Genomic DNA, 69,513 nt, shown 5'->3' on the forward strand with positions numbered 1-69,513 from the left:
GCTGTGGGCGCGAAGCACCTGCCACAGAAGGGCTGCAAGCCCTGAGCCCCCATGGGGCAGACTTGTTGGCTCCTTGTCCCTTGGCTGCAGGCCAACGCATCTAGCAAGCAGTGTTTTTCCTGCTCCCTCTCAGCTTCCACTGGGGTCCGTTCCCAGAGCAGGAGTGTGGAGTGGAACCACTACCGAAGCATCTGTGCCGAAGTGCTCCAAGCACTCGTCTGTCCCGTGGGGATGTTCCCTGGGCGAGGACAGAGCCTTGGGCTCAACACTCAGGGCTGCCAGGGGTTGAACATTGACCTTGCTCACCCACCCATTATCTCAGTCTCCAGAAGCCTTGTGGTTGCAGAGGAGACGCGAAGTTGGCAAGGTTCTTCCTGCAGCCACCGGGATGAGCATCCCTTGGCCCAGCCTCTGGCTGCAGCCTGGCTGTGGCGGGAGGTGATTCCGTCTTCATTTTGTCGACTGGGGTAGCGTTTGGGGTGTTGTCCCTCACAAGGTCCAGCATACAGGATCTCACATTGCACACCTCTGGTGTGGTTACTGAGCCTCCTGCACAAGGGCCGTGGCAAAGCCATTCTTACACTCTCTCATCCCCATCACAGTGATGCCCAGGCCCTGGTAGAGGTCGAGGGGAGCAGAGAGCTAAGGAAGTCAGAATTCTAGAACAATCTGGAACTGTCTGACAAATGTCTCCTTTTTTTTTTTTTTTTTTTTTTTGGAATGCGGAGATGAATGTGGGCACGAAGCCCAGCTTCCCCAGCTACTGGCTATGTGCTGGGCTATACACTGTAGATCTCTGAGCCTCCATGTCCTTGTGGGTGCCGGGAGGAGGTGAGAACTCCAGGGAATAAGGTGGGTTTTATGCTTAGTGTAGGGCCAGGGGTTGCTTTCTTACTCTGTCCCAATGTGCAGTGTGCCTACAGGTTTTGTTCTGTTAAGATTTCTTTATTGCCGCAAGAGTTGAGAGGCAAAATGACAGAAGCAGAAGAGACAGAGACAAAAAGAGAGATCTCCCATCCACTGGTTCACTGCCCCCAAATGCCTACACCAACCAGGACCAGGTCAGAGCAAAGCCATAGCCCCATCCAGGTTGGCCACGTGAGTGACAGGGGCCCAAGCATTAGGGCCATTACCTGCTGTCTTCCCAGGCGTGTTCACAGAGAGTTGGATTGGAAGTGGAAAACCTGGGACTTGAACCCATGCTCCTGTTTGATGGCTCAACCCTCTGAACCAACATGTCTGCTCTGTGCCTGTTTCTTGGTCCGGTGACCTGCCTGAAATGAGGCAGGAGCCTGAGCAGAGCTCCCCTGGTCTCATGAATGGGACCACTGGTGTGGGGCTGCAGCTCTGGTCTGGACTGGTTGTCTGCTGCCTCAGTGGGTGACACCTCTCCCCCAAAGATAAACATATCTATCACAGGGACGCTTGGTGCTGCATCTGTTGCCTGCCATGAAGCCAGGTCCCCGGTGCAGCCCGTGAGTCAGACGGCAGGCTCCAGAGCCGATTCTGCAACCAAGGTGGAGAGCTGTACTTGGCCGTGACTTTGGATTTTTTTTCACTTGTGAAATGGGGCTCCCACTGCTCCCTTCCTGATGGAGATTTTTGTAAAATAAACCGAGACACGTCAAGTGCTTAAAACCATTCCTGGCACACCTAAATGTCAACAGTGTGCTAGCTCTGACCGTGCGGTCCCCTCAGCCCTCCCTCCCTCCTCCCCACTGCTTCTAGAAGCTGAGCCTTCTGTCCCCTGCTAAATCTACATCAGTGGAGAGTGAGCCCTTGAGTCTAACCCGCTGGGGCTGGGTTGGACCGTTCACTCCTCAGCTCCCACAGAATGACCTGTGTTCAGCCTGAAGCCTAGCCACTTGCCAGCGTGATCCTGAGCTTAGTTCATCGTCACTAATGTGAGCAACACTACGGCCATAGTCAGGTACATCTCAGCTCCTAGCTCTTCTCTAAGCACCTTGCTGGTGGTGGCTGGTGCTATGAGCTGGAGGACACAGCTGTGCCCAAGGTGCTGGCCTTGCCCGGGATAGCTCGTGGGAGGTGTGACAAGGCTGAAAAAAGCAGGCAGAGGAAAAAGGGCTTGTGGGCTCATGGCGCCGTGGACCTTGGGAGATCCAGGGAAATCGCCACAGAGTAGGTGAAACCCGGGGAGACTTAAAGGGCAGGTACAGCATTGCCAGGTGTAAACATGAGGCAGCCCATGGTGCATGGGGAACTGCCAGGAGTCTGGCTCTGGTGAGGAGCTAGTATGAAGGGAGAGAGGTAGGGGATAGACATGGGTGAGCAGGTTGCGTGCAGGCCTTGGAGCGGACAGTAAGGCAACATCTGCTGGGCATGCATTTGACAGACGGCAAGGAGGGGGAATCGAAAAGTGGTGCAGGAAATGCATGAGTGTCCAGGATCATCTGAAGCCAGAGAAGACTGCAGCAAAGAATAGCATCTCTAACTACACACTCAGCTGCAACCAGAGGGAAGTGAGTTGGTGACAGTCAGAAGAGAAGTCAGCCTTGTTGCACAACGCTTTGAAATCCCTAGGTTTTCCATAATACACATTTTCCATGGACTTTTAGAAGATTCTTTACATGCATAGATTTGGTACCAAAATCTGTCTTCTCTTTCAAGAGATATTGATTTGAAAGGCAAAGAGAGAAAGAAAAGAAATTAAAATCCTCCATCTGCAGGTTCACTTCTCAAATGACCACAATAGCCAGTGCTGGACCAGAATGAAGCCAGGAGCAAGAATGGAATCCTGGTCTCCCACGTGGCTGATGGGGGCCCAAGCACTTTGTCTGTCTTCTGCTGCCTTTCCAGGCATTTTAACAAGAAGATGGATGGAAAGTGGAACAGCTCAGACTTGAGCCAGTAGCAATGACACAGGGGACGGCTTCATGCACTCTGCCACACACCCTGGTCTCCTTTCATCAAAATCTGAAATCCTGTTTTCCAAGAAATTACTGAGTATCCTCTTACAATAATATGGTGGCATCACTGCAGCCATAATATATAAAAATGTGTGTTCTTCACCTATCTAGATTTCATCTGAGTGCAATCAGATTCTCAAAGCATTCAGGCAGACCCATGGCTGATCTCATTAGATATTGCCTCTTCCCATTACTGGCCTTCCTGAGCTGTTTGCCATGCCTGTGGGCCTTTTGTTGTTTTCCCACAAGCACTACTACTTGTCTTCAATGCTTGTCTTTTTTTCTTGCTGATTTACAGAAACTCTTTACATAGGAAAGATATTAATATTTCATGTCTAATAAGTGATTGGCTTTTTAAAAGTTTTCTTATTTGAAAGACGGAGAGAGCTTGCATCTGCTGATTTAGTCTCCAAAGGGCCACAACAGCCAACACTGGGCCAGGCCTGAGCCAGGAGCCCGGGACTCCATCCAGGTCTCTCACATGGGTGCAGGGACTGTCTTGAGTCGTCTTCTGCATCTTTCCCAGGTGCAGTGGAGCTGGGTGCACTGACAGAGCAGCTAGTACTCAAACCAGCACTCTGGGATGGTGGGCTCACAAGTGGTGGCTTAACGCTGGTCCCTGGATGATGCAGTTTTGAAGCATGGAGGTGACATAAGAAGGTGTCAGAGTTCTGAGGTTCCTGTGGTCATGGAGGTCAACTCCTCGACGAAGCTTCTGGCATTTGGGGTTGCTGTGCAGACACAGGCAGCAAAACCAACAGGGACTGGGGATTGGATAGAAGCAAGAAGGGACGGAGGAGAAGAGGGAGGGCAGTCCCCTGGAATAGGAGGGATAGTGACGTCCCCTTGGGGCTGGAGTCCAGGGAGCGGTGGTGTGTCCTGGAGGTGGTGCTGGCTGCTGCAGCTGCCTGACCACCGTGTCCTCCACCTGCCCTGGGCGCTAGGCATCGTGCTGTGAGCCAGAACTGCAGAGCTGCACTCACAGCTCGAGCAGGTACATACAGATACCCATTTCCAGACGAGGAACTGAAGCACAGAGAGGTTCTCATAAATCACCTGAAGCCCCACAGCAAGTCAGCGATGCACGCAGGCGTTCAGCCCAGCCCTAGAGTCTGCTCGGAAGCCAATATTTGGGACATGTCAGATGTGTACTGTTCTTCATGGCCACCCTGGCTGGTCCACCACTGGCTGCCCCCGGCTCCTCTGCCTATCAGTCACTGTGGTGGCCATGTCAGGGGAAATTGATGAAGATACTGCTCTGCAGGTGGCTTAGCTTTATAAATAAATATAAACAGTTAGCTTTATAAATAGCAAAGCTGGGGCACATGGCCCAAAGCAGGCCAAGGTGTGCCTTGGGATGCCAGAATGCCATATTGGAGTGCTGCCGGTCCAAATCCCAGCTGCTCCACTTCTTGTCCAGTTTCCTGTTACTGCACCAAGGAAAACAGCAGGAGATGGTCCAATACTTGGGCTCCTGCCACCCACATGGGAGACCTGGATAGAGTTCTTGGTTCCTGGTTTCAGTCTGCCCAGCCCTTGCTATTGCAGCCATCTGGAGAGTGAACCAGCAGATGGAAGATTCTCTCTCTGGCTTTCAAATACATGTATCTTTTTAAAATAAGTAAATATATAAATGGCAGAGCTATCTGAGGGAGCTGCTCTTGGCTGAGGCTTGGCCAGCAGAGAGCCTGGGGTGTAGCCTAGGAGGTCCTTCCCCCCACTGCAGTGCCCTCAGAAGGAGGCTGAGCGCCCAGCAGATGGTCAGTTAGTGGGAATTGCAGGGATACACAAGGAGAGCTGCCTGTCTGAAGAAGTTCCATGCCTCCTTTCCTGGAGAGCTGGAGCCCAGAAGCATCTCAAAATTGACATGCACTTGCAAACCACAGGGCACTGCATATTCTGTCCATTTGTTCTTAAGGACACCCAGTTCACAGCCAAAGTGCGTAGGGTCAAAGAGCTCGGTCTGAGGCTCAGCCGGGCCTACCTCCACTTCCAACCTGCTGTGTGACCTGGAGCCTCTCTTGTCTTCAAAGTCCCTTGCCTATTCACTGTGAAATGAGGAATTGGGCTTGCAGAATGTCCAGCAGCAGGTGCAGACACAATCCTGGAACTCAAAGCTCCATTACTGGACAACAGGCTGTGCATCCTACTTGGGAAATCCCACATCCCAAATGTTATAAAACCCATAGTTCCTTCAGTGCCCCCCCCCCATTCCCCAAAATAGGAAAATGCCACACCGGGGCTTCAGGTGATGTGCCCCAGTTAGAACCCAGACACACCCGAAACATTGTATAAACTCCCCTTCAGGCTGTGTGTGTGTCAGGTGTATACAAACATAGACAGACCAATGTGGCCATGGCAGAGGGACAGCACTGTGCTGGGGATGAAGGAGAGGTGCAGGCAGCACAGATGGCACTGCCCACTGGGAAAAGATGACATTTATGTTCAGTGTCAGTGGAGGGCTCTGAGCTGGAGGTGGCCTGTGGTTGGCTGCACCCAGCACTCTGGGCACCACCTGGACTATGTGAAGGTGTGATGTGACAGGGACAGTGTCGATGGACCTTGTCAGTATCACTGGGCTCCTTGTTAGGCTGTGTCTCCGTTGATCACTGCTGCTTGGTCCCCAGTGGCCCTGTGCTTGGAGTGGGAGCTTTGTAGATTTTTATTTTAAGAAAGCGTGAGGGCTCTGCGCAGACAGCTAAGCCACCTCTCTCATGACTCTTGAGGCTCCCTCCCACTCGAGCCTTTTGAGAGATCAACCCCAGGAGCTGGCTGGCACATGAGCTATTTGAAGGACACACTTGCCTCTGCTGTGCCAGCTGGGTGCCGGCGTCCAATACCACTACTTTCCAAACTGCGCTGATGGTCACAACCCATGAGGTCTGGTTGAAATAGGGACGCAAGCTCATGATGCCCCCAGGCCCGGTATGCAAGTGTGCCTCAGGGCCCTGGGCTCCCACTGAGGGACTCAATGCCTCCCTAGAGGGAGTGTCCTGAGGATAAGGTTACATGGAAGAGTGTTACTGGAGCTGTGACCCCCACAGAGGTGCTTCCGTTTCCCTCCTTTATGCTGCCCACGGTCCCTTAGGAGTAGGGGAGAACCCCTGGGTGACTCTTGCCTTCTCTTCCCATAGAAGCAAAGAACTTAGAACCGAAGGTTTGGGTGGAAAAAAAAATCCCAGCTGATGTGGTGGATACAGGGGTCAGAGGTGCAACTCCAACCCACATGCCGTGGGAAGCCCAGCGTCTGGCACATACACACACACACACACACACACACGCATGCTGTCTCACACATGCACACTCCCCTCCAGGCTGAGAGCTCTCTTTTTGGGGTTCTACCATGGGTGGAGGTAACAGGGGGCAATGGGAGGGAGGGCTGCCCCCCACCACTCCTATCTCCTGCCAGTCTGCAACATCAGAGGGGGCACCAGTGAAGACTCCTGTTCCAACCCCACGAATCCCAGAAAGGATGTGGCCATGGCCGAGAGCCCATGCCCATGCTGGGCAGTGCTGGGACTGTGGAGCCTCTGGGAAGGGGGCTGTCCAGCCGGCGGTGGGGGGAAGCAGAGGCTGCAGCCTGCCTGAACCACACCCTGCAGGTGTGTTGGTTGAGGGGGTCCCAGGCAGGACAGACCACTCTGCCCTAGCATCTCTTGGTGGGCGCTCCGAGGCAAGTGCAGGGGACTGCTCTATTGCACTGTATCTGGGAGAATCTTATGTGTCATGCCCATGATGGCATTCAACCATTGACAAACCTAGCCTCTAGAAATAGGATAGAAGTGTGGGTCACAGGGGCTGCTTAGAATCAGGACTGGCACCCAGCCTGACCAGACCACCCTGGCACCTAAGGCAGGGGCCCTGGCCATGTGTCCAGTAACAGGCAGACAACTACAGGGGGCAGAGCAGGTGCTAAAGACCTGCTGTGTCCCACCCTCCCTCCCCCTTCTTCTCCCTTCTGGCCTCCCTCTCTTTCCCTTCCCCTCTCCTTTCTCCTCCCTTCTTCCCGCTTCCTTCTTTTGCCCTCTTTCCCATCTCTTCCTTCCCTCTCCCTCCATTTCCCCTCCCTTCCTTCTTTCTCCTTCCCTTCCCTTCACCTGCCTCCCTTTCCTCCATCTCTTCCTCCTCTTCCCTCTCCGATTCGCCCCCCCTGCTTCCCCTCCACAGTGGGACTTTACCAGTCCCTGATGTCCAGTGTGTTCACTGAGGACACCGAAGGGCGTGAGCACTGAAGGTGCCCAGCACCAGGCTGGGGTGTGTCCTGGACTCCCAGCCCTGGGGACCCTGGATGGGGACCCAGGAAGCAGGAAGCAGACCCCTGGAAGACGCCCACCCCAGCTGAGCTGTGTCCTCCCCCTTACAGAGGTGGTCGACCAGAAGGCCGTGTACCTCTTCAACCTGACGTCGGTGCAGGATTCGGAAATGATTCTCACGGCCACCTTCCACTTCTATTTGGAGCCGCCACGGCGGTGGCCCCAGGCACGCGGGGCTCCCTGCCCACCTGCCCGAGCCCAGGGTACGTCCTGCCGCCCTCAGGCCCCCGGCCCGCCGGGGCGCCTGCACCTGCTCTTCCGCAGCCTCCCACAGAACTCTGCCACGCAAGGGCTGCTCCGCGGGGCCCTGGCCCTGGCTCTGCCACCGCGCGGCCTGTGGCAGGCCAGGGACATCTCGCCCATCGTCAAGGCGGCGCGCAGGGACGGCGAGCTGTTGCTGTCCGCACAGCTCGATGCCGCCCCAGCCGCAGGGGACAGGAGCCCGGGGAGCCCCAGGCCCCCCAGCGCGCACGCGCCCTATATCCTCATCTACGCCAACGACCTGGCCATCTCGGAGCCCAACAGTGTGGCCGTGACGCTGCAGAGATATGATCCCTTCCCAGCCGGAGAGCCCGAGCCCCGGGCGGCCCCCAACAGCTCGGCGGACCCCCGCGTGCGCAGGGCTGCCGCCGCCTCCTCCTCCGCACAGGCCCTAGGGCCCCTGCAGGACAACGAGCTGCCGGGGTTGGACGAAAGGCGCTCCCCAGCGCACTCCGGCCCGGACTACCACAAGCACGAGCTGTGGCCCAGCCCGTTTCGGGCGCTGAAGCCGCGGCCGGGACGCAAGGAACGCCGTAGGAAGGGCCAGGAGCTGCTCGCAGCAGCCTCGCAGGTGCTGGACTTCGATGAGAAAACGATGCAGAAAGCCCGCAGGAGGCAGTGGGACGAACCCCGCGTGTGCTCGCGGAGGTACCTGAAGGTGGACTTCGCCGACATCGGTTGGAATGGTTGGATCATCTCTCCCAAAGCCTTCGACGCCTACTACTGTGCTGGCGCCTGCGAGTTCCCCATGCCCAAGGTAGCGCTTGCAGTGGTGGCGGAGGTGGGGAGGGGAAGGAGTGCTCTGATTCTGGCCCTCGCGGCCTCGATCGCCTCACCTGTGAAATGGGAGCAAATAATGCCCTGTGTCTGCTCCAGGCAGAGGGCTGATAGGCCGAGCTGGCCAGGCAGCACACGGACTGGCTGAGTTGCACCGACTTCACCATCCAGCTCAAGGCTGGGACTCACGGGCCACGACTTAAGATTCGGCAAGCCACACACAGCACGCAGGGCTGCCTTATGCATGGCTGTCGGATCCTCCTCCTCTTTCCAGACTCCATTCGTTCCTCTCCCTGTGGTCTGGGCCACAGCGGGCTGGCGGCCCTCCATGTCCCCGTTTCCTCCCTGCTTGGCTGATCTGAAGCCAGGTACTGCCTTGCCTTCCTGAAAAGGAAGTGCTGCATAAATCCAATGTGGACATAAATAAATTGGCCGGCAGGGAGAGAACCGGCCCCAGGACACACGAGGGAGGCCGATGCACCTGCTTGTGTGTTGCAGGACAGCTCACAGAGAGGCCAGATCTGCTGTGACATCTGGCTCTCAGCTGGCTGACCCCGGGGTGCATCTTAACAGCTGGCTGGCCACCAGCCAGAGCTGTGTAGGTGTGGGTGGCCCTGCTGTCCCCCACGGTCACTCACACAGACACCTCCAGGTTCTCCCTACTCCCTGTATGGTGCTGAAAGCTAGCCATGGCTAACTCCAGCTGCTTGTCAGCAGCAGGCTAGGTCTGCGACCCAAGCACCTGCCTTAATTGAGCAATCGCGGGGAGGGCTTTTTCCATTGCCTATTTCTCTGCTTGTCTCATCGGAGACGCAGAGAGAAACCTCCCGGCTGCTAATTCACCCCCAGCCCCCAGCCCCAGAGGCTGTGAAGCCAGCCATTCCATGCAGATCTCACAGGTGGGTGGCAGGAACCCAGGAACTTGAGCCCACACCTGCCACCTGCCTCCCACAGTGTGCGAGGGCCCCTGCTGAGCCAGACATCTGCCCCTACTTAGTTCAAGCCTTGGTGTCCTCAGTGATAAAATGACGGTCATGCGGACCCCCCTGGAGTTGGTATGACGGAGACTCGGGACGCTACAAGGTAGAAACACCTCTGAACTGTCAGCTTCCAGGGGGGCGGTCACCCACACGGCTCAGTCCCTCCTTCCCCTGCTCAGGTCCAGGCGCGCCCTGCCGTGTGCAGTACGCGGGCGCCCCCGAGTGGCCAACCCTGGGTAACAGTCGTGCGATCCTGGGAAAGCCAGAAGAGAGGGTAGTTTAGTGACCTCGCCCAGACCTGGAACAGAGGCAGAGGCAATGCAGAGCAGGTTCCCCGCCGGCTATAGGGAGTGAGTGGGAGAGGGCAGACAGCTGAAATAACCCTGCCATCTCCCTCTGCCTTGCAGGTCGTTCGTCCGTCCAACCATGCCACCATCCAGAGCATCGTCAGGGCTGTGGGCATCGTGCCCGGCGTGCCAGAACCCTGCTGTGTCCCCGACAAGATGAGCTCCCTGGGGGTCCTTTTCCTGGATGAGAATCGGAACGTGGTTCTGAAGGTGTACCCCAACATGGCCGTGGAGACCTGCGCCTGCCGCTGACGAACCCAGGACTGCAGCGGCCTGATTTCAGGGCCAGGACCTGGCTGGGGGATGCAGCCGCAGGGCACAGGGCAGCCCCGGTGAGAGGCCTGCCTGGGCAGGGGGCTGCCTGCCATCCTGTCCCATATGGGCCGTGTCCCCATGGTGCTGCTGTGCTCCGCTCACCACACTGGGAAGAGGATCTTCTTGCTTCCTTCTCCGTGGGAGTTGCTCTGCGTGATGGCCACTTGAGGCCACTGCCCAGTGACTGGGGACACGGGGTGGGGGGTCCCCACTGTGCTTCACGTGGGTGCCTTCCTGCCGACCCTGCTGCGTGAGCTCCTATACATGCAGCACGCCCCTGTAGCCCATAGTGGTTCCCTTTTCCTAATCTTTATTTTTATTCTAAAGCCAAAAGGAGGGGAAGCTGACATCCCTCTCCACAAAGAATCGTGGCTGGTAGGAGTGGTTGATTATTTGCGTCTGGAGGAGATGCGCCTACTAAAAAGTAACCAAGATTTTCTATTTTTATAAATTATACTGTCTATGCCGTAGATGGTGGATGGGCGTGTTTTTGCGGAGAGCTAATAAATTGAAGACACAAGGGTATCTTGAAAATCTATCACCCATTCTTCCAAACTACCCAAGGTTCTCCCACCCCTGCTCCCACACCCAGAAGCGGCTGGATGCCTCTTACCCTCCTGAGCTCATGCCAAGCTCCAGACACCAGGGAGAGGGAGGATCCTGTGCCTTTGGGTCCTCCCCATCCAGGTTGTCCAAGACTGGTGCCCAGGCAGGACATGGCCCCAGGCAGACACTGCAGCTTGCTGGGGTCCCCTCGCCTCGCTAACCCCAGAGGGGACACCTGTTGATGGGGCAGTGTCTGTCTGAAGCATTTAAAGGAACACCTGAGGCTGCCTGGGCAGAGATCTCTTACACGGGGTCCTTCAAGCCAAGGAGACAACATGAGCAGCCTGAGGTCGCTGGTGGTCCAGATGTGGCTTGAGGGGATGGGGTTTCCTTGTCCAGCCCTCCTCCCCTCGGCTGCTTCCTGACTTGCCCCCGTGCCATCTACATGGCCCATCTGCCACAGAGCCTGAAGCACTTCTCATCCAGTGTTTCTGAAGAAGAGTCTGAAGCAGGTGCATCACAACCAGGCTGGCATGGTCCGGGCTGTCCACGGAGGTCACTGCGAAGCTGCCAGCCAGCTAGGATATTCAAGAGGAGCGAAGCAGCCCAGGAGTCTGCTTAAGCATATGGCTCCTGAAACCAGGCTGGGTGGGAGACACAGGCAGGGGCTGGGTGCTGGTCCCTACCCTGCGGGCACCTGTGGAGTTCACATCACAGCTCAGTCAGTCTGGCTGTGGAGTCAAAGAACTGTACTTTCGGGGTCTCTTGTTTCTAGGCTGCCCGAAGGCAGGAGGCTGGGAGCCGATCCCCACTTCTCTGTCCCCCTACAGGGTCTAGAAGCTGAGTGACCCCTCAGGGAGAGAGGTCCTAGAGTGCCCCCCGCAACAGGACCCCGGCATGAGCAGCTGCTCTGGGGTAAGGGGATGGGTTTCAGGATGGCGACAGTCACCTCCCTTCCCTGCAGCTCCTCCTCTCCATGACACTCTTCTTCCCAAAGATTCACCTCTTCATTCCCACGGGATCTGGACGTGGGACTGAAGTGTCCCTTGGAAGGCACTGTGGTTAGCCTGTCAGCTTCCTGAGCCAGGTTACCATGCCCAGTTCTTTGAGGGAACATGTCAGGCTACAAAGGAACAGCCAAGGGTACCCTGAGTCTTGTGGCTTGGTTTGATGCCAAATCATTTCTTCTGTATCTTCACTCCTTCTTCTCCCCACCCCCTTCCTCCCTCACAAGCTCTTCTTATCCAACCACCCCCTTTCCATTTTGCATCAAGACGGCGTGTCCCGTGCTTTTACCATCCTCTTCCTGGCATCTCGAGTGGGACCTCGTGGATCTCCTTGGATGCCTGCAAGTTCCTTAAGTGCTCACTACTGGGTTTCTGGGGGTGGGGAGAGCAGGATGGGAAGCTCCCCCCATCCCCACTCCTCCCAGGGCTCATACCTAGTCTGGGGAGGAAGGCACCCAGGGATGTGGCATGAGGGGTACTCACATGTGTATTCGGAGGAGGGGAGCTGCTGTCATCAGCAAGTTCCCTGGTTGGCAGAGCAGCAGGCACTGGTTCCTCACCCAGACTGCTAGTGAACTGGCATGCCCTCCTCTCCCCGCTCCAGTCACTCCACCACCCACCTGGAGACCAGGTTTAGAAGGGAAGGTTTAGAAGCTACATGTCTGTTCATAGATCACCACAACCAGGCTGTGTCAGCTGGGATGCCCTGGCTGCCAAGGCCGGTGCGGCCAGTGTTAACCTGGAACTTCCTGGCTGGTGACCACCCACCCCATAAGTGTGTCAGGTACTGAGTGTCTAATGGTGGAGTGCCTCTGCCTATGGCGCCAGCATTCCATGTGGGTACCAGTGTGAGTTCTGACTGTTCCACTTCCCATCCAGCTCCCTGCTAATGCAGGGAAAGTAGCAGAGGATGGTCCAACTGCTTGTGCCCCTCAGTCCACGTGACAGACCTGGATGGAGTTCCAGGCTCCCAGCTTTAGCCTGGCTGAGAGTCAGTTGTTGTGACCATTTGGGGAATGAACCACAGGCCGTGTCCATCCTCTCTGAATGAGGGACTGAGCTAAGGGCTCACAGCTTTGTCTGCATTCAACTCCCTGTACCTGCTCGCATGAGGCTCGGCTGCCTGGAATTCAGGAAGGGTAGAATGGAGCTATGGGGGAGCAGGGTGTGGCAGGCGATGGCACCGGGTCTTCCCTTGGGGGAAGGTGGTACTTGCCTGCGGACCTGAGGGTGGGCAGGTTTAGGGTACACAAGGCCAGAGATGTGGGTTGGAGTTGGGTGGCACTGCAAAGACATTGGGAGAGTGCTACAGGGACGCTGAGTGGAGAGGACCCATGGGGTCTCCCTGCCCCCGCCTGGGGTGGAAAGACACACAGACAGCTGCCATTCTGCAGGTGCTCACACCCGCAGGGGCAGGCCCCAGCCAGGGATGGGCACACCCATGCAGATGCTGCCTGCCCCGACCCACCACTTCAGTTCAGGACGGCTGCGCAGGCATGCAAGGCTGGAGTGACCCTGGCCGCTCAATCAGAAAAGGCATTGCTCAGACACTTGAGTTTATTTCCAAGTGACACTGTCATGCAGCTGCAGCAGTGCAGGGCCAGGAAGTAACTAAATAAGTCCAGTTACTACATAGCGACACTTCATGGTGTTCTTGCACTAAGGGTGTCTCTTGGTTTCATGCAAACACAATCTACCGGTGGGAGTGGCCAGATGCCAAAACTTCATCTTCCAGGCCCTGCCTGGCATTTCAGACCCTTCCTCATACTGCTTTGTCCTGTGTATGACCAGGGGAATAAGTCAGGGAAGGCGAAGAGTCTGGGATCCTTAAGGAGAGCAGGCAGGTATGGGCGAAGCTTGTGGCTACAGACAAGATGGGAGTTCTTGCGGTCCCTCTCCCAGGCAGGCTAGATACCAATCACATGAATCCAGGATGCCAAGGAGGAGAGGCAGTGACGTTCCTAATGCCCAAGCAACAGCACTTTTAATTCCAACAAATTCACATCTCTGTTCCGACTCTCTCAAGGGAGCCCTCATGCTGGGGTTCCACAGGGTGCCCTGTGAGCAGGAGCAGGTGACCAGGGGCTGCCAAGATGCTAGCCGAATGTGTCCACCTGTTGCAGGCTACCAGAATCTGAGTCCAGGGGGTAGCAGGTACTCCTGACAATGGCACCAGGGGGCAAAGAAGCTCAGCCACAGTACACGGGAGAGGGCTGCTGACCAGCTCACTCGTCACTCGTTCTCTCTCTCTCTCTCCCTCTCTCTCTCTCTCCCTCTCTACTTGCTGCTGGGGCAGTCTGGGGGCAATGGGACTCAGGGGTGATATTAAAAAGCATATAGTCACAGGCCCCAAATGGACAGGCTGGACCCTAGACATAAAAGGCCTTTGCAGTCATTCTAGTGTGTGCTGACCAGGGCCCAGCCCAGCCAGGCTTCCCACCATCCACTTGCATGGGAATCCTGACCCTGGCAGGTGCTCTCCAAGCTGGCACCTGGATTCTGTGTATACAGACTGGAGGTCAACATATCCAACATGCCGGATGGTGATAGCTAGCCTGACGCAACGATGGGCATCATGCCTGTTCGATTCTCTCCTGGACCCCTGTAATTCCCATAGATCCCTGCCCATCTCCCCCATCTCCCACCCATTGCTGCTGACTGAATCCTTTTGCCACCTGTCCACTTTCCAATTGTTCCTCTTTTGATGTACCAGCCCTGCCAGGTGTTCTGTCTGCCCCCCCTCTCATTCCATCCTCACATCTTCCTGGACAGGTAAGCACCCTGGGGTGGGGTTGGGGCATGAGAGGGAGGCAGGCTCCAAGCTCCCCCTTCTGGAGCCCCAACTCCTGTCCCCCACAGGCAGCTACTACCTGCAGCCACACTCTGCCACGCTCATGCCTTCATAGTGGTATTTGAGGGTGGGCACCCCCATGTCGTCCTTGTAGAGGATGGAAATGGGGCTGAGTTTGGTGGGCACACAACAGGCTTTGCCCACCTTCGTGGGGAACTTGAGGTGTACAAGGGTCTGCACGATGGCATGTTTGGTGGGTGTCACGTCATCGGCCAGGGGGAAAAAGCAACCCCCTTGGCATTCGTAGGCATCATACTCCTTGGGTGCGATGATCCAGCTGTCCCAGCCGATGTCCTCGAAGTTCACCCGCAGGGAGGTTTTCTGGCAGTGGCTGCTGGCCCCGGCGCTCCGCTTCCGCCTGGCCAGGGATGACCCCGCGTGGCTGACCGTATCCACCTCCTCTTCCTCTTCTTCATCCCCATGACCATCGGTGCTCTTGGAAAGCTTCCTCAGCACGCTATCCTGCTCGTGGCCAATCATCTCTCTGAGCTCCAGCCTCGTCTCCTTGGTGCCATTGCTGCGGTCGTTGGAGAAGACGACGAAGAAGGGCAGGTTCTCGGAGGCCGGGGGCACGCTGACGTCCAGCTTGTCGCAGCCCTTCCTGCGGCTCTCCACCATCACCTCCAGCTTGTTCTTGCTCTTGTTGGCGTCTGCCCTGACCCACCGCTTCACGGCGCTGGACACCTCCAGAGTCTCCCAGCCCTCGTCTCGAATGTCCTGGGACACCAGGAAGCTCTTGGTCCCTGAGTTGCCATCCCAGGCATCCAAGACGTCATAGATAACCAGGCTTCCTTCCAGTGCGTGAGCAGCATCCACGTGACTTTGGCAGGAGACGTAGAGCCGGAGCTCGGCCCTGGTGATCTGCTCGTGTCTGGGGATGGAGATGTTGAACAGCAAGGTGTGTCTCTGGAAGGTGAAGCCGTCCGTGGAGGCTACGGAGATGGCATCTGAAATGCAAACACACAGGACAACCTAAGGACTAGTGGCCACTCACAGATGAGGCTTAAAGGCATCTCCCTGGCCACATGTACATAACCAAGGGGACTCTCACATCAAGACAAGCACACAAAGCACCCGATGGGAGAAGCTGCAGGCGTGCATCTAAAGCGAGGAGCCTCGGAGGGGACAGTGAAGGTCAATGTTAACCATCCACATGGGGTAGAAACCCTTTCGAATGACAAACCCCAAGCACAGCAAAAAACGGCCGATTTCTTTCCCTCACCCCACCCCTCCAGTGTTTGGTGGGAAAATATGTATCAGTCTCATGGCTGGGTCCCATCAGGAGAAACCAGGACTGCTTTCCGACCATGTCAGTGCCTCAGTTTCCTGTTTGCAGCAGCTGGCATGCTGACACAAAGGGCTAGGCCTCTACTGATGAGGCCGGCATTCCACTGCAGCACCAGTTCAAGTCCAGACTGTTCTTCTTCCATTCCAGTTCCCTGTTGCTGAGCCTGGGAAAGCAGCAGAGAATGGCCCAAGTGTTAGAGCCCCGGCCACTCATGTGGGAGACCTGCGTGGAATTCCAGGCTTCTGGCTTTGGCCTGGCCCTCCTTGGCCATTGCAGGAGAGTGAGCTAGAGACAGAGGATCTCTCTCTCTCTCTCTCTCTCTCTCTCTCTCTCTCTCTCTCATCTCTGCCTCTCCACAACTGTGTCTTAAATAAGCAAATAAATCTTTAAACACTTCTTTAAAAGATTGTTTGCTGCTGATAGTTGGCCATGAGCACGTGTCTGCTTTGCCATGGCTCATTCCCAGAGAGGAACAGAAGTGGCATGTTTGAGCACCTACTAAGCGCCAACAGCAGCCGACCCTCTGCTCTCCTGGTACCCAGCAGGCCAGACTCTGCCCCCCTTTTAGGCTGGTGACCCTGGAGAGTCCTGAGTCTCTCTGTGACTCCATTTTCCGCATCTGTAAAATGGTCCTCATCCTCCCTGCCTCCCAGCGTCAGGTTGAGGCTTAGACCAAGTGGTCTTGACCAGGCTCAGAGTAGTCAAGACTTCTGGGATTCCCCACATCTTCCCACCTGTACAGACTCCCTGCCTGCACCAACGCCCACCTTCCCGGGCCTCCCTGGCAGGCTGGGGTCCAGTCAGCAGCTGCCAGAGCATGCCCACTGCCCAAGCACCTGCAGATCTCCCAGAGTGAAGCTCTTTGTTGGGTTACAACGGAATTTGTTGGTTCTCAGAGGAGCCAGACTTTTCTCCCGCACTGCAGGAAGGCAGGCAGTTGTGCCGGCATTGCATCCTGGTCTCCAGTTCATGCTCTGCTGCCTGGGGAAGGAGGTCTGGCCTGGGGACTCCGCAGGTAGCTGCAGGTCTGAGACCCCTGGAGGAGAAAGGTTTGTGCTCCAGACCTTTCAGCCAGGGGCTGAAGCAGAGGGAAATGCCAGCAGAATCCGGCCATGGAACCTTGAAGGCTTGGTGAGCAGGGCGAGCTCCCCCTAGCGGCTGCAAGCTTCAGCGCTCAGAAACACTTCACCGGAGTCCACCACGAGGGCTTGTCCCTAGCCCTTCACCATCACATGGTAACTAGACACTCCTCAAGGCTTTCCCATCACAAGATTTTGTCTGTGTTTGCAAAGTCCTTTCATAAGGCAAAAGTAGGTATGATTGGAATTTTTTTTTTTTTGCAGAGTTTAGAAATATCAAGGAGGCTTGCTTCTCACCTCTGGACAAATGCATGTTGTTAAAAAAAAAAAAAGCTATGCAGGAAGTTTGAATTTTACTTGTCCCCAAGTAAACGGTGGAGTCTGTCTTTACCATGAGGTCCCCTTGGAGAGCAGTCAGCTGGGGACTAAAACAGCCACCTACCAGCTTTGAAGTAGAGAGGGAGTGGGAGGGAAGAGAGGAAAGGGAAGAGGAGGGGAAGCACAGGGCAAGGATGGACATGGCACACTGGCATTCCGGAACACCGTCTGTGTATAGTGTGGCCCAGGGAAGTGAGCTCTACCCAATAGAGCCGCCCACGAGCACTTTTGAAGCTGGGGTGGGGGGCGGAGGGGAATGCAAAGGCCATGTTTTCATCTCATTTTGTGGCCATGAATTTTGATGACATGTGGCCCATAACTGCCTAGCCAGGCAGTTCCCCCCACCCTATAGACCTGGGGACCCCATCCCCCACAGTGCGACCCGACCCTACCTTCCACGCTGAAGCTGCGTACAATGTTGGAGGCGGGGGTGGACGACTTGTCCGAGGTGTACCTGTTGTACAGATCAATCATGTACTGCGGCGGCTCCAGCCTGGTTCTGTCCTGGGCGGGGACCCCACTCAGGTTGAGGCTGCGCAGAAAATCCACCTTTACGTTCTCCAGGAACATGCTCAAGTCCAGGGCGCTCCTGGGCTCCTGAGGCCCCATGCGAGGCTCCCCAAGCGAGGCACGGGCGTTCGCCCCCACTGATGCCCGACCCCAGTTCTGCAGTGGCTTCCCCTGCCCCAAGCAGGCCAGCAGGGACAGTACAGGCAGGAGCATCCACAGCAGCCCTGGGCCCATCTTGGAGGAGAGGGTGCGAGGGGCTGCTGCAGGATGTTAGCGGGTGCCAGGAACCGCCTGGGAGGAGTGGGCCCACATCCTGCCGCTGAGTGTAGTGCGGGGAGTGCCGCGGCCAGCCCTCTGCTCCCCAACTGTCCCCTGCTTGTAGCTGCTGCCTTGCTCAGAGCCTTCTTATCTGGAGGAACCCTCAGTTAATGAAGATTCTGTAAACACGGGGGGCGAACATGCCGAGTCTGTGGGAAGGACGCGGCCTCCTGGAAGGAATCTGCGAGCCCTAGGGGTCAACGCCCCTTAATTAGGATGCTTGCTTGTTTCCCGACCGGACAGCTCCATTCAGGGGACACTCCGTCTCCCAGGGCCGGGGGGCAGTGCAGGGAAGAAATCCAGGAAACAAGGTCGAAAAGTCTTCCAAATATAGAACCCCAAGTTCACAGCAGGGGGATGGGAACCTGCCATGTGGCCCCACGGCTCCCCTCCCTCTGCAGCTTACGTGCAACTTGGGGTCAGGGTGGATCAGGGTTGCAGTGGCAGCCCCCTCACTTTCTCCCCAGGCATGGGACCTGCAGCAGGTTGCTTTGACTCTTGGAGCCTGCCGTCCAGAAGAGAGCTGTGAAGCCTGAAGTTCATAAACAGAGAGCGGCTGTGGCATGGGTGTTCCTTCTGGCTGTGCCCGCCCCACCTCTGAGTCTCCCAGCTTTCCAGCTGTGCAGCAGCCCTGCAAATACACTTGCAGCCTACCAACCCTGGGAACCCCAACTTTCCTGCTGGTCTCTGTGTGTGCAAGAGTCCATGATGTCCTGGAGTGATTCTTGAATCATGTCAGCCAGCCCAGCAAGTGGGGTCATACCCGTCAGCTGGCAGAACCATGAAATCCAGGCAGGCAGCACAGGTGGGGATGACCTAAGACACCTGCCTGGCCCGAGGGTGCTAACAAACTGCGTCCCAGTGGACCTGGCCAGCAGGACCCCCAGGAACTGTGTCATCAAGCCATCTATTGCTAGCACGGGTGGTTTGTTTTTGCCAAGAAAGGGCTGTTGTTAAAAGTACTTGAGAGGTGTGCGTGGTGGTTGACACCAAGGAGAAGTTGCACGAGACAGTGGTCCAGGCCAAGCCAGCAGGGCTCCTGGGTCAGGGAGGGTCCCGCATGCTGTGGTGACACGTCCCTGTTGGGGGACGGTGAAAGCAGACACCCTGAGCGGCTGCACGCGGACAGAACTTGCTGTCCTCACTGTACTGCTTGGGGAGGGGGCAGGAAATGCCTGGGCATCGGTCCAGCCCAGTGCATGACTGTTACGGGTGGAGAGTGGGGGGAGGAAGACCCCAATGGGTCCAAGCTGAGGGGACACAGCGGCCACTGCCTAGTGTGACATGGCTGGGGGAGCTGCACAGGAAGGTAGGCAGCCCCCAGGGGAGTCCACCTTTATGCACTGAGGGCTGCCTCAGTCATGGGGAAATGCTGAGGGCGGCACTAGGTACGGCGGGCTATCAGTTAAAAAAAAAAAACAAATGTGGGGTAGACGCGGTAACCTAGTGACTAAAGTCCTTGCCTTTTACATGCCAGCATCTCATATGGGCGCTGGTTCTAATCCCAGCGTCCCTGCTTCCCATCCGGCTCCCTGCTTGTGGCTTAGGAAAGCAGTCGAGGACGGCCCAACACCTTGGGACCCTGAACCCTCACCCTGAACCCTGAACCCTCTTCCGGGAGACCCAGAAGAGGTTCCTGGCTCCTGACTTCGGATCAGCTCAGCTCTGGCTATCATGACCACTTGGGAATGAATCACTGGATGGAAGATCTTCCTCTCTGTCTCTCCTCTTCTCTGTATATCTGACTTTGCAATAAAAACAAATACATCTTTTTAAAAGAGGTGACAAGGGCGAGCAGTAGGGGCCGTGATGGCTACCCTGATTAGGACACCTGCAGCACACCTCCGAAGGCTTGGCTTCTGGTCCCAGCGATGCTCTGGTGGCCAGCCAGCCAGTCGGTGGGGGAGGAATGGGGTGTAGGAGGAAGGCAGGACACGTGTGCTTTTTTAAAAAAAAAATTAAAATGGTGAGTTTTAATGTCCGTTTTGTTGTTGTTGTCAGCCACAGAAATCAGGTCCAAAAAAGAAAAGTGAATTCTAGCTGGCCGGTTAAAACTGACCACGGCAGCAATGGCTTAGCTTTAGCTTGGTTTGATCTACTGGACAAGCTAACTGAGCGTGCCCTTTCCTCTGTCGTCCCTCCCCGTGTGGCTTCATTGCGATGTCTTTTCTCTCTCTCTCTCTCTCTCTCTCCCCTTTCCAACATGGCTGCAGCAGGCTTGTGTCCATCTCAAGCTGATGGAGGAGGAGCGGGGAGGAGCCAAGGCCACTTTTCCCGCAAGCCCCAGTGATTCTCCTGGGGCTTCCTTCACTCGATTGGGTCGTTTGCCTAGGACCCAACCAATCGCAGTAGGCAGGGGGACACAGTGCCCTGATTGGCTCAAGTCCTTGGTGGAAGTGTGATGTCATTAGCTGCCTGGTGAGACAGTCAGATTGGGATGAATCCCAAGAAGGAGGTCCAGATCTGGGCACCAGGAGAGGCCCTTGCAGGACCACGTCACTTGTGTCTCTGTCTGTGACCTTCATTGTTAATGCCTGATAGGAGCCAGTTGTGTGGACGTCTTCTGCAACTATATTTTAAGTTATTTTCTGAGAATAGGTTGTCAGAAGTGGATCGTCTATATTGGAGTAGTTTTTGCAAACCTGCTAGCCACTGCCTTCTGGAATGTTCTCAACGGTCTTGCTTGAGCTCAGCCCTTCTCATCGACAAGCCTCTAGCTCTGGGTCCCAGCAGGTCAGAGAGCAGGCCCCGTGCCAGAGACCCATAAATCAAAGTGAACTCTAAGATAAGCCAGTCACAGCCGCCGATCCGAAGTGCTGGCATGAGGAGGAAGTGTCCCTGTATGCATGCCTAAGGAATATAATTTTGAAAACGAGGGGCTGGCACTGTGGTATTGCAGCTTAAACTGCCCCTTGAGACACCAGATCCCATAAGGGTGCTGGTGAGAGCCCCGGCTGCTCCACTTCCCACCCAGCTCTCTCCTCGTGTACTGGGAAATCAGCGGGGGATGACACCTGCACCCACGTTTGAGACCCCGAGGAAGCTCCTGGCTCCTGTCTCTGGCCTGGTCCAGCCCCAGTAATTATGGCCATCCATGGAGAAATCCAGTGGATAAAAATTTCCCTCTCCATCTCCCCCTCTGGTTCGGTGATTCTGCCTTTCAAATCTTAAAAAAAAAAAAATTTCTTTATGTTGGGAACATTTTCAAGCCCACTGCATGGTGCTTGGCACAGGGAGCAACAGCAAGCCCTCAACAGGATCAGCGGAAGGTTAAGATGCTCGTAGCCCCCATGGGGGTGCCTGATTCCAGCATCCTATCCGTGTAGACCCCGGCAATAGGTGCTGGCTCAGGTCTGAGTTCCTGCACCTCTGTGGAAGACCTGGACTGGATTGAACTGGACTGAAGCATTGGGCACAGTTGGGAGGGATGTAGGGATTGAACCAGCAAATGGCAATGCTCTCTCACATTCTTAAATAGGTAAGTAGTTCTATAAAAGAGCCAGCAGGGTCTAACAGCTGCAACCTGGTAACCGTCATGTGGAGAAAGAACCACAGAAGCACACACATACATGGGGATACACTCTGAGCTGAGGAAGTCGCTCATGAAAGGATCAAAACAACACACGGTTGAAATGGCATTTTGATTTAGAATCGTTTTTATCTCTTTACACAATAAGAATAGAAGTGAGTAAACCAATGTTGAGATTGGTTATTTCTGAGCAATATTTCTGGGAGCCTTCAGTATCTCACACATGAAAAAAGAAGAAGGAGGAAGAACAAGAAGAGGAAGAAGAAGGAGGAGGAGGAGGAAAGTCAGAAAGAGGTTAGAACCTTCTATCGCCATAACCATTTTTGTTAAGGGCTCATTTGCTCATGATCTTCAGGTCTGCCCTCATCTGGGCCAATCGTGCCAAGTCAATTTCTCCTCTCTCCAAGGTCCCTAAGTGGGACCTCTGGCTTCTTGCACGGTGAATTCACCACATAAGTTTCCCTAAGTCCTGAAACTGAGTCCTTGAAAAATCATTTCTTTCCCTAGTCTAGCTGTCAAGAACAGCATGCTTTGGAAAAATAGCTTAGTGGCTAACTCAGCTTCTTTCATGTAACATGGTGCTGCTGAAGCCAGGCAGCTGCTAGCCCTGACCAAGAGCTGGACAATGTGACAGTCGGCCTCTCAGCCAGGCTGGCTTCTCTCCATGGCTACAACACAGCTCCCTGCCACCAATGATCACATCCATCTTCCCAACAGGAGGAAAGAGAAGCACAAGTGCCCACTGAGTGTGCAGAGGCTCCAGGGATACACGCTCAGAGGGTGCCCACTGAGTGTGCAGAGGCCCCAGGGACACATGCTCAGAGAGGTCCTTGATGCAACTCAGAAAAAGCCACTAAACAGAAGCTCACGCCACTCCTGAGTCTCTCTGAAGTTACTCCATGCCCGGGTGTGTGTAGCCTGCAGTCTGTGTGAGGCTCCCACAGGCTAGTGTCACCTCTAGTCCCAGAGTTTGCTCATTGTGTCTGCAGCTGACGACCACTATGAGCCTGTTCAGAGGTTGCCAGCAGCATAGAACGTGAGCTGCTTCTAGATACTTCACTGAGCATGCCTGGTTGCCTCTGTCTTTCCCTCTCTTTTTCATTTGCGATGAACCTAATTTGTTGGGACAGACTTAATAATAATAATAATAAAGACACAGTTTGTGAAGGGCATCACCAAGGAGACAGGAGCAGCCCAGCCTGGGGAAGGATGGAGAGGCAGCAAGGGGGGGGGTGGCTGTGTCCCCATGGCCCCAGGGGACACCCGACCTGGGAGGGTGGTGTGATGTGTCATCCAACTGCCTCTTGGACCTACGGCAGACCAGCTGTGCCCAGCACTCCGACCCCCAAGCCTACATCCTGCAGCACACTCATGCAACAACGGAAGGATAAGCCGCTTTATCCAATGAGAGCAGTACCTGAACAGACAGAAAGATGTACAGATGACTGACATGAGCATGAAAACATGCTCAGTGTCATTTGTCATCAGGGGCATGCCAATCAAAGCCAGAGCATGGTTTTGCTTTCCACACCCCACCAGCCAGCCCAACACGGCTGTGTTATGAGACTTGGGGAACTACCAAGGCCTGACACCAGTCTGTGCCTGAACAGGGACAGGAAACCAACTGGGGTCAAGCACAGCCACAGGCTGCAGAGGCAGGGCAGGGACCCACACTGGTCCTTGGGGACTTGTACTGACTGCCTGACTTGGCTGGCAGCCCCAGGCAGGCAGCATTCAGTACTGCACCTGCAGTCATCCTAATTTCTTCCACCTTTATTTACATAAGGCTGTGCTCTCAGCTGTCCCAGGGCAACATTCGGCAACATTTCACAGACTAAAGGAGAGGAAAAAGATAAAGGCAACTTAGCAGAAGCGATGGCAACACCCAATATCTAGTTGCTACCTTCAGTCTCTCAGAGTGCAAGGAATAAAAGAGAATTTTTCCTCAAAGCAATAATGAGCATCTGTTATGAATAAAAACAAAATTTACATAAGGGGGCTTAAAGTTTGTAGATAAGGATTTGCTACCACATTTTTTTTTAAGAAAATCATGTCTTTTTTTGCACACCTTGCTTTTTAATGAACTTTCTGAAAGTTTCGCAGAGCTAACATCCCAATCCATGATGAAAGATTCAGTGTTTCCCCGAAGATCAGCAGGACTGAGAGAGTGCAATAAAGTGATATCAAGAAATAAAATATGTAGGGTGGAAAGAAATACAAGACAAGTATTCTTTTGGAAAACTCCAAGGGATCAGTAAAAAGTACGCCAGAAGGAATAAGTAAATTGGCAATATTTCAAGATATAAAAGCTAGAAGCTGCAATTTATTTTTTATTTTTTTAAAGATTTATTTTTATTATTTTTTATTGGAAAGGCAGATATACAGAGAGGAGAGACAGAGAGGAAGATCTTCCGTCCGATGATTCACTCCCCAAGTGAGCTCAATGGCTGATGCTATGCCGATCCGAAGCCAGGAGCCTCTTCTGGGTCTCCCACGCGGGTGCAGGGTCCCAAAGCTTTGGGCCGTCCTTGACTGCTTTCCGGGGCCACAGGCAGGGAGCTGGAAGGGAAGCGGGGCTGTTGGGATAGAACCGGCGCCCATATGGGATCCCGGGTGTGCAAGGTGAGGACCTTAACCACTGCGCCACCGCGCCGGGCCCTAGAAGCTGCAATTTAAAGAAACAAGTTCCACTTATAATAACACACACAAGAAATATTAAAGCATAAACCTCACAAGATATTTGCATGATCCGCATAGTAAAACCATGTAACAATGATCAAGCTCTCATGTTACTGGAGAATATACAGATAAATCAGAAATTATTTTTAAAAATTTCAGGGAACAAAATGAAAAGATATTTCTTTTCATGCAGAACCATCTTCTAAAATCCAATGTGCGATATTTTTTTAATGGCATGCAATTCCTGCAAACTTTTTGAAGACCTCTTGTAGCAGTTCAGAACACAGAACACACACATATACGATGAATCACATTTTGACCAATCTTGGTCAGGGCAATCCCAGGTACAAGGGAAGTTTGATTGGTGCTGGATCAAGTGGATTGCCACATGGAGAAAATAAACCTCATCCCCTGCCTCACACCATACACAAATATCAACTCAGCATGCCTAGGCTCTGACACTTTCAAAGAAAGTATTGTATCGCATTTCAGCCCAAAGATTTAGATCAAGAATATAAAAATAACTTTCAGGGACGGTGTGATGGTACTGTAAGCTTATCATCAATCATGGCACTGGTATCCCAGCTGCTCCCCTCTCTCGATCCAGCTCCCTGCCGATTGCCTGAGAAAGTGGAGGAGAATGGCCTCCAGGCTTCTGATCCAGCTGCCGGCTAGTGTAGTTGGGAAAGCAGCAACCAATGACCATTCACTGTATTTCTGACTTTCCAATAAAAACAAATAAATCTTTTTTAAAAAGAAGAAGCAAGCTGTGCATCTAACCTCTGCTCTACCTACTTCACTCTTGAGAATCCATACATAGAAGCAAAACAGGTCATGCCTTAAGGACATGAGTTTGAAAGAATTTGTCACAGCATTGCTTCGACACAATATAAATGCAGAAATAAAAGCCACTTGGAGCATGGCTCGGTAAGGCACCAGGGCTGTGTCTCACCAGGCACCACTATGAAGCCATCACAGGTGTGACTGGAATGTCTGTGTTCACCTGCTGTATGTGTAAGGGAGTAACACAAACTTCAGTGGCAGTGAGCTAGGTGGGTGACATGGATGTGTGGGTGAATTTGTCCCTCGCACCTGCCCTGTATCAGATGAAGATGGCTGCTTGCCCCAGTGTTATCGCTAGTTACCAAAGCAGAGGGACAGGGTCACAGCAAAGTGACTGTGGGTGGTCTTACGGGCTTTCCCAGCAGGTCAGCGTTCTGGTGGGAGGCACTCTTCTGACTTCCTGCTGGTGGACAGAACAAATGAGCTCTCTGCAAGCAGGCTTTGCCTTAAGATTCAGGCTTCGCTGCATTACAGTTCTAGGACCCGGGGGTGGAGGAGCTAGCCTCTCTCAGAAGGGTCTGGAGATGCTGCAGACCAGTGCTCTTCCAGCACAGGTATTTTCTATCATCCAAACTGCCTCTCTTTGAGAGCCTGTCTCCCTTAATGGGTGTTGGAGCTGCCTCAAGGACAACCCAATAGTTACCAAAGAGGCTGGACTGGAAGAGGGAAAATATTATATGTTTCTATTTAAAAATCATGAGTTACCTGTCTGATCCAAAAGAAAGTGGAAAGGGGGGCCAACAATTGGTGCAATAGGTTCAACTGCTGCTTATAAGGCAGCCACTCTATCTCACAATGCCCACTTGAGTCCCAGCTGCTATGCTAACTATTTAGCTCCCTGCAAATGCACCCGGGAAAGCAGCAGAATGGGGCCCAAATAGCAGAGCTCTTGCCATCCATGTGTGAGAGACCCAGATGGAGTGCTGGTTTCTGGTTTCACCCTGGCCCAGACTTGGCTCTTCTGGCCATCTGAGAGAATGAACCAGTGATGGAAAATCAACTTCTCCCTCTGCCTCTTCCAAGCGAATAAATCCTTTTAAAATAAATGACATGAATAGCCTAGAAATGAAATAAAGGCAAGATTCCACCTACAGTGAAAACGATCTAAAACAATACACAATCTGAAAGGTTAAATGGAGCCAGAGAAGCAGAGGCAAGACTGGGAAGGGTGAGAAAGTGCTGAGGAGTTGGGTAGGCAGTGTTAAAACCGTGAGTCGCGAGGCCATTGTACTGAGGTGGCCCTGATGCCCTGGGCCCCCAGTGAACAAAAGGAAACCTAACTCAAATGCATTTCCAGTAAGTGGCTGACTTACAGAAAAGCTAAACTGAAGCAAGCTGGACAAGCTGACTCCCCCACCAACAGAGTCCAAATAAGGCAATAACTGCACCTTGAAGCAGTCAAGATGTCACTTAGCTCTGCTTCTGCATCCTCTGAGTTAAGCCTTCCCCCCTGGCTCCTTAGGCTGAGCCTGGAGCCACTTCTAGGATCCAACTGCCCGGTTCAGGAACGGCTATCTGCTCCCATGCATCCTTAAAACCTTAATGTACCCCAGGTTATCTTTTGGCAGCATGAGTAGTTATTTCCCATGCTGACAACTTCATAAAGAAGCATTGAGGGCAAACATGAGCAGAAAACAACAGATAGGCAGGCAAGGGCGTCGCCTCCACTAGAAGTGAGTGTTTAATGTGGGGGGAGGTGCTGGGTGCCTGGTTGCATCTCCATGCTTCAGGCATGGTTGCCTTCAGCTGTCCCAGCAGCACAGCCTCTGTCCCCTGCAGGATGGTGCTGGTACTGACCACTGCCCAGATGTGCTCTGAAGTCAACATCTGGGCATTGCTCTCCATAGACACAGAGACTCAAGGAAGGTGGGGTGGTCCAAGGAGCATTGCGGACCCCAGGTCTCCAGTGTGGTCCTATATGTGGGCTGCTCTTGTCTAATACCGCACGTGCTTCGCATCCCAGACAGTCAGTGGTTGCTTAGACACTCCTCCTCGTCCCATTTTCTCTGCTTTTGGAGGCAGTCAGAACAGCCTTGTCCCCTGACCAAGGTCTCAGGTCACCCAAGGTCAGTTCCTGAGCCCAAGCACCTCTGCTTGCAGAGCCATGCAGGTACACAATAGGTACAAGGCCTCCCTGCTCTTTCCCAGCCCTAAATCTCAGCCTAGAGCAGCCCAGGATGCTCTACAGCCTGTTTGGGTAGACAGTTGGCCAGGGCTGGTGGGGAAGAGGGCCTCCTGACTCTCACCTTGCCTGGGGTCCAGCACAGAGTCTATGGTCTGAGATGGGCTTGGCAGGCCAGCCAGTAGCCACCTCTATCTGCTTAGGAGCCAGGCTTCCTGGAGACTTTGATGAACCCACAGACAGATCTAGCCCTCCCATCAGCCATCAGCTGCACCCATGGGAGATCTCTCTCTGCGTGCACCCCCCAGGGACATCAGTCCTTTCTCTGTGTCGCCCACAGGGTCTGAGCCATAGCATGAATCGAGGCCTAGCCGCAGAACTCCAAGACTAGATCTTACAAGCATGTCAGGAGGGCTTCATTGCTGGTCCTCTCTACCCTCAGCCTTTCCTACTCAGAGCCAAGCCTGGATTCAAGTGGTAACCAACAAGCACTCTCACAGACTCAGAGCCATGGCTTCCCAAGTGGAGTTAGCAGAGACGGCCAGGTCTTCTCAGTGTCAGGGCAGAATAAATGCAACAGATGTGGACTCCAGACGGTGTCTGTGGCCTCCCGCCTCTTCCCTTACTTTGCCCCTGCCGTCTGGCTCATGCTTGTGGCCTGCACATAGTGCAGTTGTGTGACCATATGTCACTTTGGCATTAAACAAATCCTAATGAGCTATGAACGTGTTTGCTTTAGCTAATTGACCTCTTTGGCCTTCATTCTCTACTTGGCAAACATGCTCAGCCAGTGACACCCAGAGGGCAGATTGTGGCTTACTAGTGTGCAGAGAAGCCCCACCCCACCCACCAGGCCCTTAGACCACCTTCTCCTGGGATCCAGCCTACTAAGACACGTGTGCTGGCCAGTGAGGAAGGACAGAGCTGGGGTGGCTGTCCCACTCACCCTCCTTGGACTCTGCTGTATTATGTGGGCCCTCCCAAAAGGAGGCACAGAGGGGCCCTAGGTTGTGGCTCCAGAGTGTATCCTTGGATACTTGTGGCAAGTCAGGCCACAAACAGGACTCAGATCACTCCCATGAGAAGGAGCAGGCACCAGGAGCCTGCAGGTCCTGCTGTGTCAGTGCATCTGGGATGAGCTCCCAGTTGTGCGCCAGGCAGTGGTGGTGGTGGTGTGTGTGTGTGTGTGTGTGTGTGTGTAGGGGGTGTGCATGGAGGGTCATCTGGATTCTATGAGCTGAAGCCACCCAAGCCCTTCGACCACTCGGTTCTCCCTGCAAGAGCCAGTCTGAGGGCTGAGTCCTTGATCAGCACTGATCTCCTTTAGCCAAGAGAAGGACGCTCTCTGTGTCCTTGAGCTGGTGGGATGCTGGAATCATGGTCCCAATGGGTCTGCAAGGTCAGCACCCCTCCTATTCACCCCTCATACAATAAGGTCCAAATATTCCATTTCTCCAAGATTATGGACAACATAGTCCCCAGGACACAGGAATGAGGGCCAGGTCCCCGAGTTTTAATGGCAGCCTCACTCCCCAGCCCTGTACTCCTAGGCGGCCATGCACCCTCACCTTGTTCCTGATTTCTTCCAACCCCCACAGCTGCCCCCACCCAACATGGTGGGTATCAGTCACTGACACAGCTCTCTGGCCTGCTTCCTTAACTGGGAGGCAGGGATGCTTCCTAATGCAGAGAACCTGACTGAGCACACCTTACATGCCGAGAATTACAAAACGCCATCTACATGCCTTCTTGTTTAATCTGCGCTAATAGTGAGGGGCTCCCTAAAGTCCCAGAACAGATGGCAAGAGAATAAACTCTATTTGATTGCAGAGGCACAGGCCACCCAGTGTAGCAAAGAAAAGCTACTGACTCACAGGATAACCTAAGTCTCCTTTCCCAAACTCTGGCATGAATCACCAGTTTGCAAATGCTGAAGCAGAACCTGGTGCTTCAGATGCACAGCACGCCCCCAAATAAAGCATAGATGTTAGGGCTTTTACACACAGGGTGGTAGGGCATGATAGGCTCCAGCCCCTTCCCACCAGTCCCTTCCCTGCTGATGCACTTGAGCTTGAATTAGACTGGATTAAAGGCTTATCAGAGCTGGGAGCCTTGCCCCAACTCCCAACTTGAGCCCCAGACCTTCTGTCTCGCAAGTTGAGAAGGACAAGGGTGGAAGGCAGCCACGCAGAAGCCGGGGGTCCTCGGCTTGGCAGTTGGGCTGGCTGCGGCACCTCCATGATGAGAGGATGGGTCCTGCTCCTGTGCACGCTGCTGTGTGGCCTGGCTGGACCCTCGCAGCTATTCCAGCCCAGCCTGGTGCTGGACATGGCCAAGGTCCTCTTGGATAACTACTGCTTTCCTGAGAACCTCATGGGGATGCAGGCGGCCATCGAAGAGGCCATGAAGAGCCAGGAGATTCTGAGCATCTCTGATCCCCAGACTCTGGCACAGGTGCTCACAGCTGGGGTACAGGGCTCCCTCAATGACCCGCGCCTTGTCATCTCCTATGAGCCCAGCAACCTGGAGGAGGTGCCTCGGCAGGCCCCGGCACTCAGCAACCTGACCCATGAGGAGTTGCTGGCCTGGCTGCAGAAGAGTGTGCGCCACGAGGTCCTGGAGCACAACGTGGGCTACCTGCGGGTAGACGACCTCCCAGGCCAGGAGGTGCTGAGCAAGCTGGGTGGCTTCCTGGTGACTCACGTCTGGAGACAGCTCATGGACACATCCTCCCTCGTGTTGGATCTCCGGCACTGTACTGGGGGCCACGTCTCTGGCATCCCCTATGTCATCTCCTATCTGCACCCAGAAAACACGGTCCTACACGTGGATACCATCTACGACCGCCCTTCCAACACCACCACGGAGATCTGGACCCTGCCTCAGGTGCTGGGAGGGCGGTACAGCACCGACAAGGACGTGGTGATCCTGACCAGTGGCCGTACAGGGGGTGTGGCTGAGGACATTGCTTATATCCTCAAGCAGATGCGCAGGGCCATCGTGGTGGGCGAACGCACAGTGGGAGGGGCCTTGGACCTGCAGAAGCTGCGTATAGGTCAGTCCAACTTCTTCCTCACTGTTCCCGTGTCCAGATCCCTGGGGCCCCTGGGCGGGGGCAGCCAGACGTGGGAGGGCAGCGGAGTGTTACCCTGCGTGGGGACACCAGCCGAGCAAGCCCTGGAGAAAGCCCTGGCCATCCTCACCCTGCGCCGTGCCCTGCCCGGCATGCTCCATCGCCTGCAGGAAGCTCTACGGGAATACTATACACTGGTGGACCGCGTGCCAGCTTTGCTGCAGCACCTGACCACCATGGACTTCTCAGCAGTGGTCTCTGAAGAAGACCTGGTTTCCAAGCTGAACGCTGGGCTGCAGTCTGTGTCGGAGGACCCTAGGCTCCTGGTGCGCACTGTGGGAACCAAAGAAAACACTCCTGGGCTCGAGGTGGCTGGAGCAGAGGACCCTCTGGAAGCAGCCCCCACTGTGCCTGAGGGCGAGGTCGCCCGGCAGGTGCTGGTAGACTCTGTGTTCCAGGTGGCAGTGCTGCCTGGCAACGTGGGCTACCTGCGATTCGACAGGTTCGCTGACGCCTCTGTGCTGGAGGCCCTGGGGCCCTACGTGGTGCGCCAGGCATGGGCACCGCTTCAGGATACCGAACACCTCATCATGGACCTACGCCACAACCCAGGCGGGCCATCCTCTGCCGTGCCCCTGCTGCTCTCCTACTTCCAGGGCCCCGAGGACAGCCCCGTGCGCCTCTTTACCACCTACAACCGCCGCACCAACATCACACAGGAGCATCTGAGCCACAAGACACTCCTGGGCCCACGCTATGGCCACCAGCGAGGGGTGTACCTGCTCACCAGCCACCGCACCGCCACGGCTGCTGAGGAGTTCGCCTTCCTCATGCAGTCGCTGGGCTGGGCCACGCTGGTGGGTGAGATCACGGCAGGCAATCTGCTGCACACATGCACGGTGCCACTGCTGGACACGCCCCAGGGTGGCTTGGTGCTGATCGTGCCCGTGCTCACGTTCATCGACAACCACGGCGAGAGCTGGCTGGGTGGCGGTGTGGTGCCTGATGCCATTGTACTAGCTGAGGAGGCCCTGGACAAAGCCCAGGAGGTACTAGAATTCCACCGTAGCCTGGGCACCCTGGTGGAGGGCACAGGGCACCTGCTGGAGGCTCATTATGCAAGGCCTGAGGTGGTGGGGCAGACCAGCGCCCTGTTGCAAGCTAAGCTGGCCCAAGGTGCCTACCGCACTGCTGTGGACCTGGAGTCGCTGGCCTCGCAGCTCACAGCCGACCTGCAGGAGATGTCCGGGGACCACCGCCTGCTCATGTTCCACAGCCCCGGGGAGCTGGTGGCTGAGGAGGTGCCCATGCCTCCCCCCGCCGTCCCCTCCTCAGAAGAGCTCTCCTACCTCATCGAGGCCCTGTTCAAGACCGACGTGTTGCCTGGCCGGCTGGGCTACTTGCGTTTCGATGCTATGGCCGAGCTGGAGACGGTGAAGGTCATTGGGCCACAGCTGGTACAGCTGGTGTGGCAGGGGCTGGTGGACACGGCGGCACTGGTGGTGGACCTGCGCTACAATCCTGGCAGCTACTCCTCAGCCGTGCCGCTGCTCTGTTCCTATTTCTTTGATGCTGAGCCCCGCCAACACCTCTATTCCATTTTCGACCGGGCCACCTCCCAGGTGGCTGAGGTGTGGACCCTGCCCCAGGTGGCCGGCCAACGCTACAGCCCCCAGAAGGACCTCTACATCCTCATGAGCCACAACAGTGGCTCAGCCGCTGAGGCCTTTGCCCACACCATGCAGGACCTGCAGCGGGCCACAGTCATTGGCGAGCCCACAGCAGGAGGGGCACTCGCTGTGGGCATCTACCAGGTGGGCAGCAGCTCCCTGTATGCCTCTATGCCCACCCAGGTGGCTCTGAGTGCCACCACCGGTGAGGCCTGGGACCTGGCAGGCGTGGAGCCTGACGTCACAGCCCCCATGAGCGAGGCCCTCTCCACGGCCCAAGACATAGTGGCCCTGCGTGCCAAGGTGCCCACAGTGCTGCAGACAGCCGGGAAGCTGGTGGCCGACAACTATGCCTCCCCAGAGCTGGGAGCCCAGATGGCTGCCAAGCTGAGTGGCCTGCAGAGCCATTACTCCAGGGTGACCTCAGAAGCTGCTCTGGCTGAGATGCTGGGGGCTGACTTGCAGATGCTCTCAGGGGACCCGCACTTGAAGACAGCCCACATCCCTGAGGATGCCAAGGATCGCATTCCAGCAATTGTGCCCATGCAGGTGAGACACTGGGGAGACCTAGCTGGGCCTGAGGACCCGAGAGTGCGTTGACCAGTTGTCTGCACATGCCGAGCATTGAATTTATCTCTGTATTTTGGTTTCTTTCTGGCACCTCTTTCCCCCCACTTCTCTCTCTGTCTTCCCATCTGTTACTCTCACCCTCACACACCTCTACATAGTACTTGGACTTGCAGGAGCCCAGTGTGAAACTCCCCTGGGACAGAGAGAAGAATTTTCATCTTAGCAGGTGCATGGCAGGTGTTTGCAGGGGAGAGACACCACCTAGTTGTAATTCTTCCTCTGAAAATGTGAGGCTCCCCTTGCCTGCCTTGCAATGTGTGTGAGTGCTGAGGCCCCAGCCTCCCAGCTGCCTATAGCATGCAGTCTGGAACCATGCCCTGTACTGGTCACGGGGGTGGCCAAGTCTGCTTTAGGGAGGAGCCACCAACTGCCTATCTCCTTCTCTCCCACAATGCACAGGGCAGCATCCCCAGAGAGGCGGAGCCCTTTCCAAGGACAAGCTGGATGGGAACTTCAGGTCACTATGGTCAACAAGGCTGAGTGACTGTCAGGAGGCTTTGAAATGGCACCCCCAGCACCAGCCCAAAAGTCCCCTTTAGAGCAGTAGCTGAGTCTTCTTCCAGTCTTCTTCCAGTCTTCTCCTCTGCAGGGTCCCAGCAAGCCAGGTAGGACAGCACCAGCCCTGGTTCCCTTGAAAGGAGGCCCCGGGTAGAAAGTAGGCATTTTCTACCCGGATGTTGGCGTAGGTCCTCCCTGACTCCCTTGGCAGCATTAGTGCCCTTTTGCCTGCACTTACGCACATTCTGGTGGTGACCCTGTCTTACCATTGGCCACCCTTCCAGATCCCCTCCCCAGAAGTCTTTGAGGATCTCATCAAGTTCTCCTTCCACACCAATGTGCTGGAGCACAACATTGGCTACCTGCGCTTCGACATGTTCGGGGACTGCGAGCTGCTTACCCAGGTCTCTGAGCTGCTGGTGGAACACATCTGGAAGAAGATCGTACACACCGATGCTGTGATCCTTGACATGAGGTCGGTGAGCCCAGCCGGGAAGGCAGTTGGGGCGAGGGCTGCAGCGAGGGGAAGGGGTGGACCTGGGGATGTGGCAGGGGACCTAGGGGGTCATGGCTACCCACGTAGCAGGACTGCAGCCAGCTTGCCTCCCAGGGTGCTAATTCAGCGGGCCAGCAAGCTCACAATCCTGGTGGGATTGTTTAGTCCTTCTACCGTCTTCCAGTTTGGTAGTGACCCTAAATCTGTAGGGTCCCCGAATTCAAAGGAGGGGGTTGGGGAAGAACGAAGCTCAAAAACGCTGATTCCTGGGCCCCACCCAAGCCACTTGAGTCCGTAGCTCCGGAGAGCAGGCCTGATTATCTGTATATATTTAAAATGTTATTGCACAGTGGTGTGGCAGACTAATCCTCCAACTGCAAGGGCAAGCATCCCATATGTGTGCCACTTTGTGTCCTAGCTGTTGCACTTCTGATCTAGCTCCCTAATAATGGCCTGGGAAAACAGCAGAGGATGGCCCAGGTGCTTGGGCCCCTGCATACATGTGGGAGACCCAGAGGAAGTTCCTGGCTCCCAGTTTCAAACGAACTCAGCTCTAGCAATTGCAGCTGTTTGGGGTGTGAACCAGACCTCTCTCTGTCTCTTCTTCTTTCTCTAAAAATATGCCTTCCAAATAAAAATAAAACTTGTAACATTTTTTTCTGTGTATGTATTTGAGGAGAGAGAGATTGCCAGGCAGGGTATATCCAGTCCAGCTCAGGACTCTGACCAACACAATCACATGATCCTCGGTCATCTCTGGTTGCCTCCTCTCTGGGTAGGCCCCAGTTCGGTGGGTGCCTGAAACTTGAACTTGGGGCTCCTCCTGTTCGTGTGAAAGTCTGAACCACCCTCACTCTAAGACCCTTTCAGATGAACTGTGCCATCCACATTTATTTGAGAGACAGTGAGAAAACTCCTAATTGTCTGGTTCACTTTTCAAATGTACTCAACAGCCAGGACCTGTCCAAGCCCAGGAACTAAAACCAAAGCAGGATCTCCCACATGGGTGTCAGGAGACTGCTGCTTCCCAGGGGCTGCAGGAGCACGAACTTGGAGTCAGGAGCCAGCAGCAGCATCAAATTCAGATCCTCTCTCTGCGCAGTCTCACTGCGTCTTAATGGCTCAGAAAGCCCTGGGCTACAGCTGTGCTCTGCTCAAAGTCCACTTTATCCTTGTGGCTCTAGACACTGAGCCCTGAAGGCAGCAAGGCTGCCCCAGCCTCCCTCCAGGAGAGGCCTCTGATGCATGAGGAACCTCTGGCAGGGGACTTGCAAGGCCACACAGTGGGGTTGACCTGGATGGCCTGAGATGACACAGGTTCTCTCGGAGACCACAGACACATCTCAACACCACGCAGGGCATTTGGACCAAGATGCCTGGTGGGATTTGCAACATCATCACAGGATAGGACTAGGCAAGACAGTGCTTCCCAAAATGCGATCCACTCATGGGCATGGTTAACAAGAGGGGAACACTTGGACCCAAGTTCCTAAGTGCAGGGCTTGTCAGAGCCTTTGGGATCAAAGACTAATGCTGAGTGGCACAGACACAGCAGGGGCATTGGACTGAGACTCCGGCCTCCCCAGGGAGAGCTGGAGGCCCACCTGTGTTTGAGTCAAGCCTCACTCTATGCTCACTTCGCTGCCCCCAGGTTCAACATCGGTGGCCCCACCTCTTCCATCTCTGCCCTGTGCTCCTATTTCTTTGATGAGGGTGCCCCAGTTCTGTTGGACAAAATCTACAGCCGTCCCAATGACTCCATCAGTGAACTCTGGACCCACACTCGGCTCATAGGTGCGTGCGGAGGGTGTCCCTTTCCTGTCGTTTTTCTGGAAGTTTCTAGAAGATTCCAGAAAGGCAGACCTGGGCTCCAAGCAGCAGCTGGAGAATCCAAGGGGGTCCCTGATCTCCCTTCCTGGGTGCATATCCTCTCCCTTCCCCTCCCCTGCCTTCCATGCAAATCCTGGAGACCTGTAGCAGAAAGCACCTGGAGAGACCCACAGGAGTGGGGAGGGGTGTCTTTGATGAGAAAAACACTCCTGGTTTCATCCCCCCTCCCTTATCCCAGTGCATATGCCTCAAAACACTGCAAAACAGAAAAAGTCAGAACCAGGCCAACTCTAAATTCAAATTCACGTTCAAGGCCAGAGTTGAAAATAAATCCACCCACCATGAGGTCTTTGAGCTGTAAGGTATGGCCTGGTAGGTGCCAGCCACCCATGGCTGCTGAGCCCTTAAAATGTAGTTGGGATTTGGAAGGGTTACTTCTGACTGGGCAGATGAGGCCTCCCTAATGCTGTCCTTCTAAAAGGAGAAAGGAGCATCCTTTGAACAACGGCCTCGGTTAGCTCCCACAACACTGGCTCACGTCCCGGCTCTGCTGAGGGACCAGGGCCACCGGGTTCAGGTGCCACCGGGTATTACCCTGCCCCCTTGCCCGGGACAGTTCTCAGACGAATGCTTGTCTTGGGCATTCATTATGTCCCCCACCTCATGAATGCCCAAACTGGAGCTCAGTGGGGCTCAGACGGCTTGCACCTGCACCCCAGGATGCAGAGAAGTCCCTTCTGTCTTCCAGGGGAACGCTATGGCTCCAAGAAGAGCCTGGTCATTCTGACCAGCAGCTTGACGGCCGGAGCTGCAGAGGAGTTCACCTACATCATGAAGAGGCTTGGCCGGGCCCTGGTCATCGGCGAGGTGACCAGCGGGGGTTGCCAGCCGCCGCAGACCTATCACGTGGACGACACCCATCTCTACATCACCATCCCCACAGCGCGCTCTGTGGGGGCCGCCGATGGCAGTTCCTGGGAAGGGGTGGGTGTGACTCCCCACGTGGCTGTTCCTGCAGACATGGCTCTCGTCAAAGCCAAGGAGATGCTGCAGCGCAGCCTGGCCAGGGAGAGGCAGAGCCCCAGCCCATAGGGCCACACAGCAGGAGGGCTGCGTATGCATAGCCCCAGGGCTAGGGCAGGTGCCACCTCTGAGCCCACAGCCCCACCTGAGGTTTCAGAGGCCTGCCTAGCCATGGAGACCCTCTGGAGCCCCCTCCCTGCTGCATACCCCTTTCAGGACCCCTGGAGATGGGAGCTCAGCCCTTCCCCTCTTCAAGAGCAATATTCCTGCATGGTTACTTGAAGGAGGTGACCTCCTGACTTCCTGGTCCCTGATGGTCACATCATGGCCCCACCAGCTCTGTCCCCTAGGCAGATGTCCCTTGACATGCGCCTGGGTTAGGTACCGACACACCCACTGCACGTTGAGCAGCCTGTTGCAAAGCTCTGAGTTGTTCAGTAGAGGATTTGCTCTGTCCACAGCTGGGCCATTTCAGCGTGCATGCACACACAGCTGGGCTGATTGTGTCTGTCCAGAGCCAAGAGCTGTGCCAGCTGTGGGGACTTGATGCCTCCAGCCCAGCTCCGTGTCACCAGCATTTCATGGCATCCATGGTGTCAGGCACCTGTGCTGAAGGCCTGGGCTGAGACCGTTGGGCCTGCTGCCCCCTGCCGTCTGACCCGCCTGTACAGCACATCTCTCTGTGAGCGTCATGCTTTCCTTACCATGCTCTGAAGGCCACAGTGGCAGGCGCTATCCCCCATCAAGCTCCACAAGGCAGCTGTGGTGGGGATGGGGTGCACAGTGAGCACAGGGGAACATTGGGATGCCCAGAACCAGTCCTTTGTGTGCAGCTGTCAGATCCCCGGAAGAGCTGGTAGGGGTGAGACTGGGACCAGACCTCCTGGATGGTTGGGTAGGGATAAGGCTTTGTCACTTGCGTGGCTTCTCCCAGAACAAAGGCCTGGCCTCCACAGCGCCCTCTACAGACAACAGAGAGCTGAGACACCTGGGAAAACCACCTAGCAGGAGTTTTCATGGTGACCACCATGCCCAAACCCAGCTTGATCAAGGAGATGACTTCATTTCAGTCCAAAACTCTCCTGCTTACATTCAAACAGGATGTGTGACCTCATTCCTTTTCTTCGTTAGACCTACTAGCTTCTTCCCCATAGCCCCTCATCCATGTGGCTATCTGATGATCACCCACATTTTTACGATTCCCTCTGGGTGGTAGAGTTTAGAATGACACTGTCATCTTTATTCATCCTACTTTGCTCTTAAACCCCCATCACAAGCCTTTATCCATCCTTTTCACATACAGCAATGTTCCCCAAAATAAAACTCGTCAGCCAAGGAAAGGAACTGGCCCACTAGTCATGACTTGTGGGATCAGCAGCACTTGTCCTTTGCCCCCGGGGTTTCCTCCCCTATCGTCCACACATCCTCCTGAGGCAGCAATGCTGGCCTTTGCAGGCAACAGAGTTGGCTGAAGGTGTGGATGAGCAGACGGCAGAGATCTGGTCAGATGGGCCAGGGCCTAGACATGGCTCTCTCACCCAAGCCTCAGGCTTGTATGCATTCATTTTTTAATCACAATATTGAAATACCTATGTGGGCATTAGCTTATGCAGGAGATAATTCTGGAGCCTCAACAGCCAGCCAACCTGCCCAACGTGGGCTCATGTGAGGACCCCTGTCCCATCCTCAGCTCTTTCGGCCATGTCACTCTGCGACTGGGATGAGGCAGCCACATTGCTACACAGGAAGCAGAGGACCCTGGCTCCACCCCTCCTGAGGACCAGCTCTCACCACCCCGCTGACCTAAGGACCACCCTCCCTCCCAGTGCTCCCCTGCCCCATGTCCAAATCACAGCATGGCTGCCTGGACAACAACTCATCCTTCTCAGTGGGCATCCATCCTCCATCGGGTGACCCAGTACTTGCACCAAGTCCCTGGTCCATGGTCATCAAGAGGGAGACACAGGGAGCTCAGGGCCTGGCATCAGCCTGTGTGAGCGGGGCCTCAGGTGTCCCAACTATTTTAGGAAAAAGACAATGAGACAAATGAACAACTCAATGCAGTCCCCAGCCCGTGTGAGCCATTGTCATTTCTGCCTATTACAAAGCCCTGAAACTTATTCCTTCAACCACCCCCGGAAGCGAGGGCTGAAGCTCAATTTGCAGCAAGCATCCAGGGACAGGGCTCAGCGGGGCCAGCCACAGTATCATCTTCCAGGGGTGGCTCTCAGTTGTGACTCTGGCTGTGGTCCCAGCAGAATGGTGGCCCACTGTCCAGCCTGGTCCCCCTGGATACAGCCCAGGCTCCTTCGAGCCCTTTCTTCTCCCTTTGGCCAAAGACTAGACGTCCTCCCGGTGGATAGCCTGGTCTGGTGCCGCTGCCTCAGGGGCAGTTGGGAGGTGAACCACATTTGCTTAGCTGCAATGCCCTGCTCTTTCTCCCACATCACCCGCACTTCGTCTGAGATAGGGAAGCAGAATCCCTAGCCTTGTGCATAGACAAATGAGAGGCTGACCTTGCCACAGGCCAGGCTTCTTGCAAATCCACCTGCTTGCAGACAGAAGATAAAATCTCACCAGGCCTCTCGTGGTGGGCACACCTGTCTGGACAGCAGCCACCTAGAGCCGTGGGCTCTGGGCTCCTTACCTCTCTCTGCCCGCATCTGAGGCCTCTGTGAAGCAAAGTTGGCTCTGCCTCTTAGATCACACTTCACACACAGCTGTACCCACCTCCAAACATCCCAATTCTCTCTTCTTTCTTCCCCTACCAGCCTCAGGGGACCAATGGTGGTGGGTTGCTAACATTGCTTTGTCCCGGGCCCAGCCTGCCATCCCCTCTTCTTGAGCCTGGGGTCCTAGCTAGGTACCTCAACACCTCCCATGGCTCCTACCCTTCTCTGGCCCTGACCCCCGGTGAGGGGCACGTCCCCTCCAGAAGGCGCTGCCATGTGATGCAGACATGTTCCCCGGCAGGACCAAGCAAGTGGGCAGTGGTCAGGGTGTCAAAGCACCCCAAAGAGACCAACGGGGCCCCATGGCGCTGATGCACCTGACAAATGACCCCAAAGGTGCTTGTGGGGACACAAAGCAGCTCTGCAGGGTAGGACAGGACTTACCTGTTGTCCTCCCTCAATACCCAAACCTCAATGTTTGACTATCAAGGGCCAGACCATGCTGCAGAAGGTGTATGTTGGACCATCACTTTCTCTCCCTAGCCAGGAACTGACCATGCAGGGCCAGGGTGGCCATGCTCCAGATCCTGGGCTTGCATGTTAACTGTCCCTGGCCAAGCCCAAGCCAGGCAGGACAAGATGTCCCTGCTACAGACATGGGTCCCCGTCCAGGACCAGAGGGGCCAGGAACATAGCAGCCACATGCCACATTCAGAAAGAGACATGACAGTCAGCTGGGCTACCACCTCCCTCACCCCCATCTCACCGTGTGCCTCTCTCTCTCTCACAGCCCCATGGGCAGTGGACAGTCTACAGGGGCCCTGCCTACCGCACAATTGGAATGCAGCGCACAGGTGGCCGCAGAAGGAACAGAGCTGCAGGCCTACACCATGCTGGGTCCCCACCCGGGGCACCCACCTCCCACCTCCTGCTTCCCATGGGATCCAGTCACTGCCTGGTCCCAGGCCCTCCTCTCTGCTGACCTACTGGCCAGCACTAAAAATAGCACGCTAATCCCCGCAGCTTAGGACAGCAAAGGGGTTAGATGGCAGGGGCCTCCCACCTCCTGCCCCAAAGGAAATACAAGGTAGAACAGGAAGGAAGGAAAAGTTTGAAAGACCCCCCTCCGATCCTCTTGCCTCAATCGTCTCCCCAACTCTACACCCTGAATTGGCTGCCTTTAATTCTCATCTCCTAGTAAGTATCACAAATCCAGAGACACCAAGGAAAGCCCCAGCTCTCATATTTTTACGCTATGCAGTGCCAGTGGCATCTGCTACATGATCTTTAGACCCAGTGAGCCACTCTGCAAATGAAAAAGTGTGAAGCCCACTGTAGGAAGAAGCGGCCTGCAGGGCAGCCTGCGGCCTCCAGGTGGCGTCCTAACCTCTCAAGGGAGCCAGGCGATGGACTTCTACCCCTAATCCTGCCCTACAGGGAGAGGACGCATGAGTAGGATCTGAGGGGCCGGGCAGCATTCTCGAATTTTCTCACTATGCTTTCTTCCTCATGACTTACGTAAATGAGTGATAATTATGTGTGGAATCATTCTATCCATGGGGAGTGCAAGGTACCACATTACTCCCACCACCACCACCACCACCCTTCTCAGGGCTGCCTGTGGAGCACAGGTGAGCTCCACTGTCAAAGACTAGCCATCTACAGGGGTTGTAACCTTGACCTTACTTACCATCACCTGCCCTGCAGTGCAGAGCAAGTTGGCTCATGCCTACATAACCTCAGAGTCTACTGCCAAAGCCAGGGGTGTAGACCAGAAACTGCAAGTCTCTTTTAATTCTAAGCATCGGTTGTGTCCACATGCATTGTTCCCTTTCCAAGAGACTTTACCAGAATCATAGGGCAATTGGATAAGTCAGGGAAAAAGTCTGTGTGCACTTGACAGATGCCAAAAAACCCGATGAAGAAGCTGACTAGACATCTGGCAGGTGCAAAGCCAGAACACGACATTCCATTTACAGATTCATCCACTCAATAACTGTTAAATGCCTGTCAGGCGCCTATGGTGTCACGGACACTAAGGATGCAGTAGCAAACAAAACAGCAAAAACAAACAAACAAAAAGACCCTCCCCGAGTCTACCTACCAGTGCAAGAAGACACAGTAGACCAGCTAAAGCAATGAGACAGCAAGCAAGATAATCAGTGTACAGGAAGCTCTGAGCAGGTGCGTTCACATCTATGCAGTAAAGGGTGTAAACTGGATGCCACATAGAGAGGCTGCAGGCAACCCCCAGTCTCCGCCTCGGATGCCACATTCCCAGGCTGGTAGAGTTGAAACAGAGGCCAGTACACTCAGCTCATACCCACACCCAGGTCCTGGTCCCTGCACCATGGCCCCCAAGGCAATGGCCCCAAGTGGGGGGTCGTCTTCACTTGGAACTTGGCTTCTTCTGCAGGGATGAGAACAGCCTCCCACTTGTTCTGCTTGGGATTAGGTGGGGAGGGTGAAATGACAGCAGGAGGATTTGCCCCCTGCAAAGTGACTCAGGTAGTGGCATGAGATGTGCCCAGGTATCCAAGCCAGCCTACCCACATTTTGGTAGAGTCAAAATCCTAGCTGCCACTGGGACCGCGCCAGTCCCCCATCCCCAGCTCCCCTCCCAGCCAACAGAAGGCCCAGCTGAGAAGTATGCACCAAGTTCTTGCTCATCCCAAGCCTGCAGTGCCACTGGTGCACACACTGCTGGGCACCAGAATCCTCAGGTCTTGCAGCAGGCAGCCCGCTGGCCAGTCTTCATATCACTGTGCTGAGCCCTTGGCTGCATCCCTAAGACACAGGCACCACCATCTCCCCTTTCACAGGTGAGAAGACCAGGCTTCAGCGGGTTCAGCAACTTGTCCATGGAGGTAGCTGGCAGGTGCGGGGGACAGCAGGTGCAAGGTGCTGCCAAGCAGAGCAGGTAATGGAGCCAGGAGCTGCTGCACTGCCACGCGGCTCAGCCCTGACACGCTGGAGCAGAGAAGGGCATCCTTTCCTCCGGAATGTGCCCCCTGCAAAACCATCCCTAGGTCTGGGCTGTAGACCAGCAGACGCCAAGGATGCGGGCCCTAGAGGCGAGCAGCTGGCTTGCTGCCAGGCCACCTGCTAGCTGTGTGACATCATGTGCCTGGAGAGGTGGTGACGCTCCCGGAAATATTCATGGCAGAAGGGGCAGGTGAGGGCCTCTTCCCTGCGCCTCTTGGCTGGCTGGTCAAGCCCTGCTGCGGGTGCCCTCTTGTGCTGGGACCGCATGTGCACTACCAGGTCGGCTGTGAGGCGGAAACACACGCTGCACTTGGCACAGCGGTTCTGGGTACTCAAGCCTAGGGAAGTGAGCGTGGGTGGCAGGAGAGCCCCTGATGCGGCTGAGGGCCCCAGGGCCTCGTTTAGCTCCAGCCACAGTGCAGGAGTGCCCCGCAGTGCGCTGCAGAGCGCAGCCCTAGGGGGCCAGGTCTGCAAGGTCCACAGGTCGCCCTCCCTGCCAGGCTGAGAAGGAGCGGTCACCCGTGGCCAGCACGGGACGTGTGTAGGGCCCAGCAGTTGGTCAGCCGCAGGCAAGGCGATCAAGGGCCTAGCGCTGTCTGTGGGGTGCTTGCTTGGTTTGCGGAAGGCGCTTCTCTGCTCGCCTCCTTGGGCAAGCCAGGCAGAGCGGACAGTGCCGCCTCCTGGGGCCCTGGACATGGTCCAGGTCAGGTGCAGGGCATCCTCCTGCCGCCTCTGTTGCACCCGACTCGGGTGCAGCGGTGGCAGCTCCAGGAAGGCGCTCTGCCTCTGTTCCCCACGTGCCTTTGGGGACACCTGCTGGCCCACTCTGGTCTTGCCCTCAGCTCCCTGCGGGGCCAGCTCTGTGGAGGTCAGGTCCTGGGAAGCCAGGTGGTTTGTCTTCTCTAACAACACTGACCTGCGGCCCAGGTCCTGGCCCTGACTGTGACCGGATTCGCTAGGTGGTCCGAGGGTTTCAGCCGGAGGAGGGCTAAGTGCCACTTCCTTCGCTGCAGCCATGGGGAGCAGCAAGCCTGGGCAGGCTGGACCTGGTTGAGGCTCCCGCACTGGCGTCAGTCTGGTCTTCAGGGCTTGGGACAGAAGAGAGGCCTGAGATGGAAGTGGGCCCTGTGACAGCTGCGCGAGGACACAGGAGGGGCTCTGCAGAAAGAAAAGGCAACAGAGGGACAGTGGGTGGCAGATGAGGGGGTCCTGTCCCCCTCCCTCCCTCCTCATTCCTCCCCTCTCCCTTCCCTCCCTGTCTCCCCCCTCCCCTCCCTCTCTGTCTTCCCCTCCCACTCTCCCCTCCCTCCTTCTTTCTCAGTCCTCTATCCTGCCCTCTATCTCCTCCATTCTTCTCACTCCCCTCCCCATCCCTCTCTTCACCTCTCCTCCTTCCCCTCTTTCTCCCTGCTTCCTGCCTCTCTCACCCCTCTCCCTGCTTCCCCATCTCCTACTCTCTCCTTTCTCCCTTCCCCCTCCTTCCCACTCTCCTTTCTCCTCTCTCCCCCTCCTCCCTCACTTTCCCCCACTTTCTTCCCCTTTCTCCCTCTTCTCTCTCTCCCTCCCTCTGTCCTTCTCTCTCCCCATCCCTCTTCTTTTTTCTCCCTCTCTCTTCCCTTGTCTCCCCCTCCTCCCCTCTCTTCCTCTCCTCTTCTCATTCCCTCTCCTTTTCTTCCTCTTTCTCCTCCCTCTCTCCTCTCTGTTCCCCCCCCTTCCTCCCTCCCTCCTTCCTTGTCTCCTTCCTTCCTCCCTGTCACTCTGGGTCTGACATCTGTTGACCATGATATTGGCTGGGTCCTACACAGCACAGTGGTGTCTTCCAAACTCACTCCTGCTCCGTGAGTTTGCATCCCTGGCCTACACTCAGCCAAGATGGGAGAATCTTTGCCAAATGCTGCAAAACAGGGTTTGCTTTCTAGTTTTGTGGTTTGTTAAGACTCCAGAAAGTGATAAGAAATTTCAGTCACTCAAATTAAACCAGCATTCTCTGCAGCTCTTATGGTGCAAACACCACATTGAAGAGTATGAACTCACCTTCCACCATTCCAAAAATCACCATCTGATTTAGCCAGAGCCATTGGCAAGTAAGTGAAGTCTGGAGTCTGTGTCCATCCGACACCAGATGATCAATGAGAACCCCTCCCAGCATGCGTGTTGGGGCTGCCTGCTGAGAGCCAGTTGCTGAATGCTCCAGAGCACAGCAGAGCATGCACCCCAAATCATTTGGGATGCTGGACACTGGAAAAGGCTGAAACACCCTTCTAGAGGGAGCCACAAAAATGAAAAAGAGAAGAGAAGGCAGAGTAAACTGCACAGACACACACCGGGTGGTAACCAGCCCTCAGGGAAGATTCTGTGGCTTGTCCATGGGGATGATAATCATGAATTCACTCAACAAACAACAGTCTGAAGCAGTCCCCAAGACAGAATAGCATGGAGCTGCAAATCCGTTCAGTGAGAGAGGAAAACACAAGAGCACTCATTATGCTTATGGAAACCTGCATGATTGGAACAGCACTGTAGCACAGCAGGTTAAGTCATTGCAACATAGCGTCCTATGTGAGAGTGCTGGTTCAAGTCCCAGCTGTTCTTCCCATCCAGCTCCCTGCCAGGGCACCTGGGAAGCAGCAGCAGATGACCCAAATACTTGGGCCTCCTGCCACCTAGGTGGGAAATTCAGATGGATTTCCTGGCTCCTGGCATCATCCTGGCCCAGATTCATCCACTGTGGCCAGTAAACCAGTAAATGGAAGATTCCTACCTCTCTGTTATTGTGCCTACAAAATAGATAAAATATTAAATCTTTTTAAAGATTTATTTATTTATATTGGAAAGTCAGATTTACAGAGAGAAGGAGAGAAAGAGAAGGATCTTCTATCCTCTGGTTCATTCCCCAGGTGGCCACAATGACTGGAGCTGAGCCGATCCAAAGCCAGGAGTCTTGAGTCTCCCTCCTATGCAGGTGTAGGATCCAAAGGCTTTGGGCTGCTTCTCCTGCTTTCCCATGCCAGAGGGAGCGAGCTGGAAGGGAAGGGAAACAGCTGGGACAGGAATCGGCGCTTGTATGGGATCCTCGCACATGCAAAGAAGGACTTTTTAGTCACTGGACTACTGTGCTGGGCCCAAAATATTAAATCTCTTTAAGAAGGTCTGCATTGCTGAGAGGGGAATGGATGGTGCAGTCCAGGGGTGGATAGTTACTGGTCGCATGCTGTATGGCGGGGCCCAAGAAGGCCCTATGCAGGGGGTGACATTAGTGTGGATGTTGATAGATGGAACTGGTGTTTGCCAAGCAAGCACAGTAACACGGCCCAGGCAAAGAAGTCCTGGGTATATGTCTGCCATAAGGAGCAGGCTGAGGAGCAGGAGCCCATGTAGCCCCAACAAAGCCTGGTCAGCCCCAACTACACATCAGCTCCAATGAGTGGGGTCAAGGAGGAAAATGCAGGGAGACTGTACAGACCTGGTATCTTCTGGCTCCCTGAAGCAGCTCGGCCCTGTCTCTCCCAGCTCCCTCTGACATGGTCATCTGCCACTATCTTCTGACTCATTCCTGCTCAGCTAAGAGAGACAGTTTTCTCCTTTGTGGCTTGTATTTCAGGAACCCTGACAACACTGGATGTGACACCTGGCCCCAACTTGGAGCACTGTGCCTGCAGGGCTGTGTGGGGAGGAGTGACATACACACACACACACACACACACACACACACACACACGACTTCAAGAAAGTTCAAGGGAATGTGTATTGTGGGGGAAAAAAGGTGCATCCAACTCAATTTTTGCATTATTCTTCCTTTTTCTTTTCTTTTTTTTTTTGTGGAGGGCAGAGAGATAGTATATATGAAACAGATCTGCCACCCACTGGTTCACTCTCCAAATGGCTTCAGCCTGCAACCAGTCTCCCATGTGGGTGAGTGTCACCTGTGCTTCCTGTGCTGTACCTGAGCAGGAAGCTGAACTGGCAGCACAGTCAGTAACCAAGGTGTGAACAAGGCACTCTGATGTGATATGGGTGACTGATGTACCATACAAAACGTTCAATCCCTCAAAATTTTCTGGGAAAAATGAATTTCACTTTGAATTCCACATCTACATTAACTTTTAGAAGTTGCCTTGGATACATACCTAGACACACTAGGGTTGATTTTCCTAAGAAAGGAGATGAACTTGATGGTCAGGCATCCCTTGACCTAAACACACTGAGAAAATAGAATTTAGGGTGGGTGGTCCTGGCTTTTCCAGAGGCTGGTTGGTGCCACAGGTCATGGCCCATCCAGCCATGTATACCACTGCTCTAGCAAGCAATGCCTGCTGGGCTCAGGCAAAGCCAAGTGCAGGGTTCATGCATCTGCAGAAGTGAAGCCAGTGAGAGCAGAGGGGCAGAAACATGGCTTCAAAGGGGCCTTGATGAGAACTTGGGGTCAGCTATGGTCAAGGAGGGCCAGGACATGAGAAAGGGCAGTGATGTTCCAGCAGACCCTGTCAACAGGCAAATCAAGGGTGCCTGCAGGAATTTCTGGCAGGTGCTGGAGCTTCAGTACCATGGACAGTCACCTGGCAGTGCTGAAGTCTTAGGTTGTGGTCAGTGTGGGCCATCGCTAATGATGTAACCTTAGGACCTTAGTTTCCAGGTAAGTATAGCGTGGGTAGGGCTCTTCACCCCAAAGTGCTAAGTGGGGCTGTGGAAACACGTGACTTACAGACAGCCGTCTCCCCTGCAGGGGCAGCCTCCAGGGGTTACATAGCTATCTACTCAGTCTGACCCTCCCAGAGGCCCACAGCAGTGGCCCCCAAAGAAAGAAGGGTGACCACTTTCTTACAGACATGCAATGCAGACTACTTAGAGAAGGGATATAAGTTCTAAAGCACTTCCCCTCAAGTTTTTTTTTTTCTTCTAAGTTCTGTTTTTAAAGAGTTGTCACCTCAGGAATTTCTGGTAAAGAAATCTGCTAAGCACAACAGAGCCGAGAAGGCGCAACCCCTAAGCTCAGCCTTTCCACGCAGAATTCTGATATAGGGAGGTTAGAGGTCGGTTGACACACCGGCCCATTTAAGCCTACAGAGTCCCAAATCCAATTTCCATGCACAAACCTCAGGACCTGCCCCAAACCCTCTGACCTAACAAGCAGATTTTTTTTTCTCTACTCAACACTCTCTCTTCTTCCTCTACACCTCTGTGGGGTTCATCTATTTCCTATCCGCATCAAGTGAAAAGTAAAATTAGCCGAGTTCTTGACAAAGATCCCATCAAACTACACCAGGCTCATTGTCTTGGACCAACTGACCTCTTTAAAAACAAGCAAGGATTCTTTTAGTAACAATGCATGCTTGATGTGTGTATCTGAAATACAGATATAGCGTCAACCATAAAATGAAATGTCGGACAAGACTGAATTGTAACAAGGCACAAAGCGTGCCTCTGCACAGGCTGCGTTTCCTTCATTCCTCTGTAGTGAATGAGAATTGTTTTTGAGATCTCTTTCCTTAGACAATGTCTGATACTATGTCAAGCTCTTTTACCACTGGAGTCCTCCCACGTAATGTATACACAAATGCCCATTTCAAATGCCACGATTATTTTGCTGTGAAACGTCACACACCTCAAGGAACAGTAACTGTACAACGTCCGTGCCTGAACAGCATTGACAAACTTACTGTTTAGAAACTGTGACTTTCCTATTTCTATGTCCTCCCCCAGCCAAGCTTGGGTCATGCCCCACCCCACCCTCCCTCCAAAAGGCACTGCACAGGCTGCCCAGGAGGCTGGTGTAGGCAGCGATGTCCCAGAATGTCCCAGAATGTCTCCATGAGGACTCGCTTCCTGCAATGCTGTCCCTGCATGTTAGCAATGCCAAGAGCCAACTAAACCTGGGTCTCCCAAAGACGCTTCTTGTTCACAGATTTTTTTTTTCCTTCTTTTTAGCCCGAGCGGTTTTTTTTATCCTCCCGTCCCCCTCCCCGCAGCAGCCACTGAACGGGCGATTTGCCCAGCTCTCTCAATACAATCTATGGGGAAATGAATCTGGGGCTGAAGCCACGCACGGTTCTTACCGGGCGGCCCCAGCACAGGCCCTGTTGGAGACCAGGGAGCCACACCGCAAACGGAGCCACTGAAGGACGGATGCCAAACGGAAAGTTGACCTAGAAGGCTGGGGGGTTGACGGGTGGGGGGAGCCAAGTGAGAATTGCCTTGTGTAGGACAGGGAGAAGGGGTGAGGCAGGGGAGGGAAGGGAGGAGAGGTCTGGAGGGAACGGTAGAGGGGATAAGGGGGCAGGGAAGGGGGAGGGAGACAAGGAAGGAGAAGATGGAGGATGCAAGAAAGAGCCAATAAAGCAGAGACAAGGCAGTGGAGAGAAAGGAAACCAGAGACACAGAGGGGAGACAGGCCAGGTCAGGGCCAGAAGCGATGGACGGCACCTGGAGACGGAAGGGGGAAGCGGGCAGCGCCAGCCGACGCTCAGTGCTCCAGGACTCTGCCCTGGGGAAAGGGCTGGAACCGTTGCGGGGACTCGCAGCTCTCAAGCCCGCCAGGGAATCCGCCTAGGCGGACAAGAGCGCATCTCACCTAGGATCTTCTCCAGCGGCGAGCCAGCTGCTCTGAACTTGGCACGGGAGCCCTCCGCAGCTCTCGGTCCCGCCTTCCGGGCCGGCTCCCGCCTCTGGGCGGGGACGCACCCCCATCCCCAACTCCACCCGCCACCACGGGCCACCTCTTCCCCATTTGCCCAGGGTTTCCAGTCCAGGGCGCGCAGGTGAGGGGGAATCCGGTCGAATTGGAATTCCTCGGGTGGAAGATGCCAAAGTCCGGGAATTCATTTGCTTCCCGCGCGCATAACGGCGACTCCACAAAGCTCTGGGAAGAAGCTGGAGGGGCGGGCCGGGGCTGAAGCCGGGGAATGGAGAGACTCAAATGGGCGCCCCGTGGTCGCCGGTGCCAGTAGGCCCGCTAAGATATCTATCAGCTCGTGGCTCGGGCGGCGACCCTGCAATCCAACCGCGGCTCTCAGCTCTGGGGCTCAGGCTTGGCCGCTAGAGGATCCCAGCACTGCTCGGGATCCTTGCCTCTCTCCCAGGGTAACGTGCCAGTGGCAGTTGCGCAACGCAGGGAAGACCTCCAGCCCCAGGTCCTGAGCCTCTCCGCACTTTTCAGGCTCCCAAGAGCACAATGGGGCGCAAGGCCTGGGGTCCTGCAGAGTGGAATGGGGCCAGGACAGAAAGTCACTCTTCATTTGTACTAACATTAATAATTTCTGCTCACTTCGCAAAGGATAGACCGAAGGAAAAAAAATCACAGCGGGAGAAGAGAAGCAACTGGCTTACTCACCCTCTGTAAAGGGTGTGCATGAGTCCACATCACAGTCCGAAACGCGGGCATGGCACTTCCTGGTAAGCAGCTGACCAGTCCTGTCAGTAATTAGGAAATGCAAATGAGGACCTCTCGGAGACATCTAATCAGTAGGGGGAGAGAGAAATCAACCTGACAGCTGCTCCGTTCCAGTTACCCTCTTACAGGTGGCAAAAGCCGAGAAACGGACCATGCAAATCTCATCTTCCACCCCTCCCAAGAGCCACACGCAGAGCCCTGAGCAGGACTGCAGGTCACAAAGTCACCATGGCAACCTACCTGTCAATCATAATCCCAGGGAGTCCTGCCCTCTGGGAGGGGGAGGAAGGGCTGTGCAGGTAGCTGAGAGCAGGTGGCCCCACCACCATCTGCTCCACCCTCCCAGTCTGTGCTCTGTGAAGGTACCATATTGAAGCCGCAGTGGGTCCTGGTGACAGGGCAGCAAGGGCCAGACTGTTAGGCACAGGTGGAGTTGGCTGGAAGTCTACAGCACCCAAGAGTGAGTGGAGTCACAGAGTCACAGCAACAACCAAGCTGATGGGGAGCCACAGTCCTCACGTGCCTGGTCCCCCACTCTTCCTCCTGCTGCTGTTGCTGCTGCCACCACCACTATCCTTAATGCCACTTGGTTTGGGAAGCCTCCAGCTTGACGACCCTTACAGGACAAACCCTCAAGCACTTGTCCTTGGCTCCAGAAAGCGCCCACAGTGGAAAGAGGACAAGGGTGGGGACAAAACGTGCGATACAACCTTTGACCTCTACTTTAACTTGGACAAGTGAGTGGCCCTTCCAGCCCTGAGTCCAGGAGGTTCCCCAGGTGCTGCACACAGGAGCAGGCAGCCCAGGCTGCTGATCTGGTTCCAGGAGCAGACCTCTAGGGCTTAGCTCCTAGAAGCAGCAGACTCTGGTGTTTCCTAAACTAAGGGTTCAGGTTTTCTCTGTTCTTTGTTGTGCTTCTGGTATCTGTGGTGCACAAGATGGCTCGTGTTGTAGATTGGTCGACCGCCTTGTTGAAGCTGCTGAAACTGATTTCAGACTGACCTGGGACCCTGTGTTGACACCTGTTTAGGGTGACTGTGCCAGCCACTTTCCTACTTTATCCCTAGCCCCACCCATCAGATGGAGGGTAGCCCTGGGAAGAGGAAGTGGGCTCAGAGAGGTTAGGCAGCCCAGCCAAGACACTGGGGTTTTCCAGTTCCTTATTTGGCGCCCTAGCCCGTACTGTAAGATTTGTTTTGGGAGGTGTGCATATGTGTGTGTGTTTAAGGAGCAAGTTTTTTTTTTTTCTCACATATGAGTGGCTAAATAGCTACAACACAAAGTTGGTCATTTCAACTATTTCTAAGAATGCAATTCTGTATCATCTGGGAGGCGCACCAGCACCCTCCATCTCCAAAACCATTCCATCTCCAAGCACCGAAACCAACAGCTATCACATCCCCAAACCCTGGTGATTCCGTTGTTTTTGCTTTCCATTCACTTGCCTGTTGTAAGTGTTCCATGTAGGAGGAACTGGCCAATATTTGTTCTTTTGTACTTGATCAATTCCTATTTTTCACTGTCGACACGTAAGGTTTTAAAGTGGAAGATGTCTAGTTCATATGTTTCCTTTGGCTGTCTATTTTCCTCTTGTAGCTGAAAACTTATTACCAAATACAATGTCATGAGGGTTTTCAGTGTGCAAGGCTACGCTTCTTTGGTCACTTCATTCCTCAATGGTTGACTGCATTCATGTATGACTTTGTCTTGTTTGATGTTACTTTAAATAGAATTCTTTTCTTGATTGCCTCTTTGAATTGTCTATTGTGCGAGTATATAAGCACGATACCCTAGTGCATTAATTTTTAAAATTATTTAGGAGACAGAGAGCGTGTGAATGCATATGCACAACCTTATTCCCTGTTACTCCTCAAATTCCTTTTTTTTTTAACAGAAAGATTAATCTATTTTAATTGGAAAGGCAAATTTAAGGAGAGAAGGAAATACAGACAAAAAGATCTTCCATCCATTGGTTCACTCCCCACATGGCCACCACCAGGAGCCAGGAGCCAGGAGCTTCTTCCACGTCTCCTACATGGATGAAGAGTCCTAAGGCTTTGGGCCATACTCTATTGCTTTCCCAGGTCACAAGTATGGCACTGGATGGGAAGTGAAGCAGCTGTGACATATTAGCTCCCATATGGAATCCCAGCATGTGCAAGACAAGGACTTAGCCACTGAGCCATCACCCCAGGGCCCACTCCTCTAATTCTTCCAATGCTAGGATTGGGTTAAGACTACAGCCAGGACCCAGGCACTCAATCCAGGTCTCCCCACACGAGTGACAGCATTTATTTACTCAAGGCATCACCATGGCAATTCATTGAGTTGAAGTAAGGAGCCAGAGCTTGGGTATCCAACCCAGGAATGGATGGGATGTGAGTGCCATAGCTGCTAGGCCAAACATCTGTCCACGTGTGTTAGGTTTTTCACACTGCAATTGGGCTGAATTCATTTGTTAGCTTCAATAGGTTGGGGTGTGGCATATGTAGGATACTTAAAGAATTTTTACTAGCAATATTTATACACATGCATGGCCATCAGTTTGCTACATCAGTACATGCAAAGACTTTGCTCATCAGGACATCACATGATGGCTACTCAAGTGGTTTTGATCATTCCGAGATACTGTCAGCTTTGTTACACCAGGGTTGAGAAAATCTCTCTAAGCTCTATTGGCTGACGAGGCCCATCTCAGTACATTCGCAGATCCAGACACTTGCAGGTGATCTGGGCATTTTAACATTAATTCTCATAATCCTTAAAGATGGGACACCTTTCCATTTGTATGTTTGTGTCTGTGTGCGTGTGGGTGCCATGGAGGATCCTTTTTCCGTTGATGTCTTCTTGGCACCTCTACATGGATGTAATGACTGCTTCTTCTTCATAGAATACTTAGAGCCTTTGTCCAGATGTTCTTTGGGCTGTCATACTGGAGAGTGGTTTGGGTTCTAAGCAAGCCGAGGTACAACCACAACCACCCTTTCCATGACTGCTACCCACTAGACAGTGGCAGCACGTGGGCAAGGACTCCCATGCAGCTGCCCGCAGCTCACCTGAAGGAGTGTGCTGGGAAGTTGGGTCCCATTTCTTATGATGGCTATGCCTCACCCCACTGATGCCCTCCTTTTTTTTTTTTTTTTTAGATCTTCATATTTGAGAGACTGGGAGCCTGTCTACCAGTTTGTGAAGAAGGTTGTGGAGAAAGTCACCAAAAAGTACTGCTTCTTAACACAATGGGTTTCCCTGGGCTCCAGGGTGACTTGGCCTCTGCCTGGCAGATCACAGCATTTCCATGCTATGGGTTTAGCAGCCCAGAACAGTGCGGGACTGTAATCAGATGTATGGAGTGGACACCGTGCGTGTGTGTGTGTGTGTGTGTGTGTGTGTGTGTGTGTGTGTGTGTGTGTGTGTAGCTGCCTAGAGGGAGAGGATTCCTAGAGATGGGAGGAGGACAAAGCAGTTAACAAGAGGCCAGGTGGAGGGACTCCCTCAGGGAGAAGTGCCTGAGTCTGTGCCCCCACGTAGTCTCCGTGTTTGCTCATATCATCACACGTTCTGTGTGTTCTCTCATGCTTTGCATGTGATCACATGTTCTATGTCTTCACCTGTACTCTCTGTGCTTTCTCATGTTTTGTGTGTGATCACATTCTGTGAACCATGTCACTTGTTCTGTCTGTGCCGTCACATATGCTGTGTGCAATCTCATGCGCTCAGTACATGTTCTCATATGTTATGTGTCTGGTGCCTCACCTGAGTGTCTGTGTCATCACAGGTACTCTTATATGTGCTCCCACATTTCTGTTTGTCATTTGTGTACCTGTATACTGTGTGTGCTGGATGTGGCTGTGGATGTCTCTTGGAGCTTGGTGGGAATAGGGGCAAAGCAGGATGCCCTCTGGATACACTCCCATCCATGGGGCTCCAGGTGCATCAGCCACTAACTCCACCCAGGCATGGGATGCTGCAGGGAGCCCCAGAGGGATGGCTTGGAGGCAGCAGGGGAGTCAGCAGGCCCCTGCAGGCTGCCGGCTGTTCTGTCACAATCCTGTGCTTTCTCCCCAGCCCCAAGCTGCGGGTTTCCTTTGTAACTTATTGCTGTAAAGGCAACATAATCCTGGAGCTCACCTCAGACAGGTCAGTGGGGTTGTGGCCCCCAGCAGGCCTGGTGTGCCTGGGACTTCAGAGGGGATGGGGTAGGGGTCTCTCTAATGGGTAGTGGGGGAGCCCATCAGCACAGAGTGGGCTAGCCAGGGATATCCCCACCCCTTCCCACCCATGGCTCACTCCCTCAGCCCACCTCCAGTGGGAAGAGGAGTAGGTTGCCCAGCCTAGGTTTGGGAGTGCTGGTGTTCTGTAGATGAGGGAGAGAGAAAAACAGAACCTAGGAAGGAGCTGTTTAGCCCCGCTGGAGGCAGTAGGGCTAGGCTGGGATGGCTTCTGCAGGCTGAGCTGGTGCCTGCACTCCCCAGTGCCTGGGGAGGGCCTGGCCTGGGCACCTCACAGCTCAGCTGCTGGCAGGTTGTCCTTACCCAAAGCGCAAAGCCACCTCATGCTCCAGGCTCTAGTTGGTCTGGACTCTGCCAGCTCAGCCATGTCAAGTGGGATTAGCCTAAACTCCAGGAGGCCCCTCTTGCCTGTCCTAGTCCTGTCCTCAGGCCATCTGTCATCCTGTGGGTGTGACAACCCTTGACAGGCCACTACTTTCAGCTTGAATCTTCCAGATCCAAAAGCAGAGGTGGTCACGAAGCCCTGGCTCCCTCGCAGGCACATATCTGACTTTCTTTTGCAGAGGGAAGTGGGAAGGGAATGGAGTCAGGGACAGAGGTCAGTGGTAGACCAGGGGGCGGAGGGGTGACAGGCTGACTGGAAGGACGCCCTCTGCTGCCCCAGCTTCCCCAGGCACAAAGGCTGCAGCACCGCTGAGAGCTGTCTCATTACAGACTCTTCCTTCTGCTTTCTTTGCAGGGAAAAAATCCGGAGGGGCCTGAGAAGACTTGAGTACAGTGTCAGGGCTGGCTCTGCGCTGGCAGACTTAGGTTTGGCTAAGGTACAGGCCACTAGAGGGTGGGGACAGACTTGTGGTTCTGGGATCTGAGAGCATTCCTGGGGTCATTGCCTTGTCTTCCTGTAATGACATCTTCATTTCTCTGCAGATCAATAAGCAGATCATAAAAGCCAAAAACGAACGTAAGCTGCCTGGGGACTCTAGAGCAAGGTGTTGCCCGTGGAGAGATGCAAATAGGGAGCCTCCTTGGGCCTTCCCTGTCTCTGGCTTCTGGAGCAGGCCCCTCCCCCCAACCCTGCCTCCCAGCCTCAAGTTCCCCGCTGTCTCTCTGAGCCCCAGCATAGCCCACAGCAGGCCTTGGAGGCAGTGTGCATGTCCATGGGCGTGAGTGGGCAGGAGGCGCCTGGCCTCCATGGGGGACCAGTAGCAGGAAGGGAGAACAGTGCTGGGCAGCCTTGAGCAGGCTGAGGATCCTGTGTGGAAAGCATAGCCTTCCTCCTCATCCTCCTCCTCTTTGTCTTTCTCCCTAACTCATTTTCTTCAGGGCCCCTACCTCCTGGGTCCAGGTCTCCCCACCCAGAGCTGACACCATCCCCTACCTCCGTGGCTCCCAGAGCATGTCAAGAAGGAGAAGGGCCTGGAGCAGGAGGGAGGGTGGACAGATGGAACCCGGGGACACCCTGCCTGAGCACTGCTGACCAGTGTCCTGAACCTCTGGGCCCAAGGATGCCCCCAGGATCCCTGCGGTTGTTCCCAGAGCCCAGAGCCCAAAGCCAGAACCTGACCTGCACTGGGCCTGCAGTACCCAGGAGGTTCTGGCTGCCCCTTCCTGTTTCCATGACCTTCCGGTGCTTGTCCAGGAGTGACATGAGCTGCTCTTGCAGCCAGGCTTGTCCAGCCTAGGGTACAGTGGAGTTCAAGTCACCTTAGTGAGATGCTCTGTAGGAGGGGTCTGGGCCAAGTTCCCTTCTCACACTGGGGGCTGTGTGTGGGGGAGAGTGTTGGGATCTGGGTAGGCAGGGGCTCCCAGGAGGGTGAGGCATGGGAACCCCTGTCGCCCTCCCTGCATGTGGGTGGTGTGACTCCGGCAGTCTGGGGCAGTCTGAAGCTGTGGGCAAAGGGCCCTGCTGGAGCCTTGGCTGACCTGATCACTTATGGCTTCTCAGCGGTCGTTGGGCCCAGCGTGATCATCAACCTTATGAGTCAAGCTTTGCCTGATATGTTTTTCCAGAAACTCAAGGCAAAAGTGAGTACAGTCCTTAGGCACGGGCATTGGGCTTCTTCTGGTGTGTGGAGATCCACCCTCCCCACTTTCTGTCTCCCAGGTCATGGAGAGTCAGTCGTTGGGGGCAACTGTCTATTCTGTGGGCTTTGACGAAGCTACCGATGAGCAGGTAACAGCACAAGTTGCCAGATGGTGCCTGGGGCCTCCCCCGTGGCCTCTTCATTCAGTGGGAGGAGGGGGCTATTCTGATTCATACCAGACAGGATGGGCAAGAGACACCCAGAAGTGAAATTTCACCTAAGTTAGGCTCAAACCCCATAGTGGGGAGCTGTGGGTGGAGGGCTTCCTGCTACCACCAGCTGGGGTCTGGCCCTGCATCCTGGTGTTCTACTATCCTTAACCTGGAGGGCAGATACTGGCCTGGGCATGGGACCCTGCTGCCTCACCAAGCCCCAGGCTGGGGGCAGGAAAACAATCTTGGTATCTCTTTAGATCGCAAGTTTGGCAACCAGACCAGAAGAAACGCTCATGCTTCCTGGTGAGGGATATGACCGCCTGGTGTCCATCGCAGATCAGGTGAGTGGGGCTACGAGGGAGCAGGCCCTGAGTCTTCTTGCTGCTGTCCTGAGGGTCTCACTGCCTGCACCCCGCCATCTTCCTTCCAGGTCCTTAAAAACATTTGCCCTCCAAATCTGCGTCTTCTCAAGAACGTTGTGTGCGCAGAGGGTAAGAGCTGGGGGCAGAGGCCATGTGCGCAGCAGGGGTAATGCTGGGTGCAATGTGTGTGAGGTGAGTTGCACATGTAGGTGGATTGTGTGACTTAAGTAGTGTTTGGTAAGTGTGTGCAGGATGTGCTTGTCTTTTGTGATGTGTAGTGTGTGTGTGTGTGTTGTATGCACGTGTGGGTGGAGGCTGCCTGTGTGTGCAAAGTATGGTAGATGGCAATGGGTATGAGATTGTGCCCTTGTGTATGTGTGTGTCTTGAGTGTGTGTGTGTGTGTGTAGTCTGTTGGAGGATGATGGAAGCACTGTGAGTTGATATTTGCTGAGCATATTTAGGGTGTGTATGGGCATCTGCATACATGGGAAACATGACATGCGTGTGCGTGAGTGCACCTGGAGCAGGGACATGTGCAGCTTTCATATGTACAGCTGTGGAGCTTGGAGTAACTGTAACCAGGGACTTCAAAATCAAGTTCCTGGGAAAACAGAACCGGAATCTGAATTCACTTGGATGCCAGCGTTGTTGAGATCCATGCAAGCTTTGACGTAATGCACATTTTTATGAGCTTTTCCAAGACCTCAAGTATGCATAGATCTCATTTCAACCCTTTTGCATCAAAAGAAATTTATCTTTAAATCCTGTTTTCCATGCACCTTTAGAAGTACCTCCTGTATTTGTGGGAAGGGGGAGGTTACATGTGAGCGAAGTTGGCTGTCACTTTAATCTCATCACACAAAGTTTCCTGGCAAAGCTAAGACATACCCTATGCACTGAGAATGGATACAAGAAACAGCAGGCAGTGGGAGGAAGCAGCCTACAATGGGCAGGAACAGTCCAAACAGGCCAGGGTGAGCGAAGCCAGTAGGGCTCATCCAAGACACCCAAGGCTGAGTCAGTTCCAAAAGTATCCAAGCAGTTTGTCCAAGAGCAAAATGGCGCCAAGACTGAGGCCATCCCTCAGTGGATGGAGACAGAGAATGGTCACACTGCCTCTGACACATGCTAGCAACACGAAGGGAGCTGCACAACCTGCTCAGAGGCATCCATGCAGAGGGCCATGGTGCATGTAGCCCCTGGGAGCTGGGCTCTCTCCTTTGCTGAGGAAGCCTGCACAAGCTCAGGCCACACAGCTCCCACCACCCTCAGCGGTTCACAGGGAGAAAGGAGCTGTCAGTCTCCTCTCCCACTGGGAACCATGCTCAGCCCAGCTGCTTTTTGGCTCTGGGTTCCCCACCTACTTCCCCAGGAGGTACAAGTTGGGGGGCCTTAAGTGAGATGGCTGGGGAAGAGGCCCCTCCCCTGGGGTGCCTTCCTTTTGAGCCTGCCCCCCCATGTTGCTCTGATTCAGCCCCATTCTTACCCCACCCCTCGGCAGCCCCTTCCTGGGGAGCTGAGCCCAGGTGATAGGTTCCTGCACACAAACACCAGTTCTGCCCTTACACTGGTGGACCTCGGAAATGGGGCAAAGCAGGGCCAGGGGGCAGTGGTGAAGGAGTTGGGGTTGTAACTGGAAGACCCAGCACCATCCTGTCCATTCCTGCTCCTCCACCTTCCCTGTGCCTCCCACAGGTCTGACTCAGAGACAGGGACATACCACATGTGGGGAAATGTTTGAGGGTCCTGAGGCTGGGTGGGTGTGGTCTTTGGAGGACAAGAAAGAAGCAGGGAGGTAGCACATCCCAGGTTGTGGTCTCAGCATCTACAGCTCAAACAGGATCCTCCCTCTAGCAGGTGTGGGTTAATATCTTAACTCACCTGTGTCCAACCTGGCCTTGTTCCTGGGGACTTCTCAGGCTGTGAACACAGAGAAACCCACGAGCTGTGCAGGCTCCACAGGGTTGTGAACCCCACAGGCACTCTGGCCTGTGCTCCTGGGCCAGCAGGGGCTGCTGTATCTCCATTCCTGCTGCTGGGACTCCCATCACAAGGCTAGGCTGAACACTACCACCTGTAGCTCTATCACCTTAGGGAGCACCAGGGGGACAGAGCCTGGAGAGAGAATTTCACGGGGCTCTGGGTCAGGGTCTGTGGGAGGAGGGTCCGGAGCCCAAAACTCCAGCCCAGTCCAAAACCTCCTCTTGGACATTCAAGCAACATGAGATGAGGATTTTGTTAGGAAAGCAACAGAGGCACCTGCTTCTAGGAGGAGCTCTGTGGACCTCGGTGCTGGGATGGGCACGAGGGCTTCTGAGACCTGAGTGACACTGGAACTCTTGCTTGCAGCCCGCCACAAAGTGACTGTTATTGGACGTTTCACTAACACCGGACAAGGAGTCATCTGCAAATTCAAGTTAGGCAGAAACAGGCCTGTCTGTAAGTCGCTGCTCCGAGTATCAGAGTCACATGTCCCAGTGCTAGTCCACCCTCCCGGTCCTTGCTACCAGTTTTGGGCGGACACTGGAAGGGAATCTGCACCTGGAAAGTGAGGCTGTGATAAGACCCAGGGCTCCGAAGAACATCCAGTAGCACTGACCTGGCCCTCAGGAAGAATGGCATGGTGTTGACCTTGTCCTCAGCTCTCCCTTCTCTGGATGGCTGGGAAAAGCAGCAGCCCCAGGTCCCTGAGCCTGGTCAGGCACATCACAGCATCCCCAGGATGCTATGCCAGGGCTCTCTGCCTCCTCAAGGTAAAAGATGCTGGGGAAGGTGGGACCCAACCAGCCTCCAGGAGGGGCCTCCAGAAGATCCCATAGGGGACCTGTGGGTGTTCTTGGGGTCACTGGTTTTGACTCTAAGTTGGGCCAGCACCAGAGACCATCTGCCCTGTTCCCTGGGAAAGCCCCAGTTGCAGACTGCCACCTATTCTTGGTCAGTGTCTGAGCCTAAAGTGGCCATGTCCAGTTGCTCATTGCTGGAGTTGAGATGATTGATGGGGATGGATAATGCCATTTTAAAGGTTGAAGTGACATTTTGGAAAACAGAGCGCACCTTGAAGCCAGGAGAGGTTAAAGCTGTGTTTTTCTGTGTTTGTTACGGAAGATCCTGATTGTGGTAAGTGATGTTCAGATGCTCACTGGTCAATAGTGGTTTGAACATTCCTTTCCCATAATCCTGGTTATGCTGGAACCTGTGCCCAGCCGGAGGTGAGCTGCTGCCTCCCTCTACGGGCAGGGTGCACCTGCCCTTCCCCACCCCCTTCCTACACTGGTTTGAGCTTCCGACGACAGGATCTCTCCTGCTAAGGCAGATGGGCAGCCTGAGCATCCCACGCAGGTGACCAAGCCTTCATTTAACAAACCTTTGCTTTCATTTTTCCTGATCCTCTGAGGTTCACATGTTAGAACACACAGTTGAGTCTCACGAACCAGGGTGGAAGGAAGAGCCTTAGAGACAAAGTAGAAGTGCCATCTGAAATGCAAGTTAGACTTTAACATTCCATTAGAAGAGGAAGGAGACACCATCAGAACATGTGAAGATAGGATAAAGAATAAATACAAACTTTAGCCCTTGTCTCTGAATCAAAGGCGATGCAGTCAGGTGTCTCAGTGAGCTTTGAATTTCCCTTGGACGGGATGAAGAAGACCGTTCAAGTGGAGGCGAGACGTGATGAGGATCATCTCCACCCATCTGCTCTGCTGTGAGCTTCATGCCTACATCAGCCCTGTGCATGTCCCTCTGTGTCTTGGCCAGTCTCTGTCTGGAATCCAGCAAACCCAGAGAGAAGCACAAACTCAGAGTAAAACCTGATCCAGGGTGACCCCACCCGCCCATCCTGGCTCACTTCTTTTCCTCCCAAGACAGCTCAGTCACTGCTGCCTCAGGGCCTTGGCACAGGCCACTCCACAGTTCAGAATGCACCTCCAGACTGACTCCCTGGCTCCACCCTCACCTCCTCAGACTCAACTGCTTGTCACTGGCTGTGGTCCACAGTGCCCACAACAGCAGGAACTGTGTGATGTCCATGGCTCACCTGCTTCCTGCAGTCACCAACCCCCACCCCGTGTCTCAACACCCTCCATGCAGAGCGAGTGGAAGCAGCTCATGGTGCTGTATCGTCTCACACATAGATGCTCAGTTCTCTCCAGGACACACATGCAGCTGGTCACCCATGACCCAACAGCTGCCACTGCCTCTCAGTTCCCAGTCCCTCCCTCCACTCATCCTCATCACTGTGTTGTCCTTTGTGGGCATCTGTGCTGCTCTATTCCTTGTCCTGTTGCCTGTCACCCTTGGTTCTTACCAGTGACTCCCTCCCTGGCTGGGCTTCCTCCTGGAGCAGCACACAGTGCATGGTGCCTGGGGCCCTACCGTGCCCAGCAGGTGCCTGTGAGCAGCAGAGGCAGGTGGGGAGGACAAGTAGGTCATTGGCTCGGTGTGACTCTGCTGGCCCAGGGCAGCACAGTGTGATGGAGTGGAAGGACATGCATGTTGACATGCTTTGTCTATGATTTTTTTTAGATGTAAGACCCTTAAGTGTGACTGAAGACCAGATAATTTGTGATGCCCCAGTTATAAAGCAGCCAAAGCAGTAAGTGCATGCAGACCTCACAGGAGACTGATGGTCAGTGTTGGCCACTATTGGGGATACATGGTGTGGGTGCTCCAGCCGCCCCTGACAGCTAAGTCAGCACACCTGGGAAGAAGGGAAGAGTAAGGAAGAGGACCCCAAGCAGCCCTTCCCGGCTCTTCCCCTGGCCACAATGGCTTTAGGCACAAAAGCCACTCAACAGCCTGCTCCACTGGGGATGAGATCCCCATGACCCACCATGGTCCATTCTTGGTGGCCCTGACTGCACAGTGTCCAAAGGGTAACATCTCACTAAGGAGCGTGGTAGGTTGTATGTCTTCCCAACCTGCTTCTCATTCTCGGCACCTGTCTGGGACTTAGGATGCTTACTGTTGAAGTCAGCCTCGACAATGGGCAACAGTTCATCAGCAACAACCTCAACGTCACCAGCAAAAAATGCGTGAGTGAAGGGGGTATGACCGAATGGGGAGGCCAGAGAGAGGCAAGGGCGTCCCAGGGCAGACCCAGAAAGTGGCTCCATCTGTTTTCCAGCTAAGGTGGTGCATGTGGGCTTGGGTGGTATGTCCAAGACATAGGGCATGTGGAGGCTCTAACAAGGAGGCTGCATCCAGGGAGTGTGTATCTCTGAGAGAGTACCACCTGTGCATCTAGCTCCTCACCTTCTCTCAAGTAAGCTGCACACAGAGGACAAACTCCTGCTGTCACTGGTCACCTGCCTGGTGCTTCTTGCCTGCGTCCCCTGCTCCCTGAGGCTCCCTACCATGCCTCCTGCCACTCTGCCCTTCAGACTGGAGTTTCCCTCCTGCTGGTGAAGGGCAGTCCTCAGGTGCATGGGGCAGGGCTTAGATCAGACAGGTGCACTTGGGAAGGCTGGTATCACTGCACAGGTGCCTGCCCCTCCAAATTCTCCTCTCTTGCCCACACCTGAGCCCCAGGACCACTTATGTATGGAAGACCAGACCTTGGAGGAAGAGAAAGGCCTCCATGACCAGCACCTCATGTCAGGCCCCAGAGTGTGAAAACCCAAGGTTGTAACAGTCCTCCCCCTGGGTCTGTTTCCCGATGCCCTGAGCTGTGAAAGAACTCACCTGTGTGTCCAATACAGCGACTCAGGCCAATCACAGGCACCCTTTGCAGCCAACCCCGGCCCAGCCCCATGACTCCAGCCCAGACCATGCCACCCCATCAGCCATGCTGTGCTGCTGCTTGTCACCAGCCTGTGTCTCAGGCATTGGTTCTTCTGCCTGCTCCCCACCTCCCTCTGTGGCCTATTCTATCAGCACAGCGCACCTGCTTATGGGAGGAGCCAACAGGTGCTTGATGTGAAGGTCAGGCATGACCTTTCTGTTACTCTGCACAGTCACAGGTGCCCACAGGGGTGGGGGTTCATCCATGTTCCCATGCCAATGGGAGGTACATGGGGAGTTCAATGCTGTTGAGCCAGCATGTGAAGGACAGACCTTGGGATCCAGTCCTAGATCTCCAGCCCCATCCTTGGACCTACACCTCTAAGAGAACCTGAAGCTGGAGGTGCTCACTAAGCCCTGCAATGACTACCAAGGAGCAGTGATAGCTGGGGATAGGGCTCATGGGCCTTCCATGCTGGGACAGATCAACCATGAGCAGGAGGGGGATAGTTGGTGGTGATCTGTCACTCACTGGGTCTGGACCCTACCCCTAACCTTGTGGATTCTCTCCCAAGAAGGGGGAGTGGGTGATGGGTATGCCAGAGTGGGGAAGCTGGGGAGAATGCAACCAGGCTTTTGGTTACCCCCTGCCATGGCCGCCTGAGCCCAGTGGAGTTCTTCCTCCTGCAGTACTCTCCAACTACCACAACTACCACCACGACAACCACCACCACCACGACCACCACAACCACCACTACCACCACAACTACCACCACCACCACTACCACCCCTGCCCCAACCACCACCACCACCACCACCACAACCACCACCCCAACCACAACCACCACTACCACCACCACTACCACCACCACCACCACCACCACCACCACTACCACCACCACCACCTCCGCCTTGCCGCCCATCACAATTTTCACAGACGTTGTAGACGATGGCGAATTCATCTATATCCCCATCGGGCTGTCCATTCCACTGTTCCTTTTGCTGCTGTGCTGTTTCTGGGTGACACGCCACAAGGTGAGTACACAAGCCTGCCCAGGCAGGGCTCAGGCCCCATCCACCTGACCCAGGCACATACACCTGTCCTAGCCCTTGAGCCTGTCTCTGGCCACTTGCCTACTGGCTCCATGGTCATCACAGGAGCCAGCAGAGCTACACACCCTATCCTCCCACAGCTGCTCCTGACATTAGGCCACCTTCCACCAGGGCCTCCTGCGCCAGCCTGGTCCTAGGGACTTGGCCTGGGACACCGGCGCTCTGGCCCAAGGTCCACCCTGGTTCCCAGAGAGAGAGGCCACCCCAGCCCCTGAGACCAGGACTGCCTCTCAGCCGCCATACTGTGTGGGCTCATAGGGTGACCCATTTGGGAAGGGAGGAGGAATGGGTCCAAAGAACACAGATGGAAGGGGGAGGCACACCAGAGAGGGTGAGTGGCCCCTAGGGGTCTCCTTGTTCCCACATTCCTAATTTTTCCATCATTGCTTCATCTGTCAGTGCCCAGTACCAAAATGCATTGGATACTAGACTGAGCAACAATGAAGCTTCTGCCAGCTATTCCCCCGAGCGACTGTGAGCCCCGTATCGGGGCGTGATGATGGAAGGTCATTGTGCTAGGCTCTGGCCAGGCCCCTGGGTACAGCAGGGCAGGAGCAAAAGCCAAGAGGCTAGGTCCCGGGGTGGAGGCTCTAGGAAACTGCTACAGGCAGAAGAAAGGAAGCCTGCAGGAGGGAAGGGACAAAATAGGTCAGCCAAGAGCAGAAAGAGCAGGCAGCTCCCTACTCGGCAACAGTCTGTAGCTGCGAGGTAGAGTGTGTCAGGCACAGTGCCACAGGCAAGGGGCACCCAGACACATGTTCCTAAGGCTGCATCATGTGTTGCTGCCCAAGATCAGGCTCCCATAAAGGCCCACAGAGATCCTTTGTGTCTTTAATTTTACAGCGCGAAGAGCCCCCGCCGTCAGTAAAGGTCAGTGTGGAATTTGGTCTTGGTGTTTGTCCCCTGCCTGGGAAGATCAGGGACCCTCAGCCACAGCACCCTGAGGTCCAGGCCCACTGTCTTGCTCCTAAGGGGTCAGGGGTTGGTCACAGGGCCTGGGACTCTCAGGGATGTCCCAGACAGCTCCCTCCATGCTCCTAGCACCTCTGGACTCTGGGTCTTGGTGAAGTCACAGCGCATTGGAGAACCTGGGTGGGCGGGCAGGTTCTGGGATAGTCCCTGCTGACATAGGAGCTTCCTGTCATCCCAAAGAGTTTGGCATAGGCTGCTGCAGGTGAACTGGTCTTGTGGATGAGCATCCCTGGGTTCTAGGCTCTGGTCCCTAACAATGGCAGGCAAGGATGTGAACAGTTGTGTTTCTCACCCTGAAGTCCAAGAGGGTCCGTCCTCCGCCTCCCCCTCCACCACCCGTGACAGTGTGCCCCACGGTGATCATCTGCTGTTGTTCCTGCCGGGGGATGTGCATGAAACGAGGGCTGCAGGTGAGGCATTTCTTGCAAAAGGGGCGTGACCCAGGCTGGGCTGAGCCTCTCCCCTATAGCACCTGAGCCTTGGCAGGAGGGCGTGGCTCAGCCAGTACTGGACTGGATCACTGGAATCGCCTGGAAAGCCCCCATATCCACCATGTTGAAGGGACACAAGGATGCAGATTTGCCCTGCCCCAAAGCCCATCCCACCCAGCCCTGTCCCCCTCTGCTAGCACCTAGGCTCTATTCAAGGGCTGACCCGGTGTCATAGCAGATGTCCCCTGCTCAGGCAGCAGCCAGGGACACCAGGACAGGGTCAAGGGATCATAGTGCCTGGCCTTGGTAGGAGTAGACCAGCACCAACTCTCTATAGGATAAGACCCCTCATGTGCTCCAGGGAGCTTCCAGCTCCTCTGCAGCCTCAGAGGGCAGCTGTGGGGCAGCTACCTGTCCCCTGACCATGCTAGACACAGACAAGCCTAGCCGCAGTCTCAGGGAGCTAAGCAGCCCACTGCGCTCGCCTGGGACCCAGGCTGCAGGGCCCCACAGGGCTCTCTCCGGCCTGGGAGCTGCTTCCTCTTTGCCTTCCCTGGCTCTCAGACTCCTGCCTGTTTCTTCAGCACAGCACAGGGGCCCTCACTGCTTCTCCCTGAGTCCCCCCAAAGCAGGCCTCTTCCCCTTACTTGAGCTCCAGCCAAGACCCACGCCCATGTGCACTGTGTGACCTGCCCATTTGTCCCCCGGGTATCCCTCCACCTGGAACCTTTCCCCTCAATCAGCCCTGAATCCCCCACTTCCTGCACCATCCCAGAACTCTACATGGTGTTAAGTGAGCACCCCATAAACACATAGAGCACCAGTACCCTGCCCAGGATGAGGATGGAGATTGGTCTCAGGCTATCCCAGGGCATGGAAATCTGGGAGCTTTCTGGAGGTGGTGTCTGTTGGTTGCTCATGGCCATATCTGCTTTTCAGGGCAATCTGAATCCCTTGTGCAACATCAACCCTCCAAGCTGTCAACAGCTGCCACTGATGTGGTGTCGGTCCAGAGAGCAGGTGAGCAGGGCATAGGGACTGTCTCCTGGGGTGCAATGACCACTGCTTTTGCTGTTGACACTTGTCCTCTCTTGGTGTGGCTGAGAGCCATGGTGGGCGGGTGCCATGGAGATGGAGGTGGGAAATCCTAGCAGCAGGGAAGCGAGGGTGCGTGCAGGGCATGACTGCAGTGGGCTGAAGTTAGAGCTGACAGAGGAAGAAGGAAATACGAATCCCCAGGACTCTTCCCTTGTTGACGTGTCCCCTGTGCCCTTCCGGGCAGCCCCTGTACAATACAGTTCAGACCACAAGCGTGGTTATGAGGTTGCCTCCCTCCTGGGGATCATTTCTGATTCAGGAGCATGGGATGCCAGTAAATCCGATTTAATGCCATGACTTTGAGTCCATTAAAAAATGCTTATTCCTTAACTTTCAAAAGCATTGTGCTGTGTGTGGTTGTATGTAGGTGTTGTGTGGTCAGCCCCGGCCAGCTTACCAAGTAATGGAAATTCCTTCCATTGTCACGCCCTTGCCATTTATGAGCAGAAGCCACAGTGTTTTGACAGTCGTTCTTGGGCTGTCCCAGCCCTTCTGTGAGCCAGGTGTCCCTGTGGGCACCTTCATAATCCTCACAGAATGTCAACAATTGATGCTGTGTGCCCAGTCTCCTGAGGGGCCTGAAGCACAGAGGGCCTAAGTGATTTGTCCCACGTCTCAACATGTGCAATTCCTAGAGCTGGACTTGAACTTGCCTCAGTCCCACTCTTCCTGTTGTCTCCCATGTTGGGTCCCCTACAGCAGTGCAAGGTTTCAGTCCTCCATCCCTGAGTGCCTTTTCCTGGTTGGCCTGACCATGGACTTGAAATTTTCTATACAGATGCAGGCGGGGTCTGGAGGGTGTGTAGTGCCAAGGTGCATGTGGGGGCTGCACTGGCCAATGCACTTGCCCAGGCTAGCAGGTGACAGAGGAGAGCAGGGACTAGTGGGAAAGGCCTTCTCCTGGCCTTGGTCCCAGCAGAGCTCTGCCCATGAGATGGGAGGATGCTTGACTCAGGACACACAGACCCAGGAAGGATTGGGGAGACCCCAGATGTACTGGGAAGAGTGGGCCTGAATAGAGGGGGAGCTGCTCAGGCCCATGTGCCACGGAATCCATGGGCAGGACCAGGCTGCAGGCCCTGCTATGGAATGTTGACTATGGGCTCAGTGGGCTGGAGTTCAGACAGGGGCAGGACAAGGCCATATGACATAGTCATGCCAGTTCATGGTGTTCACCTACCTTGCTGATTCAGGTGTTGCAAGTGGCACCTTCACAGCTGCAACACAGACAGCAGAAGCAGAAGCCCAGGGCTGACACCACATTCAACCGCAGGCCTCTGTAGCTTGGGAGTAGGAGTGGAAGATTCCACATCCGAGGTGGCACCTGTGTGGTAGCCATGTCCCCACCAAAGAGGCAAACTGTGCAGGGGTTGGGAAGAGATGGGATGCTAGAGGATCCACAGCCATTCTTGGGTTGAACCCCAGTTCCTGCAGTTTCTTGGAAGTAGCTCAGCCAACCCCTACACATCACAGTTCCCCTGGGGGAGGCAGGGAGGAACGAGCCCCCATCCTCTGCGCTTGCCCTTAGGCAGGCAGTACTGGAAAGGCCTAGGGTGGACAGTGCCCCAGGCATCAAGCCTTTCCAAGTGACACCACCAGACACAGTGCAGGACAGATGTCTCTGTGGCTCTTAACGGGGCTGCCTCAGTCCCCACTTGAAGGCTGGCAGCCCTGCACAGCTCAGACAAGGGCAAGGAGGTAAACATTTTCACTGTACCTTTGACTTCCGTTTGGTTTCAAATCTAGCTAGTCCATAGCACAGTATGCAGCCCTTGGGTCCAGCCTGATCATCCTGCTGGCTGCATCTTTTGCATCTGTCAGGGGCAGGCTGCTTCTGTAAGCCTCAGAGCAGAAACCAAGCAGGCCCCAAGGTCTCAGCTCCCAGCTGAGAATCTGCGACATCTGGATTTCTTGTCTTTTTCAGCTCTAGAGTTGCCTCCACTTCTTATATCCTGGCCCCTTTGTCCAGGAACGAAGCCAGTGGTGTAGTAAATCCCCTTGTCTCCTGGCTGGCATCCTGGTCCCAGGGCTGCCATCTCCCCTATCCAAAAGCCTTCCTCTGCCTCCCTCTAATGGATACTGTTGGAACTACATTCCTCTCCGAACTACAGCACCTTCAGTCCTTGGCCAAAGGCAATCCCACATCATTGGCCCAGTCCAAGTTCCCCAACCACAGGAACCAAATCCCCGGCACCCTGACAGTGGTGAAGGCTACAGGTTCTCAGCATTATGTCCAGGACTTCTTTCAGGCTGTAATTCATACCACTGGGCTTTGACAGCTGCCCTGCCAGGAAGGAGGCATCCAGCAGGAGCCACACCAACATCCAACTTCTGGGTCCTGATGCTTCTGCCTCATTCAACTAGCCACACCAACGCTGCCTGGTTTCTTTCCCAATGGAAAATCCATCTTCTGTCACCTTCTGTCTCTTCTCTTCCCTCCAGGAGAGGTGGCCCAGTCTCACCCTCATGAAGAACCCCTGCAACCCAAGTACGTGCCTTCAACCCAGCCTGGACAGACTACCCCTCACCTGGTGCCCCCAGTGCCACCACCTCCCAGACAGGTGCTCCAGGCCTTCCTCCAGGCTGCTGCCACTGCCCCCAGCCCGGGATCCAGGGCTTTGCAGGAACACCTCGTCCCTGCCTCCCCCATAGCCCAATTTCAACGCACCCATACCCCACATGAAGAGATTTATTTGCTCAGCAGACCTGACCGTGACACTTACTTTATGGGCAGAGCAGTAAGAACCTGTCGCCAATGGCAAGGGCTTGTCACCCGGGGAGACGCTGCACTGTGTACCTGGTGGGACAGGGCATCTGGTGTCATGGGGATGCCAAGGATGGGTGAGTCCCTGTTGCAGCAGCCCTGTCTGACACTCAGGACTGGGACTCCCAGGGATGTGTGTCACATTCCCCAGGAGAAAAGTCCCCTCCCACATTTGAAACACAAACACAACCCTGTGTCTCCTCCCCAGTGTGTCCCAGAGGCCTCCTTGAGTTCCTCACGCTCAGCTCTCCACAGTCAAGGTCTCCATGTTTAGCTACACAATTTTTAAATGTGTCAGAAGAGGAGAAGGAGGCAGGGTCCCTTCAAGAAACCAGACCCTCTTCTTGATACCCCACACTATTCCTGTGTGCAGCAGAACCAAGGGGATCCCGTCCACTAACCTAGCAAAGGTCAGCCTGCTGTGTGTCCTTTGTCACTGTGGAAGGAAGTGTGGCCCACACACACACGAGTTCAGATGCTGGTCCTCTCACCAATGTGCAGCTCGTGTTGGTGCTACTGCTGGCACCCCAACATGGTCACCTGATTCAGAGCCATGAGCACTGCAGCTGCTCACCTGGAGTCCCGGTTAAGGTGGCCCAGTCATCCGTGATCTGCCCTGAGAGTAAATGAGTCTCCGCACCCTCTCCACTGCCTTGAGGGTCACATTTACGCTTATAGATCTGGAAGGATGTGTGAAGGTCCTAGACACCTGCTCATGGTCTGGAAGCAGTGTTGATTCATCCGGACATAGACACAGCAGAACATGCAACGACACATGTACTTCTCTATGAGAGCACCCTCCGATTGACCTCACATCTGTCACCTTCCTCCCATAACAATTTTCTCGCTGTAGGCAGCTGTCCCCCCTCCCTGCCCCCCCCCCCACACTTCACTACTGGCCACTGCCTCCCTTCCAGCCCCCACCCTTGGTCTCCTCCAGCAAGTCTGCTTCCCCACCCAGCTCAGCCCCACTGCATCTGCCCTGGGACACATCCATGTGACCTGAAGTCATGCTCTTGTCTTCCTGGAGTTCAGCATTCAAGGCACCACTGCCCTACTCAAGAACCTTCCGTGGCTCCCCATGGCTCCCATGGGAATTGTGGCCTTGGCTTCATCCAAATTAAAAACCTGTGCATCTTGAAAATGAAAACAGAATCCACAGAATAGAGGGGAATTTTTAGAAATCACCTACATAGCAAGGACTCAATTTCTGGAATGGGTTAAAAATTCCTAGAACTGAACAACAAAT

At 54.7% G+C, this 69,513-nt stretch overlaps 4 protein-coding genes across 4 annotated transcripts in view; 2 read left to right on the forward strand and 2 right to left on the reverse strand.

Moving 5' to 3' along the window:
- The window catches only part of GDF10 (growth differentiation factor 10), an 11,104-nt gene extending 1,247 nt beyond the window's left edge, over window positions 1-9,857 (forward strand). The window contains exons 2-3 of the mRNA XM_040970488.1: window positions 7,291-8,258; window positions 9,666-9,857. Coding sequence (XP_040826422.1) covers window positions 7,291-8,258; window positions 9,666-9,857 — 1,160 coding nt within the window. The remainder of the gene's footprint in view (window positions 1-7,290; window positions 8,259-9,665) is intronic.
- Window positions 9,858-14,339: 4,482 nt separating this feature from the next.
- On the reverse strand, window positions 14,340-17,813 carry GDF2 (growth differentiation factor 2). Its single transcript, XM_040970492.1, has 2 exons — window positions 17,462-17,813; window positions 14,340-15,271 (listed from the first exon to the last, which is right to left on the reverse strand). Exons 1-2 carry the CDS (start codon window positions 17,811-17,813, stop codon window positions 14,340-14,342), a joined length of 1,284 nt encoding a protein of 427 aa, XP_040826426.1.
- An 11,495-nt stretch (window positions 17,814-29,308) lies between these two features.
- Window positions 29,309-36,359, forward strand: RBP3 (retinol binding protein 3). The gene is made up of 4 exons (XM_040970388.1): window positions 29,309-32,362; window positions 33,226-33,416; window positions 35,089-35,231; window positions 36,016-36,359. The coding sequence occupies exons 1-4, from the start codon at window positions 29,309-29,311 to the stop codon at window positions 36,357-36,359; spliced, it is 3,732 nt and encodes a 1,243-aa protein (XP_040826322.1).
- Window positions 36,360-42,067: 5,708 nt separating this feature from the next.
- On the reverse strand, window positions 42,068-42,964 carry ZNF488 (zinc finger protein 488). Its single transcript, XM_040970389.1, has one exon. The coding sequence runs from the start codon at window positions 42,962-42,964 to the stop codon at window positions 42,068-42,070; it is 897 nt and encodes a 298-aa protein (XP_040826323.1).
- Between the last annotated feature and the right edge of the window lie 26,549 nt (window positions 42,965-69,513).

The sequence above is a fragment of the Ochotona curzoniae genome, unplaced genomic scaffold (assembly GCF_017591425.1).
Source record: "Ochotona curzoniae isolate NIBS_2020 unplaced genomic scaffold, NIBS_Ocur_1.0 scaffold_4763, whole genome shotgun sequence".
Lineage (NCBI taxonomy): Eukaryota > Metazoa > Chordata > Mammalia > Lagomorpha > Ochotonidae > Ochotona > Ochotona curzoniae.

Excerpts from the sequence above, each read along its gene's own strand:
- GDF2 (XM_040970492.1), bottom strand. The coding sequence starts at position 17,813 with ATGGGCCCAGGGCTGCTGTGGATGCTCCTGCCTGTACTGTCCCTGCTG. Across the intron at positions 15,272-17,461 it reads ACGCAGCTTCAGCGTGGAAG|ATGCCATCTCCGTAGCCTCC; the intron begins GTAGGGTCGGGT and ends TTTGCATTTCAG.
- RBP3 (XM_040970388.1), top strand. The coding sequence starts at position 29,309 with ATGATGAGAGGATGGGTCCTGCTCCTGTGCACGCTGCTGTGTGGCCTG. Across the intron at positions 33,417-35,088 it reads GCTGTGATCCTTGACATGAG|GTTCAACATCGGTGGCCCCA; the intron begins GTCGGTGAGCCC and ends CGCTGCCCCCAG. Across the intron at positions 35,232-36,015 it reads GACCCACACTCGGCTCATAG|GGGAACGCTATGGCTCCAAG; the intron begins GTGCGTGCGGAG and ends TCTGTCTTCCAG.
- ZNF488 (XM_040970389.1), bottom strand. The coding sequence starts at position 42,964 with ATGGCTGCAGCGAAGGAAGTGGCACTTAGCCCTCCTCCGGCTGAAACC.